This window comes from Cyprinus carpio, chromosome B2 (assembly GCF_018340385.1).
Source record: "Cyprinus carpio isolate SPL01 chromosome B2, ASM1834038v1, whole genome shotgun sequence".
NCBI lineage: Eukaryota > Metazoa > Chordata > Actinopteri > Cypriniformes > Cyprinidae > Cyprinus > Cyprinus carpio.
In genome coordinates, this window is record NC_056598.1 from 18521414 (window position 1) to 18591296 (window position 69883).

The following is a 69883-nucleotide window of genomic DNA, read 5'->3' on the forward strand; positions in this document are numbered from 1 at the left end:
CTGACATGGTTTCTAGAGAGCAAAAGGTTTTTGTGAAAAAGGGAAGACTTTAATATAAAGTCTGTAAAATATACTGTTAAAAGGATTTGATGATCACCAGTCTAGTGAATTTACGTTATTGTTTTCATCATTCAGATTGTATTTCAGCTTTAATGTACGTTTTTTTTTTTAAACAGAGCAGCTGATATTTACCATAGCGACATGTTTGGTGACGCTACGTGTGCAGAAAGTCTTAGTTTTCAGAATTACATCTTTAGTAATTTAGTAAGGTAAATGTGTATGACACATTTGAAAAAAAGGGGTGATATTCATCATTCAGATTTTTCTGAAATGCAGCGTTTAGATTGAAGACCGATCCTAGTAGGAAAATGTGCCTGCAGGTCAGAATATTTTGACATTTAACAGACAACCGACGCCATACCTCTCCAGTGAGACAAGTTGCAGCTTATTCTTTCTCTGTGGAGTGTCTCTTTCTGCACTGCCCTCCCTCCCTTAAGTGTATTTAAACAGCAATCATTAGTCTCTCGTCCTGCCTGCACTCTCTGCTCGATTCAGACTCTGATTCTTCAGTGCTCATCCATAGCTGTTCACCATGGCTTTGTCCATTTCCTTGGCCTCTTCCAGGATGTCTGGGGGATATGGAGGGTTTGGTGCAAGTGGTGGAGCAAGACTGGGTCTGGGGCTCGGGGGTGGTGCTGGGCTGGGTGGAGGACTAGGCTTTGGAGCTGGTGGAGGTCTCGGCCTTGGCCTTGGTGGTGGTGCAGGAGCTGGTGCAGTATTGGCACTGGGTGGTGGTGGCGGTGGTGCACTGGTTGCCAGTCCTGCATTCACAATGGGTCGCGCCATTGCTGCAGGAGGACTCGGTGGAAGCGCTGCGTTCGCCGCCGGACAAGCATCAGGTGCTGCTGTGGCCCCGATACTTTCCAGAGCGGCTGAGAAGCACACGCTGTCTGGACTGAATGGCCGCTTTTCCACGTACATGGCCAAAGTGCGGGCGCTACAGCAGGAGAACGCAGCTCTAGAGGCCAAGCTGTCCCAGCTGACTGGGGGGACAGATGTGTCCCAAGAGTCATCTGTGACTGCCACGGTGGAGTATGAGGCCCAGCTGAATGAATATCGCAGCACATTGGAAACTCTCACCATCGACACTGTTAAACTGGAGATTGAGCTGGACAATGTTCGTGGAACTGCTCATGAACTGAAGGCTAAGTGAGTGTTTCCTTTTTTAATGACATTAGAGCATTTTATATTATGATACAATAAAAAAGCTTTTTTTTTATTGTATCATAAAAAAAGCTTTAAAAAATGTTATTTAAACATTTAAAATATTGTCAATAATAAAATGTTTATTTTCTCTAAGCTTGACTTTGAACAAGGAGTGAAGTTTCAGCTTGAGTCTGACATTGCTGCCATGAAAAAGGTGAGAAGGATGACATTCAGTCACACAATGTATATCGAAACTGATCTGTTATTGACTTAAAATTTCATTTGTTGTTTGTAGACAACTAAAACTCTAATGTCTGTATCCCCTTTTTAGGACATAGAATTGGCCTCTGACCTAAGAATTGATTTGGATGCCAAATACTCCAGCCTGAAAAATGAACTGGACTTTGTCAACCAAACACAAGAGGAGGTACAAATTAAAGATTTGTGTTGACTAAAATCTGAAATGCATTTTAATGTAAATATTTAAAAAATCTAATCTATTCATATATATACAGTGTCACACAACAGAGTTATAAAAGTCACTTTTGATCAATTTAATGCATCCTTGCTGAATAAAAGTATTATTTAAACAAAACAAAACAGTAGTCTATGAATAAAATGTATTGTATTGTATATACTTAATATGGCATACTAATTTGTTGTATCTGTTCACTGTAGGAACTGTCATCTTTGCAATCTAAACTGGGCACAACAACAATGGACACTTCAGTCTCAATGATTGAAGTAGACACTGGGAAGTCCTTTGACATCTCTGCAGCTCTCAACAAGATACGAATGGAATATGAGAAATCTGTGCAGCAACACAGAGAGGAGGCTGAGGCGTATTACAAACTCAAGGTCTGCACACAGGAAGTGCTCGCATTGTCTAAGTGTTTGATAATTTTGCCATTCTAACTAATAGATCTTATTCTATCTACTTTTGAATCTAGATGGATGAGATTCAGACGGCCAATGCCAAAAACACAGAGGCCGTGTCATCAACTAAATCTGAGATCACAGCAGCCAGGAAAGAGATGCAGACACTAAATTTAGAGCTTCAAGGGCTTGTGGCTGCAGTAAGTATTTGACTTTTTAAAAGATGCGCTTTGAGATATAAAAGATGTGTGACGCTGGTCAAAGCCAGACACTTTTGACAGAGAGTGTAGAGTGTAGTTTAATCAAGGTATTTTTAGCGGTGTTCAGATGGTAAAAGTGCTCAACAGTAGCAGTTCCCTTGAGAGACAGTGTTCATCAGCAGTGTGAAATGCTTCACTGCAGGTTTTCACCATATATAATAAACATCTCTTGAATAAATCACAGCTGTCTGAGACAGGAAGTCAGATGACATAGGAAGTGGTTTATTGATCTCAGCCGTTTCATATTGGCTGCAAAAGCCCCAGTGCCACAAGAGAAGCTGAGCTGCTGCAAAAGAAGCAATTTCCCAGACAACTCAAGCGTTTCAAGAGTTTTCTGACATCATTTACAATAAATTCAGTGTCTGAAAACAAGAGATATCAAAATGCTGAAGAATAAGGTGGAGTTTTTTGGCAGTTTTTTGAAGCTGTATGGTAAAATTGTAAAATAATGAAACAATTCTATACAAAGTTAAAAACATTAGTCTTTAAAACACAGCATACCCTGACCCCCATCTGTGGAGAATATTTGTTTTGGAGTCCAAAAGGAGAAAAACAATGCGTTGTTATAGGTCAGGAGATTGTTGTTTATGTTTTTAGAACATGACTCTGGAGCAGAGTTTAGCAGAGGCCCAGGCCCAGTCCAGTGTGGGTGTTGCTGAATACCAGGCACAGATCGCTAGCCTCACATCAGCCATAGAGGTGGCTAAAGCAGACCTCCACAAACAGATCCTGGCCTATCAAGAGCTCCTGGACATCAAACTCGCCCTGGACGTTGAGATCTCCACCTACAGAAAATTGCTGGAAGGAGATGACTTCAAGTAACTATGTCATAATCATATGGGTAGTTCACGTATAACATGATTAATTCAACACCAGGAATTTAGGTTAAAATATACATAAACTTACAATACAAGGGAAAGTGTCTATTTTAGGTCAGTTCCAAGTTCCAATTGGTTAGATTTTTTTGGAAATGAAAGGGATTTCTATATTTTATCCATTCAACATCCCAACAAAGTGATCCGAGTTGTGCACAGACGCGGGTGGCTAGAATGGATGAAGCAAAAACCAGAAGCTAATAATAAAAAAAATAAATTCTACCTATTAGATTGTGTTTTATTAAAGGGGTCATATGACGTTGCTAAAAAGAACATTATGTTGTGTATTTGGTGTAATGCAATGTGTTTATGCAGTTTATGTTTCAAAAAACACATATTATTTTCCACATAATGTACACTATTGTTGCTCCTCTATGCCCCGCCTTTCTGAAACACGTAGATTTTTCCAAAGCTTATCGTTCTGAAACGCAAGGTGTGCTCTGATTGGCCAGCTATCCAGTGCATTGGCTGAATACCTCAAGAGTGTGACGGAAATGTTACTCCCTTTACCACACCATTATTACTTTTGTCTCGTCGTGCCGGGACACAGCATCACAGTATGGTAAGGGGCATAACATTACCGTCACACGCTTAAGGAATTCGGTCAATCACAATGCTCTGGATAGCTGGCCAATCAGCGTACACTTCACCTTTCAGAACGATGAGTTTTGTAAAAATCGACGTGTTTCAGAAAGGCGGGGCATAGAGGAGCAACAATAATGTACATTATTTGGAAAATAATGTGTGTTTTTTTTAACCTTAAACTGCATAAACACATTGCATTAACATAATGTTCTTTTTAGCAACGTCATATGACCCCTTTAAGACTTCTCTCTATTCCTTAGTAAAAGTTTGTCTCAGCAGCTTTGTGAATAGGATTTAAGAGAAACGCTTAGCTAAAAACTTTTACTGCTATTTAGGAGTACTCTTAGTGGTAAGATAAAATGTTTTGTGAATACGGGCCCAGATCGTGAAAGCAGACTGCTTCAGGTAAATTATTTAGGATGAACCGTGTTTTTTGCCGAAAATCTAAACATCTTTAACAGATAACAGAATAACACACAATAGACCCATACGTTATGTGAAAACGGTAGCCTTTTCATAATCTACCACGCTTTCGCAAGCACGCACACAGTAATCCAAATAGGCCTACATGCAAGATATGCAAAAATACATAAGTTAATATTAAGTGACGTATATTTAAGGAACACTGTTATCTGATTTTGCTGTATTTCGTTAATGAATATATTTCTGTCAGGACCACTGTCGTCAAAGATAACTTATAATTAGCATTCATTTTAGGCTGGGGGTATGGTTCAGTTCTGGGCAACAGATTGCCTAGATAGGAGCAGGGAGAGCATACCCCCCTTGGGTAAACAGAACAGAACCAAAATTATTGATTAATGATAGCAGATATCATTACTGTTCTAAGTGATTATTTTATATATCAGCATAATTCAGTGGTCTGACTCAAGAAGAAATATCCAATGCCATGTCCTGACTGGACGAGAGGAGGAGTTGGGGATGGAGGTGGGTGATTAGCTCTTGAGCAAAGCAATAGCTGCTGAATAATGACTAAAAGGACCTTATAAAGGGAATTATGATTGGCGTCATATTTCTGTAGGTAGACATGGATCAGCTGAGTGCCAGCTGAGGCGAGTGTGATTAACGTGACCTGCCAGAACTAACGCTACGCTCGATTTCAACACAAATTCACAGCTGAGCTGCTGCGCTTCTCCATGCAAACACAGCAGGTGTTTCGTTTATGAATGAATCTCCGTTTTTGAATTAATCTAGTGAGTCAATGATTCAATGACACATTCATAAAGACAGTCGCTTGCTTCATTCCTGAATGAATCAGCTGTTTAAATTAATCGAATTAACGATTCAGTGACAAAGACAGTGACTTGCCACCACCTACTGGCAGTTTTAGTTTCATTTTTAAAGTATCATTCAGTTAAAATAATTCAATGTTTTCAAGGTTAGTTTTTGTAATTTTTCAGAAGATGCTCCTAACTTTTTTTTATTAAATACAAAGGGTCATTAACAATGCTTACATTATCACATGTGCAGATCCTACACAATGTTAAATAAGATTAATGTTATTATAGATTATAAAGGTTTTTATACATTTACATTTGATGCATCTGTAAGGCCATCTAAGAAGGGGTTGTCACCCCCAAAAAGCTAGAGTTCCCCCAGTGAATTATGGCCATTTCCACCACTGATGTTTCCATGTAGTAGTTTATTATTATAGTTTACAATTACTTTCATAAATAAATGGGAAAGTATTACCCTAACACACTTATAAAACTGTTATAAAACTATTATACAGTTCGGGGTGATACATATAAAGGGATTGTCTTTAGATTTGTGCTGTTCGCTGCAATTTTGTTTTTAATTTTTTTCATTATTACTTTTGTGACTTTCAGGGTGCCTGAGTTTACAGAGTCATCCTACACTTTTTCAGGTGAGAGCTGCTTTTGTAGGTTTCAATGTCTCTGACTGAATGGAAACCAAAAGCTTGTGCCAGTTTAACATACTGAAAAAAAAACAAAGCAGTGATGGTATCAAAAGCATTAGGGACAGTCATCAGGGAGTTTCCTGACTGCTTTGGAAAGCTTTTGTGGTCAGACGGTTGTATCTTATTGAGTGTTTTCTTGGTTACTGTTAATCACAAAACAGGTGTAATTATGAGCATACATTGCATGTCTTCAAACCAACAGAATGTGTCTGCTAGTACAGCTATGAGTTTGAATTTTTTATCACATAGAGGACAGAAAGATCTCCCTGCTATCTGAGATAATAGAGGACCAAAGTTTCAGTATTCTGTCACCATTTACACAGCCTCATGTCATTCACCACCCCAATCGCGTTCTTTTCTTCTGTGGAATAGACAAAGACAATTTTGAGTTCAAGTTTTAAAATTTGCATTATTATTATTCACTGATAATCACTGTGGCCAGAATCAGATTATGGATTTAGTGAGAATCAGATCAGTATGATTTGTTAATGTAACGTAAACAGGTTTGTGAAATGGATACGCAGCCCCAGTCCTCATTCACTTTCATTATATTGAAGAGATTGGTCAAGATACGCTTTAAAATTCACTTTTGTGTTCCATGGAAGGAAGGTCATGTGGATTTTTATCTGTTCGATTAAATACACTCCACAACTACGTAATTTGGCATGGACGTGACAGCAGTTGATCATTCTGTTTTCCCTTTTTTACACATGATGAAGTGACGCAGTTGTTGACATCTGGATTTTGCTAGTTCAGCTAAAGTGGAAATCGGTGGTTTTTATGGGAAAAACAGCGTGTTATCCATTACATTTGGATGAAATACAAATAGCACCATGATGTATTATAGTTTGGATTATAGGCTTTCCTATTGAATAGTAAAGTCCGGGGGCATCTGCGCTTTTCCATCCTGTAGGGAGGGCCCTGCCCCACACCAGCACCCCCCAGGACTCCCCCCATAACCCTGCCCCAAAGGACAAACAAACTAGATACATCCTGACAGGCAAGTTTCACTCTAACATGCAAGGCCAGTGTAGGACAGAAACTGCTTCAGGTTTATGAATGTTATGCATTTGACAGATTATTATTAGTGCTCATCCATTGTCTTTTTCTCTTTCTGTTTATTACTGTCTCTCTTTTCATTGCCCTTTTTTCTATCAACAGCTGGGCAAATAAAGGTCAAAGAAATTATTACAGGTAAATACGCAATCATTTCAACCATTTGATTTGAAGTGAAATTCTGTTTGTGGAGTTTTTGAAATGCCCTTGCAATCGCCATGTGACTTTGTTGTTTTCATTAGTCATGAACAATGCCAGCATATGACTTCCCTCATTTTTCCTACACAGAGACATCAGTCATCTCCGATGCAGATGATACTGAGTCCTCTTGAATGCTGGGATGCATTCAGTCAGTGCATCCTTGATGAATGCAGACCCCCAGCCGAAATGTGATGAGCCCCATCCTTGTTTCTCCAATAAAGCTGCATTTTGGATGACATCTTGTTTAATTTTTCTCAATATACAATGCTAAGGCATTCTGTATCAGTTTACTGCAAAAATAGGCCTTGTTTGCATAAAACAAATCATATAATTTTGGTATTAGCACAGAAAAACTCAAAATTAATGCCACATTCCTCATTGGAGTCATCTGAATGAATGAAACTGAACTTATCAGACTTTTCAACACTACATATAAGAGATAGGACTGTTTAAGATTAAGATTTACTAGAATGAATAGAAGTTTTAATTGTATGAGAGATTACAGTTGAGGTGGTGAACGCATTTGATTTTTTACTTGTTGGGTCTATTAGTTCCCTAAAGGGACATAGTTATGGTAAAAATTCTTTCTTTAAAATTTCTAAAGCTCTTTCTTTTAACTTAGAAACTTTAGTTAAGCATGTTTGTGTAGCACACATTTACATAACAATACAGCGTAGTGCATAAATGCAAATACAGCGTAGTGCAAAAATGGCCCTTAAAAGGACCGGGTATACCAAAAAAAAAAAAAAATTATGTTGTTTGCTCACTCTTTAGTTGTTCCAAACCAGTATGATTTTCTTTCTTATTCTGAACACAAAAGAAGATATTTATAAGATAGAACAGTTGACAGTAGCCACTGACTTCCATAGCATGGGAAAAAACATTATGGAAGTTAATGGCTACTGTCAACAATCTTCTTCTGTGTTCAGCAAAAGCAAGGAACTCATACAGGTTTGGGACAAGTGGAATTTTCATTTTTGGGTGAACTATCCTCACAAACTTCTATCTTGTAATGTTTGGTCGTTTTGCTTGTGCTTGTTGGATGAAGTAGCTCTTTACCTCAATGATGCTATTGAAAATGTAGTTAAGTAAGTAGTGCTAATTTAGTTACTCCGCAACAACCACCAGAAGTAGTGAAAGTGACGTGACATACAGACAAGTATAGTGACCCATACTCAGAATTCGTGCTTTGCAGTTAACTCATCCATATGCACACACACAGCAGTGAACACACACACCATGAACACACACCCGAAGCAGTGGGCAGCCATTTATGCTGCGGTGCCCGGGGAGCAGTTGGGGGTTCGGTGCCTTGCTCAAGGACACCTCAGTCATGGTATTGCCGGCCCGAGACTCGAACCCACAACCTTAGGGTTAAGAGCCAAACTCTCTAATCACTAGGCCACGACTTCCCCAAAATATGTGACCTTTGTGTGCTTTTAGTTGGTTCTGTATTTTATAGTAATATACACTGTTAGTAATTTTTATAGTAATATACAATGATGATATAAACTCCTTCAGATGTCTTTTATAGCTGCTGTCAGACAGTTGTTGTTTGAAGATTTAATGTTTGCTCTATCGAGAAAATTGAGGAAGTCACACTTTGTGAAATCACGCATGTCATTTGTTTTTCTTCTTTTTTTAATTTTTCACTTTACCACTGTGTTGCCACATGGCTCATGACACTGTTCAAAACATCATGTGACTTATAATGGAAGCGTTGGCACTCAAACAAACAAACCCCAAACAGTTCAAGCTTACTGTAGATCAAAGAGTTAGAAAAACAAAAAGAGTGGGTGACTAAAACTAACCAAGCATGGCAGGTACAGACAAGGAGCTGGCTAACAACCTAAAATCTTTCTTTCGTCACTGCATATGTCAAATAATAGTATTAAAATGCAATTTTGCGTTTCTGCAAAGTATAACTTAGTCGTGAATTAATAAACCCTCCAAACTTAAACAACATTCATAAAGGGGTGTGTGATTATAAGTGCTTTGTTCCTCTATATTGCCTTGTGGTCTTAGAATGTCGTGCAAATGCTCACCGCAGAATGTTCTCAGTAGTACAAGGTACTAAATGACAAATGTTTGTCCTCATCTCACGTTGCCAAAACCGTTACTAGAGATGCCATTTTGTCATGCAAACTGACATACCAGGAGGGACACCACCTAAATCAAACGGATTTTCGCATCAGTTTGCACTGATTTAAAGCAAGATGTGGATTGCATCAGCTTCTATTGACACTTAAACAATGCCTGAATCGGTGATTGATCGTTTCAGGTTAGTCAAATAACCTACAGATAAGGAATCTGTAAAAGTTAGCTCTTTTTAGAAGTGTTTAACGCTGAAAGGAAGCAGTCTAACATGAATCACATGCTATCTCCTCAACGGTTTTTCAAGTTTAACCAATCAGGGCTCAAACCACAGTTTGAGGAAGGCCTAAAAACTCAGATAAAGAGATATGTTTGCGTGCATGTGTTTCGTTTGACCTGGTCACTGAAAACTGAAAAAAAAAGAGGAACATTTAGTGGTTGGGTTGCGTATAGGACACCTATAGAGGCCACTGGGTTTAATTATAGACATGTAGAGAACATCAGCACCCTTTACTTTTTGTTGCATACACCTTGTTTCCATTTTTCCAACCTTTACCTATTCATGTGAATCAATACATCCTAAAAATTATCGCATAAAAGGGCAGTTTTTACCAACACCAGTCTTATCAAATCATGACTGGAAATGAGTGATAAGACGAATTTAGCAATCAGTATTGCATTCTAAATGGCAGCAACAGATCCAAGATAACCTAAAGCTTCATGAAAATGTCTTGAGCCTGACCTTTACGAAAGCACAACCTAAAACTATGTTGTGTATCTATGCTAGGCTTGACAGTTGTTTATTGCAACTTGCACTCTTTTATATTTCATATTTAATTATTCAAGGGGGAATGTGCTGTACTGTGTCTGACATGAGAAAGAGGAAATGTGTCCTTTAACACAGGATATGGCATAATAGTGCACATAAAAATAAGTGAAGTATATGTCTGGTGAGACAATATTAATGATAAACAGGATGTCTGGGGCACGAAGGTTCACACTTGAGCAAGGAACTAAACGCGCAATGATAACGTGTAAAAAAAAATCTGCTTTAAAGATATCATCTACTAATGTTGTTTGTAATGTTTCTAAATGTAAATTACAATTAGTGAAAGTTAATCACGCTAAAACTTCAAGCGTTATTCATAGCCAGGGTCAAAAGTTTGCATGAATCATCTTTGTTGCACAAAAATATTGTCAAAAGTTGTGCATGTTGAGCTGTGCATGTCATTGCTCAATTTCGTCAGTTAACGTATGGTCAGAGTTTTACTTGCGCTACAAGAACTGGATCCTGTCATGTCACTGCCAATGTGACTGACCACAGTGACAAACAAACCTTTGAAAAAGGGAAGATAAGGATAGTTACAGGTGCTTCCTTGTTTTTTGTATTTCTTAATTAAGAGAGATGAAAACAAGAGTTCAGTATAGCGAACTAAAAATCTAATAAAACTAAAATGAATTCAGATGTAATTTTAAATGAATTTAGATGTATAACAGTGAACAGGAGAGACAGTATACATAAGGCATGCATAAGACATTCACTCTGCATACACAATCTCTCACGTCAGAAAACGCGTCCTCTTGTGAGCGTTTGCAGGCGGCCAGGCGCATGAGGCGGCTTCTTCTTCTTCTTGCTTTATGGTGGATCGCAGACTTATAAGTGAATTTAATTATTATTTTTTTTTTTTTTTTTTTTATTGGTTTATCTACAATCTCAATTAGGAGTATCAAAGGTCCATTTGAGAGATAGGTGGTGGTAATGCACTTATAAGTCTGCTATCCGCCATAAAGCAAGCAAGAAGAAGAAGATGCCTCACGCTCCTGGCCACCTGCTGCTTAGAACGCTCACAGGAGGATGCGCTCAGGAGAGTTCTAACAGTTCGGACATTGCGTGAATCAGAGGTAAAAAGCGATATAAATACTTTTCAGTTTCTTGCACAGACCGATCGTTTTGTGTCTTTACACATCAATGTATCGTCACGAGCCTTAGGGTTTAATTTGGTTTTGTTTGTGTATGTTTTTTTTAGTTTTATTGTATGTTTTAGCCATGATTCCCATCCACTTACATTATAAGACTGATAGACTGCAACAGTTTGAGCTAAAAATCTTGGTTTGTGTTCTACTGAAGAAACAAAGTCACCTACATCTTGGATGCCCTGGGGGTAAGCAGATAAACATCACATTTTTATTTTTGGGTGAACTATCCCTTTAAGGTGCTGGTGGAGGAGCTACTTAACTTCTTTTTCTTTTCCTTTCTTTTTTTGAGTAGCACATTTTATTCGTGGGAGTACAATTATGTATCACCACAGATAAAGCTGCATGATGATATGATACTGAGGAGTGTTTTGACACAGGTGTGTGAACAAGTGCATTACATCTAAAACTCAGTAATTATGATTTTAAGGAACTTCCAAACATAAATTAAAAACAATATAGTTCCCTCTTTTATGTTGTGCTATGAATAAAAAGGGCTCGTAAACAAACATTTCTGATCTTCTGTGTTTAGAGGTGGGCCTGTGAAGGAGGGAAAAAAGTGTTAGAGTTCACACTCATGTGCGTCACTGTGGTTAAACCTCAAGACCTTAAAAGCTTCTGCAAAACAGACTTTTTCCAGACAGTGTCAAAAACAATGTGAAAGTGATCTTGGTGATCAGGAAGACAGCAGACAGCAGCTAATCTTTATTACTAGTCCTAATTTTTCTCAAAGAACATAGAGTAAGTACTGGCTTTAACTGGCTTTCTGTAACAGGAACATAAACTGATAATGAATTGAGAATTCATAGTGTTTAATTTCATTTAAAGAGAACAAATCCAAAAGTCTGATTATTGATATGCACTGTTTTTGGTTGTGGATATTTGTGAATATAATATTTAGTGTACTCTGGCATGATAAAAGTGAATCTTTGTAAATATGAGTATTTTTAATATTTCTTTCTTTTATTTATTTTTTTAAGAACAGAAAAGATCAACAATGAACATTACCGAGTTTGCGACCCCATTGAATGGGCTGACTTCAGAATATGTAAGTGATATCTGAATATTTACATTAAGTCCATGCTGTCTCATAATGTTTGTATGCATGTTTAACATCAACATGATTGCACTTTAAATACATAGTATCAGGGTTACTAAGAAAACAGCTCAGTAAGACATGCTTTGCTTAATTTAACAGGATTATGAAGAATCTTCCACAACTATCGGTGATTATGAAGGCGGGGAAATATGTGACAGAGCAGCAGTGCGAGAGTTTCGAAGGTACTATGAGCCTGCTCTCTATTGGATAATTGTGATTCTGGGAGCCATTGGCAACACTCTGGTGGTCTGGATATACACACACTTCAAAAACCGCCTGAAGGCGATGACGGACGTTTATCTACTGAACCTGGCTCTGGCCGATTTGTTCTTCCTCTGCACTCTGCCATTCTGGGCCGCTGACTCCATCTACGGTTGGACTTTTGGCTCGAGCCTCTGCAAAATCGTCTCTGCTGTTTACAAAATCAACTTCTTCAGCAGCATGTTTCTACTTACCTGCATCAGCGTCGACCGCTACATAGTGATTGTCCAGACAACCAAAGCGCAGAACTCCAAGAGGGATCGTCTCCTGTACAGCAAACTTATCTGTGTGCTAGTCTGGCTCCTGGCGGCGGTGATGTCCATACCAGAGTTTCTCTTTGCTCGTTCGAAAGGGGATGATCAGGGCAATCACTTCTGTATGATGGTCTACTGGAACAATGAAAACAATCAGACAAAAATACTGGTCCTGGCTCTCCAGATCTGCATGGGCTTCTGCATCCCTCTCATAGTGATGATCTTTTGCTATACCAACATCATCCGCACCTTGCTGAAGACGAGGAACTTCGAAAAGCACAAGGCCCTGCGGGTCATCCTGGCAGTTGTGGCCGTGTTTGTTGTCTCTCAGCTTCCGTACAACGGCATATTGGTCTTTGAAGCCACTCAGGCTGCCAATACAACCATCACAAACTGCAAAGAGGTCCAGCGTCTTGACATTGCCGGCCAAGTTTTGAAGAGTCTCGCTTACATGCACAGCTGCCTAAATCCGTTCCTTTATGCCTTCGTCGGAGTGCGTTTCCGAAAAGATGTCTTTCGACTTTTCCAAAACCTTGGCTGTATTCCAACCCTCAAGAGCTCCAAGTTGCTGCAGGGAAGCTCTCACCGCCCCTCTGTTATGTCTGACACAGAAACCACTAATGCGCTCTCATTGTGATTGGTGTCAGAACACTATCAGTGAGGCTTGCTTATCAAAGGCTTCTGTTTTGCTGCAGGTGCTTACAGCATCTGGGTTTTAAAGCAGAAGTTTGAGGTTCCATAGGAGGACTTTGCATGCTTGGAAACATGCTGTCTGGTGGAGGGTGAAGTAACCTGCTCACCACGATGAAATGGCTGCAGTCTTGAACATTGCATAACAAGAGTTCTCTTTGTTTGACTGGGCCATTAAAATGAATGTCAAATCCCGTTCAAATAATTGTGAACTGTATGAACAGTGTTGTGGCAGGGAGAGTGCATGGTTGCTGTTTTGCCCATTTAACTGCTACAATATTTTCCATCTCTTGTTCAGCATTAATATTTTCAGTTCATATAAATGTTGTATGAGCACTGAATTTCTTCTAAAAGTGTTTGTCTTCCACAAAAAAAGTTTATAATTGTTATTGTATGAAAATATTTTTGTCTTTTTGTTGCTGCAAAAGTATAGCTGTGAATATTTTATACATGATTTAAAGCCTGTTGTGTACATTCAGGAGATTTGTGTATGTTTTGCTTTTGATTCACACCAAAAAAAAAAAAAAAAAAAAAATGTATATAAGTATTTGCTGCTCATTTTGTAAAATTTCAAACAGTGTATTAAATACAAAATGCCAATAAAACCTGATTTATAGGCTTCATAATTGTTCTTTCATAATGCATCAACACATTTTCGCCATTATGCATTGTTATCATTAGGTACAGTATCAGAAAAGCTGTAACTTTTTAACAGAACACTTTGTCACTGGGGCAGTACTCACAAAATTAATCTTTGTCCTTATCTACCCCTAAATGGTGTCTTAAGGATACTAATATGCTCACTTTAAGGCTAAATAAGTCATAAAACAACATGTGCCTTTGAGAATTATTTTTCAGTAACAAGATTTCATTTCACACCTTTTTTCTCACCTTGTCTCCAAACATATTTCTGTCAGTATAAAAGTGTGAATAACAACTTTAAATGTGATGCTTGCCATTTGAATCTGGCAGACGGCCACAAGTGCGTACGGTGGCTTCAAACGTTGAATATGACGTATACTATCTGTCTGGTTTACTTGCTGTGGGTCTTGTGGGGAGACACACTCACTAGAAAACAGACACGTGCATGAACACACACCGTACACTCAAAAGTACCTTGCATTCAATGGACATACAGGATATGGCACTGAAAAACACATAAACTTCCACATTATATCAATTTATTAGAATTCAAATCGATGATGTGTTGTTTTATACATCTTATCTACTGATTTAAACAAACACTGCTAAATAAAATGGAGTTATGGCTTTTTGTTTTTTTTACTGATTTAAAATGTAAAAGGGATTGCAGTTTCTTTCAGTGTCTTTGCTTTTGAATACATTTGTGCAGTGCAGGCAGGGTCAAATAACCACAAAGCACAAACAAACCTTAAATCTGTCTGCATGCTCTACTCTCGACAGGAAGTGGCAGTGGCAGAAAGCCAACGTATGTTCTTTCCAGTGTGTGCGGGTACATGTGACTGAGGCTGGCTTGTCAATCGCCGATAAATCTGCAGTTAAACATATCACTTAAAAAACTAAAGTAAAAAAAGTATAAACACTACAATCACACAGTGACGTATCAAATATATTAATATTTTGGTCTTAAAATCCCTTTTTAGACTCCCCCTAGTGACGAACATGCTGATTTTTCCAAGCATTAAACGTTTAAAATGTTAAACATGTTTTTAAAAAAAGTTTAAAAAAAGAGTAATAGGCCTATACCGAGTCGTCTTCCAGTGTTTAGAATTATCCAGGCACACAGATGATACAGCTAACACTATACACGTGGAATAAAAGCCCGAAAAAAATGGATTCATTGCATTTTTTGTTTTTATTTTAAACAAACCTTATTTTCCCGTATACCATTCACTCACAGTTGCTGATGGATGTAGCCTACATAGCAGCTCCACAGATGACTGCTCAGCAATGAATGGATGGAGGCTGACGACAGCAGAGCGGGCGGCGTGAAGGGTTGCCATGGTTTCAGCGTGCAATTATTCGCATGTGCTTTCATTCTTTACAGATATGATTACATTTGACGACATGTTCGCTCATCAAAATTTAGCGACCGTCGGGAACTTAGACGACGAAGAAAGAAGAGCACCTGGAAGAACATTCCACATGTTCTTATTTAGTCGAAATGATCTATGATTTTTCTATGGAAAGCACGAAGGATGAAATCAGCTGGAAGTCGCATGGAGTGGCTTGCAGCGCACCTGCTGCACCTACTGTAAGTGGCAGTAATGTGAAATATAAACTGTTAAATAAGGAAGAAAATCACAATTTAACATGTAAATAGAAGAATACATAAAAACCAATCACAATTCAGTATGCAAATTAGCGTGACATCATCGCTTACCTGCCAAGCGTTCTGAGTGAGAGACTTGGAGGTCAATCCAAGTTTTGAATGGGGTCTTCATAGAGTGTTATGAAAAAAACTATGAGCGTTTTGACTAGAGGTCTGTCTGTACTTGTCATGTGAATTTGTCTTATGTATCATTGGAGAGTACCTGGCGGGTCCAGAGCAAGTTTAGGACAGATCTCACACCACCACCTGAAGGTGAGTTAATGTCTATGATACACTGTTCATAGTTTCAGTCCAGACATGAGGGATCTTTAATCTTGATAACTTGTTTCATCCCAGGTACATCTTGGTCAGCAGAGTGTCATAAGGTAAGGAGTTTATTCTTATGCAAATGACCAGTTATATGAGACCCAAAAGAAACAGAAAATTTTTCTATATATTACAATAGTCCAATTGCATGCCATCAGTTGGGATTTTGCAAATATATTTTTAAAACTTCGAATCTTCATTACTTTGTCTTTGGCAACAAAAGGTTTAAAATATTTATAATTCTTTTTTTTTTTTTTTAATCTCTACAAGTGAAATGTTTTTAATAGACGCATTACATATAACTAGACAGTGTGTCCACATAGGTAACTTTAGATGACATATCCTTTGTCTATTGACACTCTTGTTTGAATATTCGGTTCACAGGACGTCTACATTACTCAGTTAGTACAGCGGCTGGAAAGTCTGCACATGTCTGCGATAGTGAACACACAACAGGTATCAGTGTTTCTTCTGTTTCATATGGAGTTACTTGAGCTGCCAATGTAACTGAGGATTATTTTATATATATATATATATATATATATATATATATATATATATATATATATATATATATATATATATATATATATATATATATACTTTAAATTAATTTATGCATGTACATTAACTCCAAGATGTAATAAATGTATTTTTCCTGAATGTCATTGCATTAGATGACAATGTGTCACACCAAGTGGCATTTCTTTGAACAAAAATTAATAAAATAAACTAATAAAAAAAGTGTATATATATACATATATATATATATATATATATATATATATATTTTCAATGTTTTATATTTTGTGATATTCAGTAACATGTATACATTTTTAAGTAATATGTGTGCAAAATTTATATTTTATTGAAAATCATAAAAATTGAAATGCATTTTATTTTGCAGGTATCTTTGGAAAGCATTTCTAATGGCTGTACGGCACAGGAACCGACCACCTGTTGCAGCCCAACGAAATCATCCCAAGTGTAAGTAGATACTGACTTCTTACTGACCCATTAGGCATTGCCTGCCAGATGATAGCCATCAGTTTGACAGGGTCAACTAAGTGTAAAGCATTTTGAAATATCCGTTCTAATTACGCTGGCATTGGCAGTACTATTTGCAATAGGTGTTCTGTTACCTACCTATATGTTTTACACTTTGTGTTTAATGTAAAATGAATATATTAGAAATGAAGATGAGTACTTGGCACAGACCTGCTGTGTTTGCCAGCAATCTTAACCTTTTGTTGAACTGAATGTTGCTTTGTATCATGCTGCAACACTAGACTTCTCACACTTTGCCAACCTGGAACTGATACTCCATGCCACAATGCTTGGATATCTATTAAAGAGGTTAAATGGCATCTAGAGAAATATTTCTCCTGTAACTGACATTTTTGTACTAATTTTTTTCAGCTCAAAGCAACATCATAAAACCCAGTTAAGGATGCTGTCGCCCCCCCCCCCCCCCCCCCCCCCCCCCCCCCCCCCCCCCCCCCCCCCCCCCCCCCCCCCCCCCCCCCCCCCCCCCCCCCCCCCCCCCCCCCCCCCCCCCCCCCCCCCCCCCCCCCCCCCCCCCCCCCCCCCCCCCCCCCCCCCACCCCCCCCACCCCCCCCCCCCCCCCCCTCCCCCCCCCCCCCCCCCCCCCCCCCCCCCCCCCCCCCCCCCCCCCCCCCCCCCCCCCCCCCCCCCCCCCCCCCCCCCCCCCCCCCCCCCCCCCCCCCCCCCCCCCCCCCCCCCCCCCCCACACACACAGATGGCAGGCTGTCACACAGATGGCAGAGGCTTGGTCTTCAGCCTCCAATCCTCTGGGACACACAAGAACACATTTCTCAACATAAACCTGATTTAGAAACCAGACCAGAACTGGAAATCCACCCCATACAGCTCAGCTGCATTGTTTCTCCAAGGAACGAACGACCAGATGAGATCAAGACAATCAGTAATTCCCTTTGTAGCAGATCCAATAATGAACCTCTTGAAGGAAATGCAACTGAAGCATCCATAGCAGTCGAATCTGAAAACAGTGACCTCTCTGACCAAGAGAAATACAATAAACCTATATTAAAATGGGAAACTGCTGTAGAATTGGAGCTGAGGCCGGACTTATTTGATAGAGATCCAGAACCTACAGTGACTGGAGAAGGAGAGCAAGTGTATCCTGAAGTTCTTCCATTTCCACTAAAAGATCTCGACTTTAGTCAATTCCAGTCCACAGCAGATGATTTGGAGAACCAGCACAACTTGTGTTACACTGATCCTTGTGTCACAGCTATGGCTGCACGCATGCTAAAACTGGAGAAACTTCAGACTGCGACTATACAGAAAGAACAAGGGAAAGCGCTGAGATCTCGTCCAACAACTGCTTTAGTTCGAAGCGCCAACCGTCTGAGACGTGTGGAAAGCCCTTGTTCTCAGGTAGAACACTTGAGGACTAAAGGCAATAATTCAGTTTTAGAAGATGTAACAAAACTCGCCCTTTCTTCAAGCTCTCATTCAAAGTCTACACATCATAATCGCCCCTCGCCAAATGCTGGAAAGATGTGGATTGGTTTTCAGCAACCGCCGGCTTTACCTAAGAAACTACACTCGGGTGTGGTAAAATTAAAGAAGACTGATGCCCTTGTTCAAGATCTTGTTGTTCGTTCGAGCATGCCACAAAAGTGCAGTAGTGCAAATAGCTCGAAGAGATGCAAACCCTCAAAGAAAGCCATGCCAAAGTCTCAGAAGACTTCTGAAAAGACTAATGTTCCTGCTAAAGCTCTTTGCAGGAAAACATGATATAATTATTTTTAAGGGTTTTAAGCTTTAAGATTGACAGTGTGTAATTACCTGTGTGCATGTTACTGTATTTAATCTTCCAAATTCAATACAAGTTGTGTTCCATCAACAACATTTGTGGCATGCTGTCAGTTACCACAGAAAAATAACTTTAGTTTTGGGAAAAAAAAACATCTTACACAGTAACCCAAAACATTTCTTTAGTAGCTCTTTTTTTTTTTTGTGGGCTTTGGGCTGCTTTTTACTGATACAGACAAGTGATAAGGAACTTGCGCTAACCACGTGCAGCAAAACTAACTGGAATGCAGTGTTATAAACACTTCTACATAAAATGAAACCAGACTACAAGTCATTGTAAAATTCACCATTTATTTATATTCTTATGCAGTACTGGCTGATCTGATACAAAATGAACATATTGTTATGCTATGTACAGATGTTGGTAATTTCCCCCTTGAGTGGATAAGAAGATGAGCTCTTGAAAGGCACTTCAATAATAGAGTAGGACAGCAGCTGGCCATCAGGATCTCTCACACTTGGAATCACACGTGGCCATGACAGTAGGGAAAATTTTAACACTTACCCTGAAAACAGAATTGAAAATGGTTAGTTGTGGTTCAAGAACGGGTACTTTTGTGGGCGACATGCAAACATGTATTTTTTAATAAGGAAAAGCATTACCTTTTGGTTAATAACTCTGGAATGTGTAATACCAGATTGTAACAATTTTTATGTACGTTGAGTCAATTTATTTTATTTTGAATACCTGCATTGTATGTGTGTTTGTGTGTGTATATATATATATATATATAGTAACACTATATAGTGTTTGAATTAGAAGTATGAATTGCTTATACATTGCAAATTTAGGTGGCATTTATTGGGTTTAGGCAAAAATTCTGTTATACTGTACAAATAAATTTGGATTTTACTAAATTATAAAAAAAAACAAAAAAACAAAATCAAAACCAGAATCAGTAACTGTCAAATTCTATCATAGGCTAAATGAGGAACTACTTATTCAACCACATACTGTATTGTCAGCTTAAAATCAACAGCTTAATTCTCGTAAAAGCTCGCTCTAAAACAGAAACCTTTTTTCAGATGAGATTTCCTTTAAGTCTTCTTTAACAGACAGCACCTACAATACAAAGAATAAATATACCAGTATCTTGGTACATTACAGAAAGTATACAGTCTTGAAATATCCTGGAGAAATACACACTCATCAGCTGACACACAAGGTGACTAAATCAGTTGATTTTTTTAAGGTCTTGAATATAAAACGGTCCAAGAACGAACCTCTGTGGTTCACACCAATGGATAAAGTCAATGCAAAGTCCTCACAAAGCTTAATATGGATAGGTTATTCTATGATCAGACCAATAACAACACTGGTAGATAGAAATAATAATAATAAAAAAAAAATGTATAAAAGTTCATTCATAAAATAAAAGGGCTTTAATACAGGAAAATATACAGCTGCCCATATTTTTAAGAAAAGGGCCCCTATCGTTAGATTTTGGGTCGGAAACCCATTGTCCGCTGCCAAATTCATTAATGTCATCTAATATCTACAGCCCTAAAAAGTTGGATTAGAAATTACACATTAATTAATACTACACATGAGATGGGAACATTAATCCCATGAGAATTAGCCTCTGAACTGGCTGTTCATTTCTAATCAGAGCTTTGCTTTGTGTTGGATCTAAACATGCCTTTAGGAGTGACCTGGATAAAGGGCCTTGAAGAGGTCTCATCCTTTTGAAAGCAGAGGCAGGCAGGAGGATGATGGACAGACATGTCTCCTTTGGCCAGAGAATATACTCGAACACAAAGAAACAGTGGGAGAAACAGCACAAACAGCAGTTAGTGTTGATGAAACAATAAGCCACCATAAGCCCACCATAAGCTTCCTAAAATGCTGAATTATGTTCTTACAGTGTTATGATAAACTTGCATGAAATTCCTGAAAGACGGACAACTTGTGGGAAGTCTAAATTCATGTTTTTTTTTCTTTAAAAAAAAGACTTTTTTTTTTTTTTGTTTTTTGATGATAAATAATATTATTTTTTTGTAGTTTATTATAATTATTCCATTATCATGCAGGACAGGCTTTGCAAAAATAACAGGCAGATAATTCTTCCAGCATACTTTATAACCGTTGTATAGATTTGGAACATAAGGAATTGAGATATGAATAAAGAAGCAATTACCGCTTGTAACAAGCAGATTCATAGATCAGAGCAGGAAAACCCCTGTATCAAAAGACAACATTGTCACAAACACAAGAACAGTCACAAAAAATACATCTAAATAGTCTACGCATAGTGAAAAACACACCAGAGGGTTTGTACAGTAGTGCATTGGAAGCCATACATATAACATATTCTCATGCATATTGAAAACACTCAATAGATTTGCAAAAACTATGACGCATAAGTGTGACAACTCTGAAAAAGGTGAGGTATGTCTATCAGAGGCAGTACACTGAAGGTGCTTGGTCCATTAAAAATACTTGGATTCACCCTTACCCTCGATGTTAACCGTAACCGGTTCCTTCCATTTTTGAGAAAGCGATAGTCAGTCTTTTCATTCATACCGACTGTTTTGTCTCTGTGAGAAACACCACAACAGAAGCTCTGATCCAAAATCTAGTGAAGCTGCCTCACTGCCTATTGAATACTAAGGCGGCGCCCTCAAAAGTGAAAATTTTGGAATGCTCAACGTAGGTTCACGAATGCAATACTCTATAAACATAATAAAATAACGAAACGTAAAAAAATATAAAAAGTCATACAAAATTTGAGTCAAATAGTTTTTAATTTTAAAATTTTTATAATCATTTTTAGTATTGCGCAAACGTATAGGGTCAGTAAGTTCACTCATTCAGAAAGGTTGCATTAAAGACAGGGACATTTATAATATTACAAAAGATATATTATATTTCAAATAAATGCTGGTCTTTTTGAACGTTTTTTTTTTTTAACTGAAAATAATAAATGTTTCTTAAGGACTGAATCAGCATATTAGAAGGATTTCTGAAGGATAATGTGACAGCAAAAACTGGAGTAATGGCTGCTGAAAATTCAATATAATATAATTAATATAATATAATATAATATAATATAATATAATATAATATAATATAATAATCTATGATGCCTCACTAGGTTTTGGTACAGAGCAAAATGGTGACAAAGGGTTTCAATGCGTGTCCATTTCTCCAAATTACATTCCGTAAACATGCAGGAGAAGCCAAAAGGGCATTATGATGACACATTATTTTTGGCCTTGAAAAGAATGCAAAATGTTGATGCCGTTTGTTTTGGAAGGATTAGCTTACCTTCAGTGTACCGATAGAGGTGTACAACCTGCCTTTACAGAGGAGGCTTTCCCTGCAGACCAGGTCAAGCAGGACCCAAGACCTCAGATTCAGCAGAAACACACCTAGGGCAAGGGGCATGCCATGGGCCTGCACGCCAGGTTGAGTTCTCACTCTCACACCTACGGGAGGGTGGATATAGACAGCATTTATGCTGGTCTTACTTATGTCACACTCTAAACAGTCCTTGGTGGTTGAGTAATATTTGGTTTACATCAAATTCTAGAATTTTACATAAAATATAAGGTCTGTGAACTTAGCACACAAATGGATATTTTGACATTCTGAACATTGAGCATAATATCAAATATATTTGAAATTATTATTAGCAAGAAGCTGCGTATAAAGCATGCAATCTGAACAATATAGATTATCTTGAAAGATTTACAGCTTACAGGGTGTCTTGTAGGTCATCTAATGATAATAAAATAAAGTAGATCTTGAATGTATCCTGCTCTGAAACATACTACAAATCAGAGACTAAAATAAAATAGCATGGCAGTAAAATATGCAAACGTCTTTTGTTGTCTGAGTCATATCTGTAGATACAAAACCATCATTAATCTCTGAGGTACGCTGCTGATCATATCCTCTCCTGGATGAAAGGATGCTGTAATGCCTGATTGATGGTGATCCGCTTGGCAGGATCCAGCATCAGAATTTGGTCCAACAGATCTTTGAGCTGAACAACCTTCTTTCGCTGGTCCTCTGGTAGCGCCTGGCGACCCACCATGTCCATAGACAGGTCCTTAGTTGGGTTAATGGTACTCATGACCGTGATCTTTTCCTGCAGAGAAAGAGACATGGGTGTAGAGGGGAAGAATGAGAAAAAAGTGAAAGGTTAAGAAAATGGATTTGATTTTCCTGAAGTAATTTATACAGATATTTTTTAATTATAAAATGAATGGAGCTTTTTGAAAAACATCTATATTTTTTTTAATCAGTAATATTAAAATTAGATAATTTTTTCCTACAAATCATGCAGCCCTATTTTCATATTTTTTTTTTTTTTAGTGAATGGAATATATAACACTTACCCTCTCAGTGACCTTATCGAATTCCGTATACAAAAAGTTCAAGTTTTGATCAAAGTGCTGGTCCTTGAACAGACCCTTCCTGATCATCTGTAAATATCAAAAAATATTTTTATCTATTTTTTAATACATTTTGTTTTAATTCCTAATATCTGATGAATTCTTACTTTATTAGGAAGTTTTCCTTTCAGGTCCATTGCAAGTTTTAGCATGTGGTTATTTGTCTTCCCAGGGAAAAGGATTTTTCCCGTGTATAGTTCATAGAGAGTGCAGCCCACAGACCACATATCGATTCCATAATCATACGACTTTCCGATGACTGCAAAAAGAGGAAGAAACACTCTTAAAGCCTAATCAAGCATTTCCCAATTTCAGATGGGTTTATAAAAATCTTTTTTTTTTCTTCAGATGCTTTAATTTGATTCCTTAAGTTTTTACTTACTGATCTCAGGTGCCCTGTAGAAGCGGCTGACCAGATATGGTGTTATGTCATTGTCAGCCACATGTGATGCTGAGCCAAAGTCACACAACTTGAGGATGGTTTTGGATTCGTTCACCTTTAGAGTATTAAATACGTTTATATAGTAAGATAGAGATGGAAGTCAGTGTTCAATATTTACGGCACAAGAATTGTGACTTACTAAAATGTTGTCGGGTTTGATGTCAGCATGCAGGATGTTGCAGCGCTTGAGGAGTTTGAGGGCCAGGAAAAGCTGTTGGCTGTATGAACGCACAGCCTTGATGTGTAGCCCAACATCCTTGCCATATTTCCTCAACACCTCCCGCAGGTTCATGCTGAAGCCAAAAAAAATTAAAGTTGCTTTAAAAGATTAGTTCATTTCCAGAATAAAAAATTCCTGATAATTTACTCATGCCCATGACATCCAAGATGTTCATGTCTTTCTTTCTTCAGTTGAAAAGTAATTTTTTGAGGAAAACAGAGGATCGTGTAGAACCTTTTGAAGCTGCTTTAAAATACTTAATTTCTTTCTGACTGAAGAAAGACGTGAACATCTTGGGAGACATGAGGGTGAGTAAATTATCAGGAAATTTTTATACTGGAAGTCAACTAATCCTTTAATAGAACAACTCAAGCTGCATTGATGCATGTGAATCTGTTAACTGTAATGTACCTGAGTGGTTCGAACACCAGACACAGATGCTGCTTGTGATAAAAGTGCCTAAAGAGCCGCAAACAGTGGAACTTATCATCTGCATCGGCGTCATTCAGTTTCTTTAGAAACTCCAGCTCTTTGAGTCCTGTTTTTTGCCTGTGGGAGAAAACATGTGGCCTTTGATCACATGAAGGACACATCTACACCTACTCTAGATCTCAGTTCCTATCCAAATAAATCCCCATGACACAACTTATTTGAGAACATTAAAACTGTGGATGAAACCAACACCACACATTGTGGTTTGATCAGAAATCCAACTGTACCAGACAGAAGTGTTTAAAGGCTAAGCATTAAGCTTTTAAGAGAAGTGTCTTACATCATCTCATTGTTGCGGATTATTTTCACTGCCACTTCCTGATTGGCTCGGGCCAAGTCTCTGGCTCGGATCACATTACTGAAGACACCCTGTCCAGTGTAGCCGTACACCCCGTACCGTTTGTCCAACACCTCGCCAATGTTCACACCTGAATACATTAAAAGAACAATCACCTTTATGATGTCCTCTTTAACATGAAAGTTAAGATATTTTTCAATCTTATAAACACGTTTTGGATACTATAGATTTAAATACAGCATTTGCTTCAAGACAACTGGCTTACGGTAATAGCCTTCTGCATCTGTCCAGTTATCTCTGAGACTTGGGTTCTCCTTGAAGTCCTTGCCAATGCCTGCGGCGCGTAACCTGGCACTCTGCGGAGAGAGATTAGATGTGGATTTGTCAATGTCAACATGATTGAATTCAGAGAGTTGATTAAAATGTTCATTCATGAACGAGTGACTGACACCGTAAGAGACCATTTCAAAGTCTGAGGGGCCTCGAGATCCAGCGAGCACCAGAGTCAGATTACCCACTTGGGAAAAAAGCTTTGAACAAAGTTTCCAGTACAGAAACAACAGCTTGCAGAGGACTATGCAACTCTACCTGTAGAGATCCCCTTACATGGACAAATTCAATCAAATTCTGGGGCTTGCAAAGCCATTGACCTATGCACAGAGAAAGAACTTGGCTACTCACGTCAAAGTAAGCAGCGAACATGTCATCTGACTCTGTGAACATATCTGCCGCTGCTGGCTTTTTCAGATTACCACCTAAAGAAAAAGAACAATGATGCAATGAAAGGAACGTAAACTTGCTGATAACATATTAGACCACCTTGCATTACATCAGAGTAAATGTTTCATGTCTCAAATTTCAATGACTCTCCTTTTTTGTCTTCCTAAACAACTGATATGAGTGCCATTTTAGACTTTATACTGACACCTGTTGGCATGGATGTAGCATCAAGCAATTGTTATTAATTACTAGTGCTGTCTCAGAAATATATTTGCAGGTGTATTTATTATATGTTATAAACTAATAAAATGCAAAAATGTAAAATTTTTAAATAGGTTATTGGAGGGCAAAAACATTTCGCAATTTTATGATCACTCCATATGAATTGATGAATAGTCGTGAGCACTCACTGGTCATGTGATCTCAACATGAGCGGGGACCACCTTTTGTACAAAATAAAAGTTTAATCCGTTTTTCTCATGTATGTGTACATCATTTTAAACATGATTGTTAAACCTAATCTGAACAATTTTTTAAAGTGGAAAGTGCACTTTTAATTGAAAGATATTTTGCAGATGACATACCATCTTTTTCTTGAGAGACAAGACTATGCTTGGCTTTCACATTATCCTCAAATGTGTCCAGGTTCTCTTGCTCGTAGGCTTTGACATCAGCAGCCACACGCTCAAGGATGTCATCGGGAGATGGTGATCGGCTGTGAGTGCTACTCTGAGGACTGCCATGCTCTGAGAGTCCTGACATGTTACTGTCCTCATTCACTGGCTTATACTTCTGTACAGGACACAATACAAATACAATCACACTACATACTCTACTGTTCAAAAGTCTGGGGGTTGGTAACATGTAACAAAACAGTTGTGCTGCTTAATATTTTTTTTGTTGAAACAGTGGTACATACAAGAGCCATACAAGAGATTAAAATATTCTAACCTGCACGATAGCCAAGCGCTGAAGTCTCCTCTGTTCGATCAAAGCCTCCTCGTCCTCTTCATCAACGTCATAATCCTCCAGCCTAGACACAGATTAGTATTCATAATTAAGTCCAAATATGATCAGCAACGTAAAAGCAAAACATAATTTTCATTAATACTCACACTTCATCATCCGAGTCCTGCTCAGGCTTCATCCCTTCAGACAGACTGCCCTTAAACATGTCCTCTCGTTCCCTGCTCCTTCTCTTCCGCCTTTCCTGTGATCCCGAGTGTACCTGCTGTCTGCGCTCCGTCCTATCACGCTCCCTAGATCTACACAATATGATTCTACTGAGAGATGTTATAATAAGTAAATAAGCATTCAGATGTAAATGTGATGCCCCTTGTCATTAAAATTACACTACAAGGACAGCAGCCAATCTGTTTACCTTTATTTCTACAGAGGATGTGTAAAATAGGTACAAATTTATGAATTATTATTTGTGCATTTACTTTTAGCTCATTGAAGCTTATTCTAAATGGCGAATTGTTGCACAGTTTTGAATGCTACCGCACACCACAATCACCTGTATCTGAGAGGAGACCTGCTGGTTCGTCTCCTGGGAGAACGGGACCTTCGTCTGACAGGCGAGTGGTTTAACCTTCGTCTGGAGTTCAGAGAGGGACTCTCCTCGCTACGGCCCCCTGCCACATCACGAGATCGCATCCTGTGAGTATAAGAAAACAATATGAAAGTGAGTTTAAAAGAAATTTAATTTTGGGTAACAACAAAGAATGTTCGTAAGAACAATATAAGTTATAATCTATCTATCTATCTATCTATCTATGATTTAAACAAACAGAGGTAGAACCTGTCGTTGGAAAGTCTATGTCGTTCTTCTTCTCTCCGTCTCCTCTCAACAGACCGAGATCGGCCTCTCCTTGGAGGGGATCTGTTGTGACATGAAGATCTGTCCTGTCTGGATGCCCTGTCTGTACTCTGGACAATAGGGATGTGTTCAGGTGAGCGGTGGCCCCTGGGCCGCACAGACAGGCTGTGTTGTTCTGGAGGTTGTTTTCTGCTAGGAGATTGATTCTCTTTTCCAGATGAGGCTTCTTTTGAGGGTGCTTTCACTGATTTCTTGTCTCTCTCCCTGTCAGCTTCTGGCAAGTTTGTGTTTCTTTCTTTAGATCTAGACCTGCTCCTTCTTTCTGAGGATCTGTGGTCTTCAATTTGCTCTTCAGGCCGTGTAGTTGATTTTTTGTTGCTTGATGGCAAGTCCTTGGATTTCACAGGAGATTTAGACCTCTGACCACCATCTCTGGATCTCTCAACGCTTCGGGATCGTCTCCGCTCCCTCGCTTGGATGGGACCACTAGGTTTCTCACTGATGTTAACTTCTAACCCAGTCTTACTAACTCTTTTTTCTGATTTATGGGCCCGGACTGCCATCTCGTCAGACATGCTTCTGTCTTCCAGCCAGGGATACATTTTTTCATCATCTACGTAATCCTGTCGAGATCTTCCAGCATGTCCCCAAGCATCAAAACCTTGTCTCTGTTGTTCACCATTTTGCACAGCTTGCTGGATCTCCCCATCCTCCTCTGAATCGGAGTTATAACCCTGTAATATCAGTCCCATACCTGATTGCACAGCCCCTTCCATCAGCTCATTGTCAAGCTCTGCTTGAATCATGGCTCTTTGTTTCTCCAGGTCCTCCAGAGCAGCAAGGTCATCAAGTTTGGATCGCTTTGGAGAGATGACCGCACCTTCACAGCCAGCAGAACAGTCTCTATCATCCTTGAACGAGTCTCTGTGTTTCCGCTTATGTTTGTGTTTGTACTTGTGCTTGTGGTCCCTCTCATCTGGTGAGGGATATTTATGTTTTCTGTGCTTGCTCCGATGTTTGTGTTTTTTTCTCTTGTGTCTTTCCACCCTGGCAATATCCATGTTATCTGCTTTTCTAGCTCCATCTTCACCAGGTCCATGTTCATTTTCAGCCACACTGTCAGAGCTCTCCACATCATCTCTGGAAAAGAGTAAAGAACAGTACAATAATATTAACATACTTATCATAATCTGGTTTTGATAAATGACCACAATTACAATTACAAGGTATTCAGGACGTATTTTCCATTGTCGATGGTATAAAGTATATACAAAAACATACTGCTGGTTTACGTTGACCACAGAAACAGAGAATGCGTTAACTGATATTGACAGGAAACTACATATCAAACAAGTTGTACGGAAGCGTTTTCATTTCCAATACATGTAACCCATATTTATATATCTAAATACCAAAATTATGCGATATAAAGTCAGTAAAGGCGTTACTTACACGTAATCCTTCGCTATTGTTTTGGCTAACACGTCCATGTTCGCCATCTTGGTTGTTCCTGCTGAGTCGTTTGACAAAGAGAGTCGATTCACAATTCAGTCTGGCTATGCTACCAGTACTTTCTTAAAAATAAGCAACCAAATATCAATTCAAAATATCAATTCAAAATGTTCGCAACATTCCCCTCTCAGTATGCGTTATTGTACAGTGGCTAAAGGAAAACGAAGTTTAGACCAAATTGACTGAATCACTGAATCGCACGCATGCGCAGTGTCTATGAAACGCAGAATAACGAACAAGAAGCCAGGGATCTTAAAATTACGTGGCTACGAACAGCTGTCATATATGTACTGTTCACTTTTTTTGCCCACACACTCAGTTTAAACCAGTTAAAATAGTGTTTGTACATGAAAATAGTGTTTAGGTTTGTCAGTATAGAGAATAATATAGAAAATGGCACATTTTACGCTGTATCTGTGTATGGTAATTACGCACTGGTCCCTAAATCGCATGTTTGCTTCCGCAACGCAAGTAATTTAAAGATACAACGCTGTCTGATGCAGGTACGCACAGAATTTACACATCATTGGTACACATACACACATATAGTTCAACTGTGAACGATTTAACAGTTAATTACTTTCTGAAATATTGGATGAAGTTTGTGTTTACTGTAGCGGATGCTAGTAGTGCTAGTTGGTAACTTAACTAGTAACGTTAGTGTATGTGTTGTGCATGAGCACATTCTACGTCTGACGATTTCATAGTGTTGTGCAATAACAGTACACTAAATCTAATTAATTAGCTATCAGTATATCCAATGTCCAGTAGCCTTATTGAAGTGTAAAACACTTAATGTTTCATACTCCGGATAATTTAAAATACTGCCTAATGACTGTCTACTGATCTATTTCCCTCCTTCTCCACTGTTTTCCAGAATGGGTGGATTTAAAGATACATACCAAGATGTTCAGCCAGTAACCCTTCGACTTGCAGAAGAAAATGTAATTTCCAGTCTCTACTGCAGCTCAGCCGAGGGCATTGAAGCTCATGTGTCCACTTTAGTGGAAGCTTTCTTAGTTGAAGTGTACCGATGTAGAATCTGTCAGTTTACCAGCAGCCAAAAAGCCAAGATTAGCCATCATGTCTTGGAAAGACATGATCCAGTGTCTCCATGTCCCCATCTGCCATGTCTGGAGAAAGAGGATGAAGAGAGTTTGGGTGTAGGAATGAGGGTTGATGATGAAGAGGAGGTCGACCACAACAGTTCTCCATATGACCTAGAGAGTGATCTCCATTCTGGCTCCAAAAGCAGTGATGATCAGATGGACATGGAGCGCATGTCTTTCCTCCTTCCGATGTACGGCATGTTTCAAAACATCAGCCCACGGTCATGTGACATTGGCTTAGGCTCCAACTCTGATGGGAACTTGCATGTGGCACAAACCTGTGAGGTGACTAAAGATTTGTGCAGTGTTAAAGGGATAGTCCACCCTCACCTTCAAATCTGCATGACTTTCTTTTTTCTGTAAAACATAAGATATTTGGAAGAATGTTGGAAACCAAATGGTTTGGGTTCCCATTGAGTTCCATTGTATTTTTTTGTCTATGCAATGGAATTCAATAGGAACTGAAACTGGCTACATTTTTTTATAAATATGTTTGTAATGACATAAAGTGCATAAATGATGACAGGATTTTCATTTTGAGTGAACAGTTTAATTAATTTAGTTTGAAATGTGAGAAAATGCAACTGTAAATGTTTTTTGAAGGTAAGCACGCTCTTTGAGGAGGATAGGCATGATGAGGACAGCGAGGAGGAACCTGTGTTTCAGCTGGAGGATGCTAACACAGATCTAGCCGTTCCTTTGAACAGTGGAATGGACACAGAAATCCAGGATGAAGAGATGGCCCAGTCAGCTCATCTCATGACTCTAGGGTTGTGCAGAATTTCAAGCACTAAGTGTCAACCTCAGTCTGTGACCTCAGCAAAAAGCCTGTCCCATCCAGAAGGTGAACAGGATGCTGGACATGCCAACATGGATGCTGAAATGCAGAAGCCATCTGAGGAGGATGGCGGATTGGCCTGCATCCTCTGTCAGATAGTTGTATCCAGTCGTAGTATGCTAGAGGTGCACCTGAAATGCCATAGTGGAGACCAAGGCTTTAGGTGCCCTCGCTGTGGTTGGGAATCAGAAGACTGGCTTGATATGGAGCAGCACTGGAGAGGACATGGTAAAAGAAAAGGCTCAAAGAGGCATAAATGTAGCATTTGCCCCAGGACATTTAGAAGAGTTGACTCTCGTGATGCACATGAAGAAAGGCATAATCAGCGGCATCACTGTCGGTCTGTGTCTGGGGGTCTGGTGCAGTGTTCTCTGTGCCTGGAATGGTGTCTCTCAGGGAAGGAGTGGGAGATACACCAACAATGTCATTTTCAAGGAGGATTTAAATGTTTACATTGTGATTTCAAAGGTACAAATCGATTTACTTCTATTTTTGCAGTTTCTTATATTTCCCTTATTATTATTTTTTTTTTTAAATATTTGTCTCTTATATTTCTCTTTTAGAGAAGTCATGGAATAAGACCCTGAAGCATATTCACACTCAACACAAACAGCTTGACACAAGTCAAAAGAAACAGGCTGCTCACAGTAGGTAAGTATCAAATGTTTTCATTCAAATTAATTTTTTTGTCATCTAATTCAAAATGCTGTAAAGCATTGGTTCTTAACTGGGGGAGGCGGTTATTACTATGGGGGAAGTATAATTTACAGAAACTATGAGTGTGTCCACAGTTCAGAAGTATTCCAATATTGTTGGAGTCCAAAAAAAGGGGTTGACTCTGTTACTCTGCTTAAAAGCCACTGTTGAATGTTGACTTCTTTGTCTGTACTCAGAGAAAACCAGCAACTTAACACATCCACCAGGTACCCAGAATGCTTGGGAAGAATGAAGCCAGAGTCGTGGTCCCAGGTTAGGAAGAACAGGGTAAAAAACAGGGTTGTGGCAAGGGAAAAAAGCAATGAAAGAGGAAAGGACAGAGTGGGACACCTGAAGAGTGACACATCTGTTGGACTCACTGTTTCTAGACGGAAAGAGTTCTGCTGCAACCTCTGTGACAAGTATGAGAATGATTTCATTCCTAACTGATTTCATTCCACATTAGACAGTAATTATCTCAACCAAAAGAATGCTAATGATGTTTAGCATCTTAAGGTGGATGTATTTTATAGTATGTACAGTTCAAAAGTTTGTGGTGTTTCGATTTTTAAAATGTTTTTGAAAGATATCTCTTATACTCACCAAAGCTTTGATAAAAAATACAGTAAAAACAGTAATACTGTGACATCTTATAATTTAAAATGATTTAACATTTTCGGTTTTAATGTATTTCTTATTAAAACATTTCTTATTGTTATCAAAGCTGAAAACAGTTGTGCTTCTTAATATTTTTGTGGAAACTGTGATAAATTTTTTAGGATTCTTTAAAGAGAAGAAAATTCAAAAGAACATTTATTTGAAATGGAAATCATCTGTAACATTGTAAATGTCATTACTGTCACTAGAAATCAATTTAACATGTACTTGCTGAATAAAAGTATTAATTTCTTTAGACTTTTTTTCGAACCCCAAACTTTTGAGCTGTAGTGTATAATATTTTTATAGTGGAAATGCACTTAATATACCATATTACTTTCTTTTTCCTTTGAGATAACTGTTGACTGTAATTGTATAATTTTTCTTTATCTCTGTACAGGAAGTTTTCTACCAAGATGACAATGCGGCGTCACATGGGCATTCATCAAGGAGATAAACCATTTAAATGTCCACACTGCCATTACTGTGCTCGTCTCAAAGCCTCGCTCATACAGCACCTCCGCGTACACACAGGTGCAGTTACAAACACATTCTAGATATCTTCTTTTAATAGTAAACATTCTTTTTTATGTATATGTATTTGGTGCAGTAGCAGTAGATCATTGTTTTGGAATTACAGTGACGCATCTTGTCCACCGCCTTTATTATCCTTGGTCACTAAACAGAAATTATGATCAGAGCCGAGCCAATAAATGACTTTCCCATGGTACTTTATTTAGAAATCCAGCAAATATATGGAGAAAGACGGCTCATGGTGACATGCAGAGATTTAGAGCTTCGTGGAAGTCCTTTCAAAAGACTGGTTCTCATGGAACAGTTTCCATGACATTGCTTTGCCTGAGTGTGAGAATTCCAGTGAAGTGTTTTTCTTCTTGCTTTAGGTGAGAAGCCCTACAAGTGTTTGCAGTGCTCCTATGCTTCTATTGACAGAAGCTCTCTGCGCCGACACTTAAGGACACACACACAAGAAAAGCCTTACCGCTGCCAGTACTGTCCTTACAGCAGGTACATGCATTCACCTGTCATAAAGTTGACAGGCTACACTTGTTTCATACTACATCTGTAACTAAGAATGAGGCTGTGCATTTCACTTCAGCATCCAGAAGAAGAGCTTAGACCTTCATTCACGGCGTCATCACACTGGAGAGTCATTCCCTTGTCACCTGTGCCAGTATTCCACACCAGACCGCCAGCTGCTGGTGCGACACAAGAGGAAACATCACAGTGCTGAACAAACCACAGCACTGGAGCAGAGGAACTGTTCTGGTTCCCAAACCGCACCTTCTCAAAGAGCACGGACTTCCAAATGATATTTATGATTTCTAATAAAACTTTAAAGTCAAATTTTACAGTGACAAAGCAAAGTATTGTTTTGTTAATAATGCAAACTTCTTGTAATAATTCAGTAAATTCCATATGTCATCGCTAGTGAAATGTTATTTCATGGTTTTAAATAAGAATAGATCACCTCAGAACTGACACAATAACTCAAGTCACGGTTTAATAAGTTCAGTGGAATGTAGGGGAATGTTATCTGGCCTATTTCAGTAGGTGGTTAATTATAGCTTTAAAATAGAAAGCGATTAAAGGATTGACCCATGATGCAGCAAGCGTAATACTGATCTTACCACGACAAGCAAATCCTACTACCAATCCAATAGAAACTGGATTATTTCACCTGTTGCTCAACGCACGAGCAGCCAAATTCGTATTATCAGAGGAACGGAAGCTTTAATTTGTCATTTTGTATTAAGGCTATCGTTGATTTTAACATCTTTTCTGTTAACATCCATTAAATCATGGGTCTCGCATTTTTTTTCTATGACACTTTTCACGTCGAGCTCAATTTTATGCAAACGAGCAGCGATACGCTTTAGCAACAACCAATGAAATTGCAGCGAGTGACCTGCCGCCTGATGCAATTGGATGCTGCGGTAGAATAGGAACGCCTACTTGCATCCGTCAAGAAGAATAACTGACTTGAAGATCGATTTAATCTTGAGAAATTCCTAATTTTGGAAGAGAGTTCACAGGGAATGTGCACAAATGGAGCTTTCAGAGCTCATTGTCTGCAGGCGAAGAGAAACTCGTAAGAGTTTGAAGTTTGTTCAGCTTGTGTCAGAAGATTTGCGAACTTATATCAGATAATAAACCCTATCTAATTTCGATGGAATATTCGCCGTTTTAGCAATTGTATTTTTCGTTTTTACAGCGGAACACATTTCTTATTTCGTATTATTCACTTTATTTTAAAATACAATTACTTTTAATACTATTTAATGCGTTTATGATACGACTCCGTTATGGCAGGTGTTAATATGGAGACCTTTTCTCGTCTGACCGTGAATGACTGTTGGGTCGTTGGGCTCGAGCGTTTCGCTGTTGGTGCTGCTGGAGAAGAAGAGGAGTTTTTCGAGATTAGGACTGAATGGTCTGAAAAAAGCATAACATATCTGCGAAGGAGATATTACGATCTAGCAAAACTTGTTAAGAATTTAAGTATATCATTTCCAGACGACAGAGGACGTTTGTCTCAATCAATGATGCTTAAGGGTATGACATTTATGTACGTTTGTGACATTTGAAATAAGTGGTAATTTAACTGATTAGAGACTTAATTATTCTGTATGTGTATGTTTTTATCAGCACTACAGAGGATAAAAGAAGCAGAGGAAAACAATAACGTTAAAACGAGGTTGGATGAAGTGGAAAAATTACTGAGAAATATAATCAAAATGCCACAAAAGGTGCTTCTTAGACTAGCCTATCAATAATAAATGTATGGATAACCTATTGTAAATAATCATGCATGCAATTTATTTTCCAGTTCTCTCACTCTGAGGCAGTTCTTACATTTTTCAAGACTTCTCCTCTTGACTACACTTTGAAAACCATGTATGAACCAATCCAGCCTCTCTACCAGAGTCCTGTCACTGTAGCTGGTGTGTTCGTGAGTTATAATGTTGTATTGATCTTGAACTGATACTTGAGTTTAAACTATAGTTTTTAAGCTAATATATGATGATTTTCTACAGATGTAAGAAGGGCCAATGGGTTTTGTTTGGCCAACACAGAAACTGTTCTTTTTGATCCATATTTACTAGCACAAGGAGCAGACACATCATCAACGTACAGGTAAATATATGACAAATTAACATCCTAATAGCTACTCTTCTCGTCGGTTGAGATATTGCACAAACAAATTTGACATATATGGAATCAAAATGCGTATGCGTCTTATTTCATCACATCCAGCTCTGAGATTGAGTCCCAGATATGGACTGGAATGAGAATTCCAAATGGGATCAAATGCATAAAGGAAACTGTTCACAAACCTGGCAATAGCTTCATGACTGCTGGTACCCCTGAAAGTAAAGACACAGACTATCAACTGAAAATATCACAGATTACCACCAGCAACATGACCTACCTCGACCTACAAGCCTGTGAGACAGACATTCTTGAATGACATCGTGCACTTGACAATGCAATTACAGCTTTCTAGTGTGGAAGTCCACAGAAATATTCATTTTTAAGGCTTAGTCTGTAAGAATAATATTTTTTAAAATAAAATAATACATTTCTAAAGGATTTCTAAAGATTTCTAAAAATCTATATGAATAGTAATTTTTAAAGTTAAGATTAACTGTAATATTAATTAAAAAAAGTTAACCACACCTGATTAATGTTCTTTGGTTCATTTGCTAGCATTTACAAATCATATAAAAAGCTTAGCTGATGAGTGATAGCTCAAGGTCATTTATTGTGAAGGAAGTCAACCAATTATGGAAAATGTCCTGTGAAGTTGTTTTACACTATATAGCCAAAACTTATGTTGATACCCATCACATATGGTTGTCAGTGTTGGAGGTAACGCATTACAAATAACGCAAATTACGTAATCAGATTACTTTTTTCAGATAACAATGTAATGCATTACTTATTAATTTATTTAGACAATATCTGAAATACTTTTTCAAATAAGTAATGCAAGTTACTTTGTTTTCCAATTATTCACTGTCACCACTCCTGCCCCCATGTTGAGAGAAATTGGGAGTGAGTTGCAGAGGCAGAGGCACTTCCTTCAGGCTGAGGATAAATTAGTCTTCCTTTTGGTGTGAAAGAGCCTTTCCTGTTGCCAAAAATACATTTTTTTCTTTTTTTTTTTCTTATTACTAAAAATAAACAAGCCTAGCTCAGGTGACAAAAAAGTTACGCAAATAATGAAACATTACTTTCCATAAAAGTAACTAATGCAATAATGCAATATTGTAATGCATATATTATTGTAATGCATTACTTTTTTAAAAGTAACTTTCATCAACTCTATATATGGTTGTTGAGCATTTAATATATCAAAACCTTTGGCACGAATGGTTTCCACTCTTCTTGTAAGTACTCAAATATGTGTATGGGAATCAGACATGTGTCAGTGAGGGCAGACACTAATGTAGGATGATGAGCTTCAGTGGGGTTCATGTCTGGGCACTTGTGTAGGCCTGTCAAGTTCTTCCTCAGTAAATCATTAATTTATGGGCATTGCATTGTGCACAAAGGGGGCATTGTCATGCTGTAGGAGAAAAAGGCTCTCACCAAATTGTTGCCACAAATTTGGAAGCACACTTCTAAAGAATGTCATTGTATGTCTGAGTATTTTGAGATTTTTTTCTACCTCTGGAATTAAAGGGCCTGGCCAAATAGTTTGCCCATTAACTAGAAGCGGCATGTTCACATACTTTTTGCCACTTACTAAACTCAAGGTCAAAATAAAACTATATTCAGTTTTAATAATGACTGCTAAGACACATTCATCTGTTTTTTTGCCAAGTCCTTGTTAAGAAAAATATTGAATGCTATAGGCTGATCATTATTTAAATGGGACAGGGAGAATCATTTCAGTCCACGTTCAGGTCAGTGAGCATTTCCCATAATGAGGGATGTTAATCAGTCCTTATTGGAACAGTCATTGTGCTCCACTTTGACATTGCATAAATTGATTTGGCTCACTGCATCCACTCAAACAATCCATACACTCTTATTTTGGATCAAAAAGTTATTTTTTCCCCCATCAACATCTGCCCTAATTTACTTATCTAAACAACAAATAGTGGAAGCATTTTTATATTTAATGACTAATAAAAAACAGTTTTCATGGTCTACATTTCTTCCTTTTGAGATCTTTCCGCAGGGTTATCCAACTCACTGCCAACATTTCAAATGAAACATTCAAACTTGAAATAATGTTATGTTTTTCTCTGTGGCAGTCCCATTTACTATCAATATTATGCATAATTTTAGATGATTTTTAAAAGTTTAAAATATTTAGAGTGCTTTTTTAACATAACCATATGCCAAGTGACAATTTTTGTCCATTGCAGCTGGCCAAGCCACAAACTACTTACTGATCAATAATAACTTGATGGTGCATTGATTAGTATATAAAAAGCTAATGTAGTGTGCCACCATTCACAGACTGACACAGAGAGGAGAACAGCACTGTTTATGATTTAACATGAGAATTTAACCACTTTTTTCACTTCTCTTAATAAAATTACCATCGGTTTTGTATACAGTAATTTACGACTGAGACATAAAACCTCACAACATGAGCCATCACTCCTCATGGAGAGGGCATCATTGTGTCCCTGGAGACATCAACTGCACTGCAGTCTTTAAGGAGTCATTGGGCAGCAGGAGCTACAAGTTGCTCCATGTGCCTTTCCATGGGCCGACCCATAACAACCACCATGAGCCTCCTCACCCGTTCCCCACCGTGGATGTTCCTGATCATGCCCACTACATCATCGGCTCTGTCATCTTAATAGTCGGCATCACCGGAGTGATTGGAAACGCACTGGTGGTCTACGTGTTCTGCCGGAGCCGTACTCTTCGCACTGCAGGAAATATGTTTGTGGTGAACCTGGCTGTAGCTGATTTCTTCATGTCCCTCACCCAGTCACCAGTGTTCTTTGCCGCCAGCCTGCACAGGCGCTGGGTGTTCGGCGAGCGCTTTTGTGAGCTCTACGCCTTTTGCGGCGCTCTCTTTGGGATCTGTTCCATGATGACTTTGACTGCCATAGCTGCCGATCGCTGCCTCACCATAACTCAGCCTCTCACCCTCGTAGGCAGAGTTAGTCGACACAAAGCAGGTGCGGTATTGGCTATCGTGTGGCTCTACTCCCTGGGCTGGAGCCTTCCACCATTCTTTGGCTGGAGTGCTTATGTTCCAGAGGGTCTTCAGACTTCCTGTTCTTGGGACTATATGACTTTCACTCCTTCAGTGCGTACATACACCATTCTCCTCTTCATTTTTGTGTTCTTCATCCCACTAGGCATTATTGCCAGCTGCTACTTTGGAATTTTCCAAGCTATCCGAGCTGCAGGGAAGGAAATACGAGAGTTGGATTGTGGGGAAACGCACAAGGTGTATGAACGCATGCAAAATGAATGGAAAATGGCGAAAGTCGCCCTCCTGGTCATTTTGCTTTTTGTAATATCGTGGTCGCCCTACTCCGTAGTGGCCCTTACCGCCACGGCTGGCTATTCCCACCTCCTCACTCCCTACATGAATTCAGTACCTGGTGTGATCGCCAAGGCCTCAGCCATCCATAATCCCATCATCTATGCAATTACGCATCCAAAGTATCGGGCAGCTATTGCCCGTTACATTCTGGTACTCCGCCCCATCTTGCGTGTCAAAGAGAAGGATCTCCGTTCCTCTTTTAGTTCCGGAAGTGTCAGTTCCCGTCATTCGACCCTCACCAGCCAGTGCTCTCTGAGGGTTAGCATCGGCAATGCTGCACGAGCTAATGGCCACTGGGGGAAGACGCGCTTGTCTTCTGCTTCAGATAGTGATTCTTGTTGGACTGAGAGTGAGGCTGATGGTTCCAGCGTCAATTCCCTGATCTTTGGTCAACGTGTGTCCATGGAGATCTCTACAGATACTGCCATTGTCTCACCAGGGTCAAGTACTAACAGCTCCAGTGGGCAGAAGCTGGAGAAGATTCACAAAGTTGTAAGCGCACCGGTCCCGTCTATTACTTTTGAAACAGATGCAGCTGATGGCGAGTCTCTGTCTGATGGGAAACCTTTGCTTCTTGGGGGGAAAGAAAGGGAATGATGCTTCAGAGTAATTTTGGTACTAGTAACTTGAGTAGTAGTAGCTTTGACCTATTCTTTTTTTATTATAAATATATATTCACATGCCCTTCTTTACTTTACAAGCCTCTGTCTTGTTAGTTTTGTGAACTTCAATGATTTCCTTTGTAAAATGTGTTTGTTAATTACTTCCTTTTTATTAAAACCTTTATAATAACCATCTTTTTTCCCTTGTTTAATCTGAGGATGTTTTGGTATGGATTTTAATAGCTGAGTAAATGTATCTAAAGGATGTTTGGCATCATTTTTATTTAATAAAATAATAAATAAATAATAAATTAATAAATAAAACGGCATATACAAATATCTTAAGCTGTCTTGTTTATTTCTAACAATCATTGTATTTCTAATTTTTGTGTCGCAATAAAACAAATCCAATTTTTCATGTTTTATACCTGGGGTCCAAAATGTTAACAGTTCTCACAAAGGCATTAAACGTTATTTACTAAAAGTTTAAACCTCACATTTAAAGTGAATATAAGGTCACATTTAGTTTTGCAAGATAAAAAAATGGCAATTTTGGTTGAGGAGTATATTGGACTTTGAATTGGTGTTTGAAATGCCTGATTTATAAATGTTTGAAAATGTAGTACTGTAAATACATTAATTTTGTCTCATATACACAACTTGGACCACTATAATTGTTTCATTTATTACCCTCTTTCTTTGTACATATTCCTACAGTGGCTCTAAAATATTTAGACAATTAAAATACATAAAAATACATTTAAAAAAGTATTAATTTCATTCATAGATTATCAAGCTTGTCAGAACTTGCACTTTATATTTAACAATGAGAAGTTGTCATATTTTATTTTAAACAGGATATCTATTGTTGAATCGGTGTAATTTTAATGAACAATTATTAATCTTTTAGCAAAAAGTGCCTTTAAAGAGCCTTTATTTTGAACTTGTCTCTTGTGAATCGTGACCCGGATGTTGTATGAAACAATGGCACGCTGATATTGGCTGCTTCTCTCGGGATGTGTTATTGTGTACTGCCCTTGTCTGTGACTCTTTTCTCAGCAGTGCAAGAGCAGTGAAATGCGACACTCGTTTGAAGTGAATTATTAATGAGAGAAAGACGACTGGAGAAATAACCGTCAATATGGGGTATGATGGTATAGACTACAACATTGTATTTCCAGAGACACTCACCTCAGGTAAGTGCTGTTCTGAGGCTGACAGCAGCTCGAGTCTCTGGGTTGCCTTGTTGCCCAATTCCTTGCTCATATGAATGGAAGCCTGCAAGCTGTGTTTAAACCTTACTTTAGAGATGTTAAATTGGAACGCTTCAATAGGAATGTGTCACTCATTTCACATACTGTAAGAGCGTATCACTGGATCCTTGTTTGGGCACATCATTATTACTGTCTTGACAGAGAAACACTGGCGCGGAACAAAGGAACCAGTCGTTATTCTGCTGGGCTGGGCGGGCAGTAGAGACAAACATCTCGCCAAATACAGCTCTATTTATAATGAACAGGTGAGACGTTTTCCTAAGCCCTGCAAACATACACATGTTGTTCTTTCTTCAATAATGGTCACTATTTGTCATGTGGGCTTTTAAATAAATAATCTCTCTTAAGCGCACTTGTCACACTCTCACTAATTTACACATTTTCACATTAATTTTTCTACAAATCTGCACCACAGAGGAATTGTCATTTTTGTGTTTTTACAAAATGTCGTTAGCATTTACATTAAATCATGAATAATATTTAATGTATACCAGATACCAACAAAGAAAAAATATTTTCACAGCTATACTGGAAATGATGCATATCTATCTATCTATCTATCTATCTATCTATCTATCTATCTATCTATCTGTCTGTCTGTCTGTCTGTCTGTCTGTCTGTCTATCTATCTGTTAATATAATATTTGAATATTATATTTTTATTTATGTTAATCAAAAATCTTATTTCTCATGTTTCATATCGAGCATTATAACTGTTTAATTGTAATTTGGAGGAATGGAGGAACAATATCTTTGAAATCACTTTCTGAAAAAATGTTTTCAGCTGATGAACAGTAAAAACATTCATGGCCAGTCAGAATCCACCCAAGTTTAAAGATTTTGATCATTTAAAGCAGCAGATGATGTAACTTCAGTGCACGCTTATATTGAACAGAACATTATCATCTGTTAGTCTGGACTAATATAGTTATAGATATACTTATCACTATGGTACGCATTCTTTGTGTGAACAGGCCTTATGACATTAAAATCTGTGTATAAATGCCATTTGGAGAAAAAAAGTTTTAATGTGACCTTAATCTAAAAAAAAAAAAAGAAATCTGATAATTTTATCAAAAGTCAATCCATTGGGACACAAAGGTGGACCATAGTTACACCTATGCATAGAGTACTGATAACAGCTTCTCTTTACTTGGTAGGGATGTGTGACTCTACGCTACACAGCTCCTTTGAAGACAGTTTTTATTTCAGATCCACTGGGCTACAAGGAACTAAGAAGCACTGCGGAAAAATTACTTGAACTTCTGTTTGACTATGAAGTGGAGAACAACCCAATTTTCTTCCATGTGTTTAGCAATGGGGGCTTCATGCTTTACCGCTACATCGTTGAGTTATTGCACAGTCACAATCAGTTCAGCACTCTGTGTGTGGTGGGCACGGTTGTGGACAGTGCCCCGGGCAGTCAAAACGTTATAGGGGCACTCAGAGCACTCAAAACCACCTTAGGGCCCAAAGTCAATGTGCTACTGCAGTACTTCCTCCTGGCACTGTTTGCTGTGGCCGTTTTCCTTCTCAGGGTGGTTTTGTATCCTGTGACCAAGTACTTTCACAAGAACCACTACGATGCCATGATGGAGCACCCGGCACCTTGGCCTCAGATGTACCTCTATTCTAGAGCAGACCGGGTGATCAGATACAGGGATGTGGAGGAGATGGTTAAAGTGTTGCGCGAGAAAGGGCTGACAGTTGAAAGTTTTGATTTCATCACCCCAGCACATGTGAGTCTATACAGAGACTGTCCAGAAGACTATTCCAGCAGGTGCAGGACGTTTCTGACCCGTTGCATGAGTTCATCAGAAGAGACCATGACGAAAAAACGCCTTCAAGTGCAACACTGAATATACAGTCTTTGACCAGCTTGTTAATATACACACTGTAAATTTATATGTGCACCAACCATCATATTTGTGGAATAAAAGCACTGCTATTTAATAAATTAAATGAATTGTTCTTAAGCCCAACATTAAATTTTAACAGGATTACATTTGTATCCTAACCTTTATTGTATTTGTCTTATGCTGTGAATTAAACTGTATTTAGGGGGTTATGGATTTGGTACATTATTGAGATTTTTAGACAATGTGAATGAGTATGTTTGAGTATTTAGACATTTTGACTGAATAAATTAATGTATTTGACTAGTGTGCCTCCCTTAAATAAAAGCTTCTGTTGACTAAACCTGAATAAAGTCAACCTTTCCAAAGGGAAGTCAGTATTATCGGTAAGCTGTCCAGTTGCTCAAACTTATTAGACAAGTCTTACAATTTAGTCAGATACTTTTTTTTTTTTTAAAGTCATAAGTTGTTACGTAAAACTGTAGATTTAGTCTAATATGAAGCTGCAACTGTCATGGAATTTTAAAAATAATGTCAATTTATGTTTATCTGAAACTGCATATCAGTTGTGAAGTGATTCACAGTTTTGGAACGCTTTTAACTCCGCACAGTAAGGTCATCTGCTGGTTAATGTATTGTAAAAGCAATGAAAAACTAAAATTAGGCCTACATGACCTTTTGTTAGTATGATTTACATTTCGAAGCACTGATTCGAAACAAAAGATCCATTGTTTTTTAAGCTTGCGTGTTACTAAAATTTTCTATTTCTGTTTATTCTCTGTTTCTGGTCTACACTATTTAACCTGAGAGTGAATGCTCTCGTGGAGATTAAAACAATGTATGATTTATAAGAAAATCATTCTTTTGAGTCAGTTCTCTTTAATAAAGTATATTGAACCGATATAGTGATTCTGACGGGTTTGAATCAAGATGGTTTTCATAAAAATCTTTATCCAACAACCACAAACAACGGGATGGGTCTTGAAAATGTATTGTTCAACCCTCAAGCTGGAACTGCTCTGTCAGACCGGTCACTCAGTACAGCACCAAACAAATCCACTGAGTAACAATGCTTCTTTGTATCCATATTGTAACTTTGCCCAGTATTAACAACACCAAACCAGTTCCCTGTGCTCAGCTGCCATTGTATCATCATTTACAGAGTTCATATATATCATATACCAGCATTATAGAAGATCTTCAACAGCAATGCAGTACCTTCACTACCCTTATATTTGTCATAGAGAGATATTTCACTTCAGGCAGGTAAAATTGGCCTTTGTCAATCTTGACAGTATTTGTGATCAGGAGGGCTTTAAATTGGTCAGGCAGAGGTTCTCATGGCATGTCTCCGACTGTCATGTCTGACATTTCAGAGCGAGTCACTGGCATTTGTCTCTCTGGAAAGCTGGCTGTGGCACTTCATATATCATTTCAAACCACAAAAGAGAAAAAGGGAAGAGAGAAAGAGAGTTTATTTATCTGATTAGACAGATGAACATCGCTTATTGGAGTGCATCATAAATGAACAGCTTTGTTTCTGTCTGGTTGGTCAAGATGATCGCATTGCTTATATTTTCTTGAAAAAAGTGTTTCAGGACTGACTTCAAATAAAATTGTTATGTGACAGTACTATTAGTTTTTTTCCCCTCCAAATATAATTTTGATTACCATAATAAATAAATTTATGAAACAGAATAAAAAATACAAACAAATCGAAATACAAGATTTGCAAGAGTTCTCCTTTTGTGTCTTCCCACCTTTGTTTTGCTGCAAGCCACTGTTTATTCAGCTGTAGCACATTAGTTTCAATAGAGGGCATAATTTCTCCATGATTCACCTACTGTTCTTTTAACAAAGCGCCTCACTCTGTCCCTTTGACTTTGTTCTGTGTGATAGCCACCCCCCCACACACAAATCTAACAATAACACCACTGTTTACAAGGCTTAAGGTTTACTTCCTACTGTGTAAAGCATGTGTGTGAAAAATCAATTAAGCACAAGATTTAAACTCAGCTAATATTATTGATCACATCTGATACTGAGATCAGGAGTAAAAAACATCCAGTCTAAGGTTAAAAGGAAAAGATGACCTTTTGGCTTTCAGAGAACTTTTATCATTGGATTTCTTTTAAGCAGCAGGCTTGTGTAATTGACAGCACAGTGTATAATGACAACGCCTGGAAAAAGTCCTGAAATTGCCCTGAGAGTTAATGAAGTCGCACAGTGTGATGAGGGAAGATTGTGGTGGAAAGGGGTCAACAGGCCTCTTCAGCCCTCTCGTCCATGGAAAATGGCTGCTGTCAGCCGCCGAACATTATGGGAATGTGAATGCCCACACAGCACACTCACCCAGAGATTAATGATTTAAAATAGTGCCGTTTGGCAGATGAGCCTCCTTTGCACTGTAATGGACAAGAAACCGTGAGAAAGAAAAGTAGGCTCCTAAAATAGTTGTGTAATTAAATGTGTATTTTTATAATTTACATTTAGTCATTTAGCAGGCGCTTTTATCCAAAGTGACTTACAAATGAGGACAATGGAAGTAATCAAAATCAACAAAAAGAACAATGATATGCAAGTGCTATGACAAGTCTCAGTTGGCCTAATGCACGTAGCAAAGTTTAGTTTTTATTAAATAATATATAAAAAGAAAACAGATAGAATAGAAAAGAATATAGCAAGCTGCTAGTGGCCTTTTTTGCTTTTGGTTAATTGTATAATAAATAAAAAGAAAACAGAATACAAAAGGAATAGAGAAGCTAGTGTTAGTTGTTTTTTTTATAAAGTTAGAAATGAATAGAGTTCAAGTCTAAAAGGGGCAAGTTTAAAAAAAAAAAAAAATAGAATTAGAATATACAGTGCTAGACTTAGAGGGTCAAATAAAGACGAAGGAGATGTGTTTTTAGTTGATTCTTTAAGATGGCTAAGGACTCAGCTGCTCGGCTTAAGTTGGGCAGGTCATTCCACCAGGAGGGAACATTTAATGAAAAAGTCTGTGAAAGTGATTTTGTGTCTCTTTGGGATGGCACAATTTTTCGGCTCATTAAAAATGAATCTTGCTGTCGTGTTCTGGATTAATTGTAACGGTTTGATAGAAATGGCTGGAAGACCTGCCAAGAGAGCATTGCAGTAGTCAAGCCTGGACAGGACAAGAGCTTGAACAAGGAGTTGTGACGCATGTTCCAAAAGAAAAGGTCTTCTTGATGTTGAATAAAGCAAATCTGCATAGTGTTGCTGCATCTGCAGCAACACTATGAACTTTTATAATGATATTATTTTATAGTTAAATCATTATGCAAACACATGTGCAGAGCTCTCGGCATGATAGACCAGCGACTAGCAGATGACTAGCAGACAACGTGCCTCTTCATTTCTCTCCAATACGGTAGGAAATCAAATTAAACGAAATGCGTTAACTGTGCCAAGATGATTGACAGGGCAGTTTAAACAGTGACAGGATGCATGTAACTAAGCAACAGAGTGTCCGTTATAGAAGCAGCTATGACGAAGTAGTATGTCCCAAAGCTTGCCTACTATTCTTCTTCATACTCAGAAGTATGTACTTTTTCTTCACAAAAAGAGTACATACTCTTAGGGCATGGCGAAATGGGACACAGCATAAGTGCTTAGGGAAGTTTGTGAGCAGTGTTGCCAACTTGGCGACTTTGTCACTAGATTTAACGACTTTTTAGACCCCTTTAGTGACTTTTTTTCCAAAAAGTGATTAGCGACAAATCTATCGACTTTGGAAAAACCTTAGTGACTCTCTAAATGTCACCAGTAACTGTCCTGAGCGAGCACAAGGTCTTGTTTCCCCACTGCAATCACACCCCTCTGAAAAAATCACTTATCAGCTTCTCTTTTGTATTAAATTTGAAAAATTATTTTGACTGTTTATTCTTGTCATGCGCTTATATTAATATATACATAACAGTTTGTGAGCACGGATTAGGGGAAAAAACAGCTTAACAGCTTTGAAGTGCCGACATTATGCAGAATTCAAATACGACGTGATGACGTCATCAATACGTTAATGACGCATTACATCATTTAGCGACATTTAGCTACTTTTCAAGCAGGGTTTAGCTACTTTCCATTGCAAATAGTTGGCAACACTGTTCGCGAGTGCATGTCTTAAAGTAAACTGGAACGCAGCCCCATTCATAAGTGTAGGAGTAAACCGTCTTTGTATTTCTATAGTCTTTCTTTGAGCAAGCGCAGGAAACAACACAGTATGAAGATACAGTATGAGATACGACACAGTATGCGATACAGTACGAGACCAAATGTGACTTCAGCACGTCTCTACCATAGACCATAAAAAACATGGACGTAGTGTCCGTGATGGACAACACAATCTTAAATCTTTTACTGTCTATGGATGGATGTCACCTGTAGGTTTCCGAAGAGCGTTTTATAAATTATAAGCCTACAGTAGGCGGAGCCAACCGTCGCCATCTTGGCAGCGCATCACCGCGCGTCAATCCCAGATAATCGAAAATGGGCAAAAAGGCGGGAGCCGGTTGCTGAAACCACGCCCACCTAGCGCGACGGCAGTGTCAGCAGAGTCAATCTACCTGTCACTCAAGTGGCCGCGCCCTTAATTATGCAGAATTTTAAGGTTTAATATAATTTAAACGGATGAGTTAAAAAAAATTCACTCCCCTCACAGTTGTCAAGAAGGGCAAAATTATCTATATAGACCGAAATAATTTTTTGAACAAGGCTGTAAACATGTTTTTTTCTGCTGTAAAGTTGGGGCTTTTAACATGGGGAGTCTATGGGATTGACTCCTTTTGCAGCCAACCTCTAGCGGCCAATTGACGAATTACAGTTTAAGTCACTTCCGTGGTGGCCTCACGAGAGAGAGCGGGAGGTTGCCGCTTGGTCTCAACCACACAGTAAATAAAATGTTTTTATACAGTCTATGAAATAAAACAAGCGTTTCCTAGCAACGACAACTGCGCCAAACACTGAATAAATACTCTTTCGAGCTGCTTTTAACTTCCGCTGATTGACTGTTTCTCTCAAAGAGTACATTAATAATAATTTAATTATAATGATAAATCATTTACATGAACTTTTTTCTTTAGTTATGCATCTACGTAAGACACTGGCTACGTTTAGAATGGAATACTAGCTTAGAAATCACTGAATACTCAGTACACTGCATAGTGCACACTATTTTTAAATAGTTGTATGTTGCACATTTTGGGAAATAAAAAAGGTCATCTATGTATTCAGTACAGAAAATGTGCATGCAGTTCAAACAGTATACATTGTATATACATAGTACTATGCAGGAATTTTAAGAGTACTAGTAGTAGTATGCTATTCTGAACACATCCACGACCTACCTGCTGGTGTCAGTGCTGTAGGCCTGGGTGTAATGTCCAATCTTGAACAACAGATGGCAGTATCAGCCAATGCAGCAGTATTGCTAGAGCCTAAAAAATATGTCCATTAGCAAAACAGCCCAGTAAATCATAGAGAAAGCTCCAATTTTGTGTCTAACAAAACCCGAAATACACTTTCTTTAACACACAAAAGTTAAAGTCCAATTACTTTTACTTTCTCTTACACTTTATGGTCAGAGATATCCATTTAGCTGTTTGGAGAAAAGAGAAATAAAGCTCAGAATTAGATAAATTATTAAACAGACCCATTTAGCTACATTAAGTTATCATATGCAGAGTTATTTCTCATTTTTTTAAAATATTTATTTTGTTTTAGTAGTAGCACATTTGCTGGTGCTGCTCTCGACCATATAAAACGGAAGACTTTATCTTTTTTATTTTTTATTTTATTTTACTATATATGTTATTTATTTATTTTTTTAAAACATAACTGGAATTATAAGATAACCCGAAGCATTGGCATTTACAGTCAATGGCCATCAAACGCAGAGGGGGATGTCTTTGAATTTTCTAAATCTGTTTTGGGATTTTGTGACTGTCACCCTCTTTTACTTTGAGTTTAATGTCAAATCGTACATCTGTTTTTACATGCATTGCCCTTTGGATAACTGAGATAGACTGCTTGTGAAGATATACTGCCATATACAATTGCCATGCACTCAGTTAGGTTCATGCTCCATTTCTGAAGAGCAATATCTGATATGATATTGTTGCCCTTATCCAAGAAGAAATGGCTAAGTCTGTCATGACTGCAAGTTATTAGATAGCCCAGGAAGAAGTTTCAGTATTTCAGAGGATTTAAATGATAAAACTACCTTCCTGATGATCAGAAAATTGATAAGATGATACAAATAAAATGTATTTTTCTTTAATATATTAGAACTGGATCATTAAAAAAATCAGTAGCCTACATAAGGACTAAATGTGAATCTAAATATAACTCAGAAATGAGGGGGGCTGGATATAAATGCAGACTAATTTTAAAAAAGCTAAATCCAAAACTAGACTAAAACAGAAACTAAACGAAATCAGAACTGAGAACAACTAAAACAACCAAGACTGAACCTACCCAATGGATCCAGCAGATAAACTTTCTTAAATCTTCAGACACTCATCATTGGTCCAGTTTATTATATGTTTTTGATTCATCTTTACTGAATTAGTTTATGCTTCACTTGCATCCATTCTCCCCTTGTTCCCAAAAGTCCCCAAAAAATGTAAATTCAGTTATCATTAAACCACTCCCACTGTACGTTTTTTTTCTTCCGTGGATCACAAAAGAAGATATTTTGAAAATGTCCTTTTTTGTCCATGAGGTCTAAAACAACACAGATTGTTGTTGTAGACCTCTAAATGAATTTTTTTAAAATGCCTCCTTTGACGTGAGTATGAATAAATTATGACAGAATCAACAGTTTTGGTTAAATAAACCATCAATCTCATGAAACCTCTTCTGAGATATTTTAAAATTGAAGATACCTCCAGTCCAGTCAATTCTAAAGCCTTGTTGGCCATGCCTAGGTTTTGACCTATCCTTCCTGAAGCTGGTTGTGTCAACAGTGTTGTATTTTATGCGGTGTCTCAGGTTTAGAGGTTAACCATAAGCCGATGTCTCCGTCTGCTCTTTCCTCTTCCATCCGCTGTATTTGTGTCATCTTTTGTTTTGCAGCTTTGGATGTCTGGTGTCAGGAAACAGACACATATCACATTAGTGTTTGTCCTTCCATCTCCTTCACTCCCCCGCTTTTTTGGCACAGCGACCCGCGGTGCTTACAGTAAGCCTGCAGGGGCCATTCCGGCCCGCTGGCCTTTTCCTGCACCTGTTTCAGAGGAGACATGTTGTGTTAGAGCTTCAAGTCCCTTTCACTAATGAGCAAAGTGTCCCACCGAAAGGAACATCGAACATTGGCCCCCCTCCCACTCGGGATGAAAGCGCGAGAGAGACATGACCAAAGTCGTCTGCGCTTTGACAAACATGAAAAGCTTCCCTGGTGTGTAACTTGAGGAATTGGACACTCAGAGAAGAGAGAAGGGCTTCCAGTTGGACTAGGCTTGCAACCGACCTCTCCAACCCCCCTTGGAAGTTTCCACTTATGAGAATGAAGAGAAATGAAGAAGAAAGGGTGAGGGAAGAGAAAGGGGCCCTCAGCGTGCGAACAGCTCCTCTTGGAGCGCGTGTTGCGCGAGATTGTTCAAAGTGACTGTGCTTCACAGAGCCCCTTCAAGAGAACATCTCCGGTTCTTCACAGCCATTGTATCTGACAAGCAGCGGGCTCCTGTTAAAAGCACTGTCGAATTAGATGTACAAAACAAACCGATTCTACACTAGAGGTGGACTTGGTTTGAGAGCGCACGTGTTTCAGCGGCGCATAGTTTGAAAGATTGAAAGTGTAAAAGTGCAACGACACTGGTCCCCGAGCACGCGTGGGGTGTGTTTAATTTGACTGATATAGGGCGCCGCAGACGGAAGTATGTCTAATGAAGGGGAGAGATGTACTCTTGTGTGACAGCCCTCCAGAAGCAAGGGCTCACAGAAGCTCTACAGAGGAGAAGAAACAAAGCAGCAGGCTTTTGATTCTGCCTTACAGCTGACACTTCAGCTTCTCTTGTTCTCTAAGGCAAAAGTCCCTTTGTTATACTTTCTGTTTTATTGGATTTTCAAGTATATATAATACTCAGATATAAGAGCAAAGAGATATAAAGTGGCCCTAAAAATATTTGGACACTTTAGCCACATTTAAAAAAATATGAATGTCATGTGCACTAGATAACATATGTATTTAAACACACACACACACACACACACACACACACACACACACACACACACACGCACACACACACACACACACACACACACACACACACACACACACAAACAAACACACACACACACAGTTATATAATATAATATAATATAATATAATATAATATAATATAATATAATTTTTCTGTTATATTTATTTTGTTATAGTTTTTTTATTCTCAATTCAGTTCAGTTCAAATAAGCTTTATTGGCATCACTTGTACAGTATTGCCACAGCATTGGCCATTACATGGGCAATGAACAAAATAATGATTATATAACATAAAATAAAAATAAATCAATATAAATAATAAGTAAATAAATACATAAATGCAAAACTCAAACGAAAAACTAACATAAATACCCATAATTATGAGAGAGCAGAGTTTAGTCCAAAGCAAATCCAAGTAAACATAAAATATTTTTATTAAAAAATAATCAAGCATTGCAATCACTACCTGCTGATTTAGGTGTCATGACTGAAGCAAAAAAGAAATAAAAAAAAATTGTCTTCAATACAAATAATACAATATAAAACTACACACAGATAAATACTTATACAGGTACACACACACACACATAAATATATACATATGCAAAATATGTACTATATGTATGTGTGTGTGTGTCTGTGTGCATATTTATAGTTTTACATATTTATCTACACACAGATATAAACATGTGTATATTCATGTATATATATTTTCATTAAAAAAAGTGTTGCTCTTGGATTTGCTTCAGACTAGGCTCTGCTCTCTCGTCTTTAAATAATGACAAGCTCTTCAGCATTGCATCAGTCTGAGTGGGCTTTCTGACATTATCCCACTATTACAGATCTGGACCGAGCAGTGGTCTCTGTCTGCCCTCTGCACTGTCAGGTAGTTGAGCCAAGAGAAAACCTTGGCATTCTGTTAAATGACTCAGCTTAACCATGGGTTACTCCGTTTTATTTTTCACAATAATGTTTTTCATCTTTTAATTAGTATACTAAACTATTATTTTCAACAACAGTGTGCACTGCATAGCCAATGTGTTATGTTCTGAGGAATACCTATATATAATTCCAGAAAAATATAAATGAGAATGAAAAATTCTATACATAAAATCCATACATTTCATTTTTAAATAATTATAAAATCTCTCTGTGTGTGTTTATTAAATGTGTTATATTCCTGCAAATACTTCTCATGTAAATAACAGAGGCTCCTGGGGAGCAACAGCCTTGACATCATTATAATAATCTCCTTTGTGTGCTTAAGAGGGTGGGACTGTGTTTAGCTTTGGTCCCATTAGTAAAAATCTTATGATTTATGCAGTTGCCGGTAGACTAATATCTTTAAAATTTTGCCTGGGACAACGATTCATCTTAAAGACTGATGAGAGGAGGTTGCTCTCTATGCAAAACGCATTAAGGCTAAATGAGGAGTCTATTACTCAAATCTGGCTGATAATCTGTTAGACCTCGCCAACTAAGCAGATTTAGATGTGTCACTACGATGATGGGCCCCACCACTTCAGAACATCATACCAGCCTGATGTTTAAAAAGAGCCCTCTACAGCCACCATTTCCCTTGGACACACATCACTTATCAGCATATCTGTTATCGTACCGGAATTAATCTGCTCTTCCCCTCCCACACACCCTATGAGGGGTTCAATGCGTGTGAGAAACACTCAGGAGACTCATGACAACAGCCATGTTTGTGTGGGAAAAGCCTGTTTATCATTGGGTTAATTACCACGCAGGGGTTTATTCCTCCACCACACACGTGACTGGCTGTTCACTGTGCAGCAAAGATGATCATGAGTCTCCCTGCTGCTCTTTTGTCTCAGTCACATAATGTAATTAAAAACAGCAAACCCTTGCTGTGTTTACTGGTAGTGGGTTCAAAGGTTTGTGACCCCTAGTGGAAATGCATAAGTTATGCATCTTACTTTTTTTCCCTTTTAAACTGAAAAAAATGTACATGAATTTTAGAATATCTTTAAAAAAAACCCTGACATGACATGACCTCCACACAAGTTCACATAGTGCCACATATTTCCTTTTTAAAATCTTAAATATTTCTTCATTTTGTATTTGATATTTTGTTTAAAAGAAATAAATAAAATAACAATAAAAAATATCATAAAATTGATGTATATTTACTAGTGGTTTCAGAATTTTGGACCTCACTGTAAAATAGGCTGCACATGCTAATATAATGTACTAATGTAATGTTGATAACAGTGTAAATATTTGGTAAAATGATAGACAATATATGTTAAAACAAACAAACAAAAAAGTTCAAGTTCTTACGTGAAATGTATCTTGTCTTGGGTAACAAACCTCAGTAGGCTATTCAGAGGGCGATAGTGTTACATTTATATTAAGCCAGGTGTGGTATCAATCAGGTAAATTGCTGTAAACATATTTACGTGACATTCTTTGGAGATTTTCTTTCAAATTGTTGTTCTGCAAAGATGGTAGCTGACCTTAAAGAGAAAAAAAAATGACAGTAAAAGAAGACATTTACATTTATGTCTGCTGTTGTAGCGCATCTTGCGGAACTGCGGAGAATGCAACGTTTCGGAACGCAGCGACGCAAAACAGCGGGATTACGTAGCTAGTGCCTATGTTTACTAACCTGCGTCGGCTAGGGATAATAGGGCCTAAAGTGAATACCGAACTACTACTAAATATATATATATATATATATATATATATATATATATATATATATATATATATATATATATATATATATATATATATATATATATATATATACAGCTTATGTTTACATGTTTCGCAATAGTTCGTGTTGCAGAAGGAACTTGTGGGAGAAATGTTCTAAACGGAATTATTGAGCTGGAGAGTTTGGCGGACAGCATGAGGTAATGAGCGATATCCTGGCATGAAATCCAGACTAATTAAACGCAACGAATCACATTCATTTTATGAAAATGACGCAAAATAGATGATTTTGGCTCTCTTCCTGAAAGAAAGCAGAATTTTGTCTGCCCTGTGATGTCAATATCGACTGCTGTCATACTGTCTTCTTGTTTAAATGGACAGTTTGACATTTCTCGGAAAAAAAATGAATGGTAACTGGGACCGAAGTACGTTATAGAGCAGAATTACCATATTTGGGGTCTGGGGAGTCTAAAACCATTGCTTTAGTAGCACAGAACACAGAATGCTTGGAAAAGTATAAAAACTATTATTATAAAACATTTATGCTGTTTGGTAGCCTAACAAACTTACTAAATGATTTCAATGTTTTTATTAATGGGTGTTCTTTTGGATATTCCAGTAGACCAGCATTGTCATCAAGTCTCAGGTAAGAGTGATCTGAAGTGGTAGCTGAAAAATATTATATATATTGAGGTCTGTACTCATTTTATTTATTCGCTCAAAATAGACATTTAGTCCTAAAGGTGCAGTTAGTCTCATTAAAATGTTTTACATATGAATAGTAATTTTTGAAACATGAAGACTCAACAGGTTCGACCTGCACAGCAAAGATAAAAAGTGCTAAGTGCATCTGGAACTGAAAGTGATTTCATTGAGTGTTTTAGTAGTAGATGTATAGTTGCTGTGCAGAATTTAGCAGAATTTTCTACCGTCAAGTTACTTGGCAGGTGACGGAGGTAAAACCGCAGCCATTCAAACCTGGGAAAAAGGGTGACCTGTACAAGGCAGATCTTGTTTTGAACGGCCGTTTGGTACTAATTAATGGACTGCGGCCCATTCCTGGCCTGAAGTTAAACATAAACGGCGTGAATTAAACATGGGCATTCTTCATCTTGGCACTACTTAAACTCTAGGAGACAAAACCCAATGGAACGGCTGTGACCGCGGCTGCCATTGGGCGCTAAATGCATGCCGATGTGCACTTCACTTCACCCCACCCCCTGTGCGTTAATTGCCACCTTCAGCGGCTGCCAATGGCATTAGCACCCAACAAGATCACCTCGGCTGACAATAGTTAATTTGCGCTAATGATGCTTTATTCCTCCCATTACATTAAATCATTTCCCTCCACTGCTCAACCTTTCCATGTGCCAATGTGATTCCCTCCCTTGCACAATGTCATTTAAATAATAGAAACATGATCTACAAAATATTACCGCCACATTACCTGATCTGAACAGTATTTACCTGACCCCTGGCTAAGAAAAAGCTATCGGCACATTAAAGCGCTCATTTCACATCCTCAAGCCATCTAGGGATGCTTTTTGGCTTCTGAAGAGGAACATTTTTCAAAACTTTTGCCAAAGTGTTTTTTTCTTTTGGGAAAAGTAAAAGTTTTATTGCACTCGAATTTCAAACTGTCAGAATATAAACTATAGCCTAGTCTCAGTAATGAATGAGACTGGTCAGCCCTGCAGCACTGGGTGTCTTTCATTTAAATGACACTAGTCTGAAAGAATAGTCATAAGTACTGCGAAGGGATGGCATTTTCAGCACTGTTACATCACTTTTAATCGGATAGAGGCGTGTAATTGGTACCGTATAAGCATGAATATGTTTTAAGAATATTACACTAGAGGAAAGAGTGTACTCCAATATTGCTTTAAGATAAAGTACACCAATGGGGCAGCATGATCTTTTTTTTTTTATTTTGTTTTGTTTGTCTTGTTGGGAATTATCTCCTTGTACTACTTTTATCCTGTATTTAATTAAGTTTACTAAAAAGAGTTAGGCGATGAAACTACCAGAAGGATTTACAGAGGTTTCTTACCACACTTATTCAGATGTAGTACTTCCTTTCCTTGGTTTGTTTTGCATTACTTTAGTTTACAGTTTTAGCTGATTGCTTAAATAAAAATAGAACCTGGTTAAAAGAAATCAAACAGGTAAAAAGTCTCTCCATAAAACTGTGTCTGAGATGCTGTTGTTCCTGTAGGCAGTAGTTTTGATGCAATATATTCCTTTTATAGCGTTTTACTGTATATAGTAGATCTGTTTTGTTGCAATATCGAACTTATGGCCCTCCGAACCCATCCTTTTATAGCGTTTTACTGTATATAGTAGATCTGTTGAAACTTTTGATGCTTACTGGAATTACCACAAGAAAGAAGCAATTGTTGACATTGTATGGTATTCAGTCTCCTTTACTCGACTGTAGAGCTTGTGTACAGGAAAACCGTTTCTTTGCAAAAATGGCTATCACAACCTGAGTAAGCAGGACTTAGCTCTGGTCAACAGCAAGGCTTCAATCTCATTAGCAGTTGATTAATGAAAGAGACTGTAAGATCATATTAAACGTTGCAGCACATTCGCAAAGAGGCAATTTTACAATTGGTTTAGAGTTATGGGTGCATATGTGGAGGGATCAGTTTGAATAAGGCAATGCTCTTTCGTTGTCTTTAATTGTTCCTGAGGAAGCTTTTAGTCTGGGTGAAATATGATTCTATTAGAAAACGATGCTTTCCCATTTAGAGCAAACAGACATGAATTATCTCATTTGGACCCTTTTCAGGACTGTGCTGTGTTATAGTGTGGGGGTGGTTTAAAAGCCTTACTGTTTCATGCTTCCATTTGAGGACAGTGTGTGCGGATGAAATAGAAGAGATTGTTCCCCTTCAGTGGAAATGGAAGGGAAATCTGAAGGACAGAACTGAAATCTTTTATATTTGTGACTTCTATAAAGAAGACACTCTGATTTCTGCATGGTATAAGACAGTGGACTTCATTTGTAGGTATATGGATGATGTTTTATAAAGTTTAATGTTTTTAGCATTGATGGTTGTACTTTAGTTTTGAATATATTTTTGTTGATCATGTTAATACTCTTCTGCAATTAAAAGAATTATAGTAGAGATTCCAAATTTAGTGTTTAGCTGAATATTCTCTAGACAGGTTGCCCAAGTGAAGAACTTGTGAAATTGTGGAAAATCTATACATTTTAAGATTGTGTTGTCCAGGCTATTCATGTTTCTATTTAAATACTGACAACATTATCTTCAAATCATATTTAAATCATGTTTAACTGTGTTGGGTCTAAGTCCATCTTGTCGAGTCCTAGTTTTTAATCGATTGAGTTTAAGTCGGAGATGTTTATTTAAGTCTTTTTCTATTAATTTTATGTTGTTACTTTAAAAAAAAAAAAAAAAAAAAAAAAAAAAAATAAAATATATATATATATATATATATATATATATATATATATATATATATATATATATATATATATACACTGTATATATTTTTTTTTATATAAGACATGGATTTGTCTGTACTCTGAAAAATTTCTGCGTCCTAGTCGAAGTACCCCAACTCTAGTATTTAAACAATGATTAGTACAATCACTACACACCAACACCTATGGCTTGCTGGACACATAAGGATGGAAAGCATCCCAAAAAAGCTGTTTCAGTGAGTCCTACCTGGATGACCTCAGTTCCCTTTACATGGCATGGGAAGAAACCAAAGATCTGGCCTTTGACCACACTTGCTGGAGAGCTCTTGTCGGCCAGTATGCTTCCTAGCGTTTGAGAAGAAGAAGAAAAAGAATATGCTTACTGTAGACATTTCCATAGACTTTTTTTTAAAACATTTCATTGATATACTGTAGATGGAACAGAAGGAAGAAGAAAATTGATATAGAAATATATATATTTTGACATACATCTATGTAGATCTTATTTTCTTAAATTATTTTTATTTAATTAATTATTTTTAAAATCTGTGTCCCATGATTTCAGACAAACTTCTGAAAAAATCATAGATATTCACTGATCAAAAGAATCCTGAATATAGACCTGTCAGTACAGGGCCTTCTTGCAGTTCAGTGTTGTGACATTTTCTGTTCCTCTATATTCTCAGAGAAAATGAATTCTTGTATTAAAATCTGAATTTTAGATTTTTTGCATAATTGACTCTTCATGTACAACTGTCAATCTGAAAAAACATATTTTGGAGATGCAAAATTAATTGTAAATCCATCATTTTTCCCTGAGTTGTCAATGCCCAGTGCTGAACGACATACTGAGCCTAATATTTCATTCTTACTGTCATATTTACATATCAGACAGTTGTCCATGTATGAATTTGATATTAACTCAAGGTCTACGCTTTGCTTCAGGTCTACAGTAATAAATATCAAGACATTATATGGCCATGCTTGATATTTTCTGTGGTTGTATTTTGTCCTCTCCCTCGCATAGGATGGATTTGCTTCGTACACCTCAAATGTACTTCACATACACACACACGATTATGTTCAGAGGTGCCATTAAATTTGCTCGACCAGTCATTTGCACTTACCTGCGAGTCAGAGTAGCCCTCATGTAAAATCCTTGTCACTTCATTCCATTTACCGATATATCAAATGATTTACCCTCGAATGGGACAGTGTTACAGTAACGATTAACCATTAACATTATCGCTTGTAAGACTCTTGACACCCAAGGAAGTTAAGTAGCTTTTTGCATGGGTGACATGTGAGTGAAACATAATAAAGGTAATTTACTGCAAGGCAAATTCCATAGCTAAAGGGTTCCCATGTTAAATAGCTCAGTGACCTTTAGCGGCTGATTACATAAAGGAGGCACAATCAGATTAGAGCAGGGAGGGAAAGGTCAACCGCATTCGCAGTGGTGGCCATTTCGGTCTACCTGGAGAGGCATCGTCTCAGAGCGCCATCCGAAAAAGCAGCCGTCGGCTGGGGGCGAGGAGGTAGTTAGCCTTTGTGCCCCAAGAGCCGTTTACGTAAAGGCCAGCATCTGACATGCTCATGTGTCCCCTTGCTTTTATGTCCCGACGGACGGCACTGTACGTGAGAGCGTCTTCAACCTGAATGATCTGCAGAAGGACCTGTGCTTCAGGATGCTGAGTTTTGTTGAAGTGAAGTCATGTGAAAATCTGAATGTCAAGCGTCTGAATTCAGTAGAGTGATTCGGGATGTTTTTTTGGCTGTCATTCTCTCTGAGCTGATGCTGTCAGCTCCTGCCTTTGATAGCTGATATTGTTAGCCTGTTCAGATGCTGAATCACGTTAGCACAAAAATCCATAAACCAATCAGTACAAATACAGTTAGCCTTATGTATGTAGGGACTACACTCATAGTGTCTCTAATGTGCATTTCAGCTAGCATTTTTAAAGAATTTATTCTAGTCTTGTTTTACAAATTTAACTTCTAGATGCAATGAAAATGAAGTTATTTCCATCTGGTGCTGTAGTGTGTCAGTAAATATCAGATTACATTTCCAAACATTCCTTTTGCCATTAGTTGTAATCCAGTGAGTTTATATATATATATATATATATATATATATATATATATATATATATATATATATATATATATATATATGCACAAGGAGTCTGACAAAAGACCTTAATTCATCTTTGGAACACAAATTAAGATATTTTTAAGATATTTAAGATATCAAGAGTTTTCTGACCCTCCATAGACAGCAGCTCAACTGAAACATTTAAGGCCAGAAAGGTAGTAAGGACATAGTCCATGTAACACCAGGGATTCAACCGTAATGTTATGAAGCTACGAGATTACTTTTTGTGCTCAAAGAAAACAAAAATACAGACTTTATTCAAAAATGTCTTCTCTTCCAAGTCAGTCTTCAAAGAGCACTTATGAGAGTACCATGACGCATATATTATGAAATAAATATTTTTTCTCTAATACACAATGGCCACAATTACTGGTACCCCTAGAAATTCATATGATTAAAATATCTCTGAAGTATTTTTCTATTCACATTTGCATTTTTTTTTATCACAGCAGGGTGACTAGGAACATGAAATTATCCAGCCGTGGCTTCCTGTTTAACAGGAATATAAATATGAGCAGAAGGTACACTTAACAAAAAGGCAAATATCCTTAATCATTGATTTCAATGAGTAAAATCAAAGAATATATTTCTGATGTGCAGCAAAAAAAAAAAAAAAAAAAAAAAAAAAAAAAAATTCACAAATTAGAAAGTGGCTGTAAAAGAGCTAAGGATTAAAAATCCCCATTTCCACCGTCAGTGCAATAATTAAGAATTTCCAATCAACAGAAAAAGTTACAAATCTGCCTGGAAGAGGATGTGGTTGTATTTTGTCTTAAAGCAAGGTGAGGAGGATAGTTTGGGTTGCCAAAGACTCTCCAAGGATCTCAGCTGGAGAACTGCAGAAAATAGTTGAGTCTTGGGATTAGAAAGCCTTAAAAACAAAACAAAACAGCAACAACATCACCACATGTTACTTGGGAGAGTTTCAAGAAAATTCTCGTCTCCTCAGAAAATGATCTCACCCAAAAACAAACTCCAGCATATTCATTTGCAAGACACTACTGGAACTTCAGACTGGACTGGCTTCTATGCTCAAATGAAACTATAAAAAAGATGGGTTTGGTGCACACAGGGATAAAAAAGTACCCCATGTGTACAATGAAATATATTGCTGTATCTTTAATGTTGTGGGCCTATTTTTCTGCCAGAGATCCTAGATATCTTGTTCAGATAGGTGGCATCATGGATTCTATCAAATACCAACAGATAAATTTTTTTAAACTGATTGTGCGTGGTAGAAATTTTATAATGGGCAGTGGTTGGATCTTCCAACAGAACAATGATCCATAAACAACATCAGAATCAAAATGTAAAAAATGTGTAATTGAGAACAAAACCAAACTTCTGCCATGGCCATCCCGGTTCCCTGACCGGAACCCTATAGAAAATGAGTGGGGTAACTGAAGAGGAGAAACACCAACATGGACCTGGAAATCTGAAGGGTCTAGAGTAATTATGGATGAAGAAATGGTCTATACTGGTTGTTGATACTTTGACGACTTCTATACATATATGAGTAGTACATGTGGAGTATGAGTGAAGTACATGGATGAAAAAAACTAAAACAATATCCAACATGTCAGCCTAGATTTGCATATAGTAATAATTGATCAAGCAAACCTTTATTTTACAAATTTAAATTGATATTGTGTGAAATTGACTAAATTTTTAAGAATTTGTTGCATTACCTCATTTTAATTATCTATAGTAAATTAATCAAGCAGCAAAATTCAATCTTTTGAGTGCTGATCCTATATGAACCGTGCCATTACTGTATTAATAGTCTAGTGTATATTGTATATTAGATCATGGTCGGGTATTATAATTTTTAAAAAAGCTTTGTGTTGTCCTGTTCAGATCTCATCTGAAGTTATGGTTCACCTTGCAAGACGCGCACTTTGTTTCATTTGATCCAGCATGTATCCAATATATAGACAAGACCAATATGTGAAATGTGTGCTTTGCAGTTCACAAGGCCTTCAAAGGTACAAGCCACCAATTTGTATAATAACATACTGTAGGATTCAGTCATCTAAAGCACCAGGGCATTAGATTTTCCAGAACACTTGTGTATATGTACACAAGCGCCTATCACTTACATGAAGTGTAAAACAAACAACAAATACCAAGAGCTTCTCAGTTTCGATAGGATAATGATATCAACCACTGTACCATTCACCTGGAAAACGGCTATGCAACACCGCTAGCGCTCATTGTATAAAAAGCAAAGGGTAAAAAAAAAAGGAAAAGCAGTGTGTGCTCACAAAAAAATGGCACAGTTTCATAGATATGATAGAGTAATATTTTGCACAGTGCAGTTACAGACCCAGTGGAGGGTCAGTGAATGGTAGAAAAATGGCAGCTTAGAAAGAGCGGCGTTATCAAGTGGCTTTTCTCCACTTGTTGACAGCAGAATGGATCTGGGTGGCCCTGTTATTGTTATTATAATCTCATAGCACAACCTCCATCACACTAGTGAGTCTGGCAGGCTGGGGAGATGGCGAGTGATGAGACACTATTTGTGTGTGTGGCTGTGTGTATTTGAGCTAACTAGACTGTGTACGCTGCCTGTGTCTACAGTATGTGTGTGTGGGCACACATGCGTGTGTGTGCGCGCAAGGCGGGAAGGCAGTTTGTCTTAGGCGCAGATCGACGCTGGCTGGCCTGTCAGCTGGTTTTATGGCGGGCCCATTAAGGGGCTGACATGGTTAATGCTGATTGCGGCAGGCGCAGCGAGGACCTGACAGTAACGGTGTGCTGAGTGACGCAGATGATGTTAACAAGCCGGGGGAAGCGACTGGGGCCCGTGTTTACAATGTGGGGGTGCTAAAGCTGTCTACGCGATAACCACCAACCTCCTCTGCACACGCGCAAACACACACACACACACACACATCACACACATGCCGAGGCTGGCACAAACTACACCAGCGGATAATTAGGCAGCCTGGCTTCATTCCTCTCCCTTCCTTACAGTGGAGAGCTACAGTGGCCCGTCACTTACAGAGTGAAGATGGCTCTGGATCTCAGACTATTTCAAGCTTGCTGTTAGACCGCAGACGTTTCATCTTGACTGCTCTATCCAGTTTGCCTTTGATTCATTTGTATATAAACTGTGGCAAGGTAATGCCAGTGCACTCACCAAAAATGCACTTACCAAAAAGTAGAGTGGTTCAACAATAAAGATTTTTTTTCTGTTAGGCCAGTAGGTTAGATTTTTATTTGACCTGCCTTCATTGGTCCCACCACAGAAGACTGATCAATTTTTATTTTTAGAAATGTACTTTTTACAATTAAATGTAATAATAATAATAAAAAATGAGATGTATGCTTATTAATAAAATAAATATAATCTAATAATAAAATAACTAACAAAATAATATTAAACACATCTATCTATCTATCTATCTATCTATCTATCTATCTATCTATCTATCTATCTATCTATGTGTGGGCATATATATGTAAATATCTAAAAAGATAATTATTATATAAGTACCCTCTATTTCGTTAGTTTGTCGATTCAATTGAACACACATCTACAGAGCTGGAAGACCCTTATTTGCTCATGTTTGTACATCCCGTCTGCACATTTGAATGTCAATTGAATTAAAGAAACATTCTGATATTAGAGTTGATGCGTGCAGTCTGTATTGCCCGCAGTCGTCTTCTGCAGCTGCCAAAATGACACGATTTCCACAATGATCTAAAGAAACATGCTCAAAAACAATTAGTGTTGAGAACTCACATTTCAAATTAAGCTGTGGGGCCATTGCATATATAAGTCCTCTTGTCAGCTCGGTGAAGTGACAGCTAATGAGCTTCATTAATATGCTAAACAGGCCTTTTTTCCCCTCATTTTGCTCGTGCTCTGTCCACTGCAAAGTGACCAGCTCTGGAATATTTCTAATTGCAAGTCAATTATGTCATTGAGCCCATTTAGAACTTCATTTGTATGCAAATTCGGGGTTGTGGGGCTGAGAAGAGGGTTCAACACTCGACAACAGTAAGTGTATAAATAGTACATGATCTTAGTCTGGGCCCACCAGAGATGTTTTGTGGCAATGCAGACTTGGACTTGAAGCCTAGCTAAAACTAATACAAAAATTCCAATCACTCTGCATGCAAAGAAAGAATCACAATCTGCTCGGCTCATGGAATGATCATTAATTGAACTTACAAGGCTGAGTTGCACCCAGTAAATGATTTCTCAATGCATCATCTGTCTTTGATCTCTATGTAGTCAATAGGTTTAGTGGGGTGTAAAACACCCTTCAATAAAGGCTGATGAAGACATACTGTAAGTAAATGATTAAGGGAAGTCTGTACCTCCTGTCGTGACAGTTGTAGGTCCGTGGAGTTGTGTATCGTCTGCTGTGAACTTAATAGGCTGCTATGTGTGTGTGTGTGTTTGAGTCAGTGAGATGGCTGCCCGCTATGGAAATGACAGTGAGTGGCTCTCTCTTCCCAGAGTGCAACCTGCCTTTCTGTCAACTACTGCAGCTGTAGAGAATAAACCTACACACACAAGAACACACATAAGCTGGTAATAGGCGCATCCATATTTTGTGTACACACCTGTTAGTTTTGGAGACGGTGTTGTGCTTGGCGTGTTTTGTGCAGGCTGACGGAGCCATGCCTGCTGTCCGACAGGCCCCTTAACAATTATCAAGCTCCATTTTATTAGTGCAGACTAGGGCTCTGCACAAGAGGCAAGGTTGTAAATTAGCTGCCAGGCCGGCATCAATACTAGAGAAAATCCAGTGACATTGTGAAGTCTGCCACCCATCAGCAGTTAATGAATGGATGAAGTGAAGACCATTTTTAGTAAATTCATTACTGTATTGGACTTGACAGGGCAGATTAATAATTGGTTTGTCACATTTTTTTCTTCTAAATGATTAATATGCCTATTGATTAGCGACCTGGGTGGTGTGCAGATGATATGGAGAAAAATGCACGCACAAGCACTTGGATACAGAAATCCAATGGATGCTGAAAGAGTGACCAGCAGTCAAAAACACTGCATCCAACTTAATCAAATCCACCTACAGATATCTATCCACATGCCACTGCAGGAATAGGCTACTGGTCAGGTGCTTTGCTGCAGTGACCATATCAGCTCTGCTTAATCAGAGTGCAAAATATTATTTTTGGCCTTTCGCCACTTTTATTTATAGAGACAGTGAGAGGACAGGAAATAATGGGGGAGTAGAAGGGGGAACAGGACCAGGAAATGTCACAAGTTAGATTTTAACTTGTTCCGCCAGCATGAGTTTAAACAGCATTGTTAACCACTAAACCATGGCTCTGACCACAAAAATGTTTAAAGGGGTAGTTTAGCCTAGAATTAAAATTCTGTTATAACTTACTTCTGGGGAGAAAAGAAACATTTTCAAGAATATCTCAGTGTTTTTTTTTTTCTCCTTCCATACAATGAAAGTCATGGGGTTCCGAGTTGTTTTGGACCCCCCTGACTTTTATTGTATGGACATATACAGTTTTGATGATGAATAATAAATAACGACAGAATTTTCAATCACAATTCATTTTATATCTTTACTTCAGACTGAAAAAGGATATTCAATGAGAAATGTATGGGTGAGAATTGGATTTTATTAAATGTTTTTGGATTGTATCATGAAAGTGGATATTACATATCAGAATGCAGACAGACTGAATTTAAATATGCTAAACTAATGGCTACATATTTGGTTAATATACAACAATTTGTGCATCTTACATGATCAACAGAACAAAAAAGGTGATTTTATTAAATATTACAAAGTAAATGAGCCAGCTTTATTGTCTATATTTTTTTTCAATTACAGTAATTCATTTGAATTCTTTGATTTCAGTTTTTGTTTTTACTTTAATATTAAGCCCAGTGTCACTGAATTTCTACAAAATGCTTTGTGGCTGCCATTTTATTGTATAGTTAGGTTTAGCTTGAATATTGTATTGTGCCGTTCTGTATCGAACATTAAAAGCGGTAGGATCAAGATGGCAATATACTGTACAGCAGTCAAAATAATTTTGAAGAAATCCATATTGGACAGATCATGGATGAATGCTGCAGAGCAGATGAACAGACAGAGCCAGTTATTGAAACTCAGTGTTATTAGTCATGATCATACAATGAATAGTCTGACATTTATGCATTGCACAATATATTACAAGGATTTGAATCTGATAATATTTGCTCATTTATACATGCATTGTTGATGGATTTAAGAAAAAACATGACATACAATCAAAAGATATTACTTAGACCGTATCTATAATCTATGACGGACAGCCCTTTTAAATCTTGTTTTTTATCACTTGTAAGATCCTTCATATCTTCACACATTGGAATTCATACTGTAGATAAAAAACACCAAAAGAGTCACAGATTGAGTTATCATTTTACTTCTGGGATTTCTACCAGAAATAATCCATGTTCTACAAAATGCATCTAATTCAGAACACACGCCGCTTTCTGGTGTCTCCTGCCGCATCATTGCAGTGCATGATAAAGCGTGCGGCTCAATTTCACTACAGCCGAGATTAAGAAAACCATGTGATGCTTGCTACAATGGGGCATTACCATATGAATATGACCATCGCATCTCAGTCTCTTTAGCCCATCAATCTCTGCTGGCTCTTGTAGGGGAGTCAGATAACCTCCAGGAGATCCCTCTTAACCTCAATTCTGCAGGATGGATTAAGAAATACCCGTGAGCGGAGTGTTTGAGGAGAACGGCGGCCCTGCCATTATTCTTCCCTGAAACAAGTTATAATACAATTAATCTTGTCCAGGAGGAAAAATATGGCACCTAAGTGAATTTTACATGAAGACCCTCCCACTGCTTATCGCCAGGGCCCCTTTCCTGGACGAGGAGTAATTGTGTTCTGACAGAGACAATGACTGTAGGTGAGCTTCAGTGGAGAAAGATTTCAGAAGACTTGTCACATGCGCAAAAGAGAAAAAAATATATTTTTGTATTCTTTAATTCCTAAAACAAAAATGTAAGATGACAGTTCACTTGTATTACAACAGTAAATACTCTGTAATTCTCTACACATTTTTGACCATGGTAAATATGTGCAATGACATTGAACAGAATTATTTCATATAGAAATATGTTTAAATTGTTAATTATTTTGCATTTTTTTAACTTGTTCGTGTATTTTAACACAGAGCCTGAAAGGAGTTCCCTTAGAAACGTATCAAAAAACATTTCTTGATACATCTGTTCCTTCAAGTTATGCAAAAAAAAAAAAAAAATAATAAAAAAAAAAATAACATAAAATCTAGATTCTCTGTTCTGTATTATACAGTGAAGAAGAAAACCCATTCCACACCGAACATCCGCTGTATGTCTTTCTTAGCAAAGTGGAAGTAGGCTTGAGAGCCACTTCCTGTTGTCCAGGTGCAAACCGCACAGCTGTGTAAGCATCTCTCTGTTAAAAACATTACCACATGTTGTAAAGTCCATTGCCGCATACACAACAAACCATGTGAATAATTTGCTATCACAAGCTCACACTCCCCTGACAATATCTGGATGTGTGCTGGGAGTGTCGTAATTAACTTTCCCACCGGGAATGCGCATATGATGCAGCGGTATTATTTATAAACAATTGTGCTTATGCAAGTTGTTGCTTGTATTTTAAACATAACTAAATCACATGTATTTTTACTGATTTATAGTTCTTGCTTCATTTCATTTTCATATGTTTGCTTTGTTGGTTATTCCCGTAATACTGGAATTAAGTGTCCCTTGATGACCCGGTAAAAGGATAAAAGCAGGTTTTTACCTCCGGAAGAATTCCAGACTCAATTACAGAGCCAGGTAGCATGATTTATTTAAATAAGTCTATTTAATATACTTATATCATACACACGCCCGACATTCGTAATGGAGGTGTATCGGACAGAGTACGGGAAGACATAAAGCATGGTCTGATCCATGGGTCCGGCTGCTGGTGTGAGGAGAGGAGGGGGAGAGAACACAGGTGAAATTGATTCTTGGTGTCTATATTTCATGTTGAAAATTGGCTCGTACATCCAGTGGTTTGATCTATGGGGGCCGTCGTCCTAAGAAAAAACCTTAGTAAATGTGTAATTTCTCCCTTGATGGAACACGGACGAAAGGCGATCCTTCTTATTCCTCTGCCTCTTTCTCACTCCCCTGTTCTTTTTCCCTCTTTCTCTGTGGACAGTTCTGTTCCTGCAGGATTACGACCCCCTCCCCTCTCTTTTCTCTCCTCCTTTTCATGCTCCTTGATGTCTCCATTTCATTATGGCCCCTCCATTTATCAACTCTTTTCGGGTGAGGAGTGACTTTGCGCCTGTTTTTTTTTTTTTCTCGGTGTGATTGTATGTGTGTATCCGTTCCATGGTAGTGGGGTTCATATCTGTGTGGATGACATTGGAGGGTCTGCTCTGACAGAACTGTGTAATATTCTCTGCAGGTGTCTTGTTTGTTTGGCATCGGAGAAGTGGCCCCGGGCAGATGGGCCGCCTTTTGTGTAAGTGCTGATAGATGTGAATAAAGATAGAGTGTATAGGTATACATAGAAAAGAGAGGCGAAATAAATGGGGCAGACAGGGGAGCAATGCACAGCCGCTGATGTGTAAATGATAAAGAGCCCCTCGGCATCTATCTGAGGTTTGGATGCTACGAAAGAAGAGATGGAAAGGGAGAGGGAGGAATGGGTGAGTGCATTACAATCAAGGAATGCTAATAATAATGATAATGTGAAATTAGTTCTCTCTATCAGTGGCTGAGCGGACAGGCCTTTTAATCATGGCATAAAAGGTGCGAATGCGCTTTATCATCATTGAACTGTGTCCAGGGCTAATTGTGGCCATATTTCACTGTCCGGGAGCCTGGGGTGGCCAACGATCTGGCCCGCTGGAGCTGCGCCGTGATTGAACACAGATAAAGTCCCAGTCAGAGGAGGGCTCAGCTGCGGGAGACAGACACTAAGTGAAACAGAGAGCTCCCTCGTCCTGAAGCCACCCGCCGGCCCCCCACACTTTCGTCTCTCTCATCTTTCTCCCCCTTGGGCTGTGCTGAAGAACAGGGGAGTCCCTGTAGATCGGGGTCCTCTGTAAGGTGAGCTCAGGGAGGTGTAACGTGGTGCCACGTCCTGAGAGTCTGATTCTCAATTATCATTTGCCAGGGGAAGTGTTAGCAGACAGATGCTTGCTGTCTTATAATCATGACTCAGTGATTTATGATCAGCACTGACATAGTGTTTCAGCACTTACTGATAAAAGAATAGTCGAAAGATGTTCTCTGTAATGAACCTCTCCCTTTAGAGATAGCTTTGTCTATCAGACATGACTGATGAACAAGACAAAAAAAAATATATATAATGATAATATACATTTTCTATTTATTTATTTTATTTATTTATTTTTAAATATACAATTTTAAGATTTGGTTGCTTCTGTTTTTACTTTTTTCTTTCTGCCACACTTCAATCATTTATTCGCACCTTCCTTTTTTAATAATCATTTCCCTCTCTTTCTCAGTCACCTTGCAGAGGGATGTAGGTCACCTACAGGGAAGAAACTTTTAATTAAAGTTAAAGCTTCACCGGCAGAGCAGACTGAGACCTGGGAAAGTGGACTGGGGTGTGGCCCTCTATCACACTGTCCCAGTACCAGCCTTATGATCGTACAAGTAAAAAGGCTGGCTTGCAAATTCTACCTAATAGGCCAAATATCTTTAATAACAAAAAGTGAACTGACAGTCAAAGTGAAAGTGCTATTTTGCTGCACAAACCTGTTTGTCCACAAAGCTTGTGTGTGTGTGTGTTTTAAAATCTATTTCCTAGCATATATAGCATGTCCCCAAATGTATCCCTGCATTTGTATTGTACTGCAGAGCCGTCCCTGAGGTGGATCTGGTTACGCACACAAACTGCAGGAGAGGCACATGATACAGGGAACACACAGCAAACATTGCATCTAAAAGTAAAACACATAATCCAAAGAGCCCCCTAACACAATTAGGAGTGAGGCCGTCATAGGTGTCGAGCACCAGCAAAATGCTCTTCGAGTGGCATCGTAAAGTGCCGCAGCTATTTAGAGGGGCGAAAACAGTTTGGAGAGGGGCATCCATCCTTCAAAGGAGTCCAATCTCATTTGGGTGATGGGCACGTCACTCGAACAGGAATGGAAGTGCAAATTCTAGGCTGTAATAGAAGATTGAATCAGAGGCAAATATACAAAAGTGGGGAAATTTTCAAGATTAAATTGAGACAGTTCTAAAATTGTACACCACTCGTCAAATGATAATGCACTTATGTTGTAAATAACTTTTTCAGTTTTTTGTGTTTACCTTGTTTTCCAGTTGAATGCAAGCAAACAGCTCTCTAACTTTTTATAAAATCTCATTATTTCAGTGATTTGTAAATCTAATTAAGGACTTGAAGGTGAAGTGTCTAATTTCTGCACCAATGGCTGGACCAAACATAATTGTGAAAAAAAATTTCCCTGAGCATCCCCCCTGTCTGTCATTGGTCAAACAAACAGACATTTCTATACCACATGAGATGATGTGTCTATGTCAGGATGGTCGGGATGCTCAAACAAACAGAAAAATGCATATAGGATTTTAGAAATCAACATTTAGTTTACTTGGAAAATAAGTAAGAATGTTACACACTTCACATTTAAGATTAAGATTTACAAACTGTAAAAATATTATTTTATTTAAAAAGTATGTATTCCAACAAAAAAATATTTTAGTAAACATAAATCATTTTTCATTTGTTTGGTGAAATAATTTGGTGAAAAAAATAGAAAGCAAAAAGACTAGAGAAAGAGAGAAAGCACACTCGCTCTGGGCCCTGGAAGCTTTCTATGTAGAGATAAATGATGGCACTCTATGTGAAGCATCAACTACCCTATTAACCATGCTTCATAAATGTGACTCATCAACGGGAGCTGTCATAACTCACTTTACAACATTGATTTTAATCATGTGAAATGTAAACATACATATTATCGATATCAATGCGGAAAATAACGTTGTAATAT

At 38.1% G+C, this 69883-nt stretch overlaps 8 protein-coding genes and 1 long non-coding RNA gene across 11 annotated transcripts; 7 read left to right on the forward strand and 2 right to left on the reverse strand.

The window, feature by feature from the left end:
• The first annotated feature begins 543 nt into the window (after positions 1-543).
• Positions 544-7234, forward strand: zgc:136930 (uncharacterized protein LOC563946 homolog). 2 transcript variants are annotated; one of them, XM_042718509.1, is made up of 9 exons: positions 544-1209; positions 1360-1420; positions 1538-1633; positions 1885-2064; positions 2157-2282; positions 2940-3160; positions 5650-5687; positions 6903-6935; positions 7086-7234. In XM_042718509.1, exons 1-9 carry the CDS (start codon positions 593-595, stop codon positions 7127-7129), a joined length of 1416 nt encoding a protein of 471 aa, XP_042574443.1. In that variant the 5' UTR covers positions 544-592; the 3' UTR covers positions 7130-7234. The 2 variants fall into 2 exon arrangements, with proteins under 2 accessions (XP_042574443.1, XP_042574442.1); XM_042718508.1 differs by lacking the exon at positions 7086-7234 and having other exon boundaries at positions 6655-6932.
• Positions 7235-11649: 4415 nt separating this feature from the next.
• ccr9a (chemokine (C-C motif) receptor 9a) lies at positions 11650-13991 on the forward strand. The gene is made up of 3 exons (XM_019116118.2): positions 11650-11807; positions 12047-12114; positions 12265-13991. Exons 2-3 carry the CDS (start codon positions 12064-12066, stop codon positions 13315-13317), a joined length of 1104 nt encoding a protein of 367 aa, XP_018971663.1. The 5' UTR covers positions 11650-11807; positions 12047-12063; the 3' UTR covers positions 13318-13991.
• Positions 13992-15190: 1199 nt separating this feature from the next.
• Positions 15191-19786, forward strand: LOC109102733. The gene is made up of 7 exons (XM_042718510.1): positions 15191-15603; positions 15879-15933; positions 16018-16046; positions 16372-16443; positions 16895-16974; positions 17407-17439; positions 17755-19786. The coding sequence occupies exons 1-7, from the start codon at positions 15514-15516 to the stop codon at positions 18770-18772; spliced, it is 1377 nt and encodes a 458-aa protein (XP_042574444.1). The 5' UTR covers positions 15191-15513; the 3' UTR covers positions 18773-19786.
• LOC122136214 lies at positions 19122-20806 on the reverse strand. The gene is made up of 2 exons (XR_006154028.1): positions 19867-20806; positions 19122-19356 (listed from the first exon to the last, which is right to left on the reverse strand). It is a non-coding gene; the product is annotated as an uncharacterized LOC122136214 (long non-coding RNA).
• Positions 20807-21821: 1015 nt separating this feature from the next.
• On the reverse strand, positions 21822-28958 carry prpf4ba (pre-mRNA processing factor 4Ba). The gene is made up of 15 exons (XM_042718511.1): positions 28698-28958; positions 27228-28385; positions 26943-27083; positions 26539-26688; positions 26375-26456; positions 26008-26215; positions 25385-25458; positions 24969-25059; positions 24686-24833; positions 24325-24462; positions 23833-23986; positions 23634-23748; positions 23359-23510; positions 23195-23281; positions 21822-22944 (listed from the first exon to the last, which is right to left on the reverse strand). Exons 1-15 carry the CDS (start codon positions 28742-28744, stop codon positions 22741-22743), a joined length of 2949 nt encoding a protein of 982 aa, XP_042574445.1. The 5' UTR covers positions 28745-28958; the 3' UTR covers positions 21822-22740.
• Positions 28959-29057: 99 nt separating this feature from the next.
• On the forward strand, positions 29058-33401 carry si:dkey-154p10.3 (zinc finger protein 182). Of its 2 annotated transcripts, none has more exons than XM_019116087.2 (8): positions 29058-29260; positions 29635-30151; positions 30470-31172; positions 31268-31355; positions 31598-31822; positions 32458-32591; positions 32960-33083; positions 33175-33401. In XM_019116087.2, exons 2-8 carry the CDS (start codon positions 29636-29638, stop codon positions 33386-33388), a joined length of 2004 nt encoding a protein of 667 aa, XP_018971632.1. In that variant the 5' UTR covers positions 29058-29260; position 29635; the 3' UTR covers positions 33389-33401. The 2 variants fall into 2 exon arrangements, with proteins under 2 accessions (XP_018971632.1, XP_042574446.1); XM_042718512.1 differs by lacking the exon at positions 29058-29260 and adding an exon at positions 29266-29286.
• A 980-nt stretch (positions 33402-34381) lies between these two features.
• On the forward strand, positions 34382-35682 carry LOC122136215 (PX domain-containing protein 1-like). The gene is made up of 5 exons (XM_042718514.1): positions 34382-34631; positions 34725-34825; positions 34906-35020; positions 35114-35213; positions 35334-35682. The coding sequence occupies exons 1-5, from the start codon at positions 34382-34384 to the stop codon at positions 35545-35547; spliced, it is 780 nt and encodes a 259-aa protein (XP_042574448.1). The 3' UTR covers positions 35548-35682.
• A 1540-nt stretch (positions 35683-37222) lies between these two features.
• Positions 37223-39479, forward strand: LOC109102723 (melanopsin-like). Its single transcript, XM_019116095.2, has one exon. It carries the CDS (start codon positions 37684-37686, stop codon positions 39196-39198), a length of 1515 nt encoding a protein of 504 aa, XP_018971640.1. The 5' UTR covers positions 37223-37683; the 3' UTR covers positions 39199-39479.
• Positions 39480-40163: 684 nt separating this feature from the next.
• LOC109099337 (transmembrane protein 53-like) lies at positions 40164-42702 on the forward strand. Its single transcript, XM_042718513.1, has 3 exons — positions 40164-40399; positions 40619-40722; positions 41638-42702. The coding sequence occupies exons 1-3, from the start codon at positions 40345-40347 to the stop codon at positions 42334-42336; spliced, it is 858 nt and encodes a 285-aa protein (XP_042574447.1). The 5' UTR covers positions 40164-40344; the 3' UTR covers positions 42337-42702.
• The last annotated feature ends 27181 nt before the right edge of the window (positions 42703-69883 follow it).

Coding starts and splice junctions, on each gene's coding strand:
- prpf4ba (XM_042718511.1), bottom strand. CDS start 28,744: ATGGCGAACATGGACGTGTTAGCCAAAACAATAGCGAAGGATTACGT. Junction 27,084..27,227: donor CATAGACTTTCCAACGACAG/GTTCTACCTCTG, acceptor TTATACTCACAG/GATGCGATCTCGTGATGTGG. Junction 26,457..26,538: donor CAGGACTCGGATGATGAAGT/GTGAGTATTAAT, acceptor ATCTGTGTCTAG/GCTGGAGGATTATGACGTTG.
- ccr9a (XM_019116118.2), top strand. CDS start 12,064: ATGAACATTACCGAGTTTGCGACCCCATTGAATGGGCTGACTTCAGAA. Junction 12,115..12,264: donor ATGGGCTGACTTCAGAATAT/GTAAGTGATATC, acceptor TTAATTTAACAG/GATTATGAAGAATCTTCCAC.
- zgc:136930 (XM_042718508.1), top strand. CDS start 593: ATGGCTTTGTCCATTTCCTTGGCCTCTTCCAGGATGTCTGGGGGATAT. Junction 2,283..2,939: donor TTCAAGGGCTTGTGGCTGCA/GTAAGTATTTGA, acceptor TTATGTTTTTAG/AACATGACTCTGGAGCAGAG. Junction 5,688..6,654: donor GTCATCCTACACTTTTTCAG/GTGAGAGCTGCT, acceptor TCCATCCTGTAG/GGAGGGCCCTGCCCCACACC.
- LOC109099337 (XM_042718513.1), top strand. CDS start 40,345: ATGGGGTATGATGGTATAGACTACAACATTGTATTTCCAGAGACACTC. Junction 40,400..40,618: donor TCCAGAGACACTCACCTCAG/GTAAGTGCTGTT, acceptor CTGTCTTGACAG/AGAAACACTGGCGCGGAACA. Junction 40,723..41,637: donor GCTCTATTTATAATGAACAG/GTGAGACGTTTT, acceptor TTTACTTGGTAG/GGATGTGTGACTCTACGCTA.
- si:dkey-154p10.3 (XM_019116087.2), top strand. CDS start 29,636: ATGGGTGGATTTAAAGATACATACCAAGATGTTCAGCCAGTAACCCTT. Junction 30,152..30,469: donor ATGTGGCACAAACCTGTGAG/GTGACTAAAGAT, acceptor TGTTTTTTGAAG/GTAAGCACGCTCTTTGAGGA. Junction 31,173..31,267: donor TTTACATTGTGATTTCAAAG/GTACAAATCGAT, acceptor TTTCTCTTTTAG/AGAAGTCATGGAATAAGACC.
- LOC109102733 (XM_042718510.1), top strand. CDS start 15,514: ATGATCTATGATTTTTCTATGGAAAGCACGAAGGATGAAATCAGCTGG. Junction 16,047..16,371: donor GGTCAGCAGAGTGTCATAAG/GTAAGGAGTTTA, acceptor TTCGGTTCACAG/GACGTCTACATTACTCAGTT. Junction 17,440..17,754: donor CATAAAACCCAGTTAAGGAT/GCTGTCGCCCCC, acceptor CACAGATGGCAG/GCTGTCACACAGATGGCAGA.
- LOC122136215 (XM_042718514.1), top strand. CDS start 34,382: ATGGCAGGTGTTAATATGGAGACCTTTTCTCGTCTGACCGTGAATGAC. Junction 35,021..35,113: donor GAGTCCTGTCACTGTAGCTG/GTGTGTTCGTGA, acceptor GATTTTCTACAG/ATGTAAGAAGGGCCAATGGG. Junction 35,214..35,333: donor GACACATCATCAACGTACAG/GTAAATATATGA, acceptor CATCACATCCAG/CTCTGAGATTGAGTCCCAGA.
- LOC109102723 (XM_019116095.2), top strand. CDS start 37,684: ATGAGCCATCACTCCTCATGGAGAGGGCATCATTGTGTCCCTGGAGAC.